At 48.2% G+C, this 68,704-nt stretch overlaps 5 protein-coding genes across 5 annotated transcripts in view; 4 read left to right on the top strand and 1 right to left on the bottom strand.

Annotated features, from left to right (window-relative positions):
* The window catches only part of Batf2 (basic leucine zipper ATF-like transcription factor 2), an 8,513-nt gene extending 4,333 nt beyond the window's left edge, over positions 1–4,180 (top strand). Inside the window, 2 exon segments of the mRNA XM_028855949.2 lie at positions 2,866–3,048; positions 3,051–4,180. Of these exon segments, the coding sequence (XP_028711782.1) occupies positions 2,866–3,048; positions 3,051–3,554 (687 nt within the window). The 3' untranslated portion in view covers positions 3,555–4,180.
* Positions 4,181–17,220: 13,040 nt separating this feature from the next.
* Majin (membrane anchored junction protein) lies at positions 17,221–44,885 on the top strand. The gene is made up of 11 exons (XM_028855952.2): positions 17,221–17,315; positions 24,721–24,838; positions 28,162–28,207; positions 32,693–32,768; positions 33,268–33,393; positions 34,447–34,478; positions 35,081–35,172; positions 36,814–36,877; positions 42,083–42,155; positions 43,244–43,352; positions 44,169–44,885. The coding sequence occupies exons 2-11, from the start codon at positions 24,738–24,740 to the stop codon at positions 44,212–44,214; spliced, it is 765 nt and encodes a 254-aa protein (XP_028711785.1). The 5' UTR covers positions 17,221–17,315; positions 24,721–24,737; the 3' UTR covers positions 44,215–44,885.
* Positions 44,886–47,368: 2,483 nt separating this feature from the next.
* Positions 47,369–48,952, top strand: Gpha2 (glycoprotein hormone subunit alpha 2). Its single transcript, XM_037207974.1, has 4 exons — positions 47,369–47,781; positions 48,087–48,186; positions 48,300–48,484; positions 48,572–48,952. The coding sequence occupies exons 2-4, from the start codon at positions 48,087–48,089 to the stop codon at positions 48,671–48,673; spliced, it is 387 nt and encodes a 128-aa protein (XP_037063869.1). The 5' UTR covers positions 47,369–47,781; the 3' UTR covers positions 48,674–48,952.
* A 95-nt stretch (positions 48,953–49,047) lies between these two features.
* On the bottom strand, positions 49,048–56,568 carry Ppp2r5b (protein phosphatase 2 regulatory subunit B'beta). The gene is made up of 14 exons (XM_028855896.2): positions 56,244–56,568; positions 55,383–55,835; positions 54,531–54,727; positions 53,773–53,874; positions 53,524–53,616; positions 53,265–53,395; positions 52,123–52,182; positions 51,915–52,023; positions 51,534–51,587; positions 51,418–51,468; positions 51,188–51,307; positions 50,238–50,365; positions 49,946–50,047; positions 49,048–49,636 (listed from the first exon to the last, which is right to left on the bottom strand). The coding sequence occupies exons 2-14, from the start codon at positions 55,579–55,581 to the stop codon at positions 49,489–49,491; spliced, it is 1,494 nt and encodes a 497-aa protein (XP_028711729.1). The 5' UTR covers positions 55,582–55,835; positions 56,244–56,568; the 3' UTR covers positions 49,048–49,488.
* Positions 56,569–61,759: 5,191 nt separating this feature from the next.
* Positions 61,760–68,704, top strand: part of Atg2a (autophagy related 2A) — a 21,648-nt gene continuing 14,703 nt past the window's right edge. The window contains 8 exon segments of the mRNA XM_028855892.2: positions 61,760–62,271; positions 65,659–65,821; positions 65,918–66,070; positions 66,225–66,327; positions 66,640–66,874; positions 67,420–67,516; positions 67,597–67,758; positions 67,860–68,000. Of these exon segments, the coding sequence (XP_028711725.1) occupies positions 62,101–62,271; positions 65,659–65,821; positions 65,918–66,070; positions 66,225–66,327; positions 66,640–66,874; positions 67,420–67,516; positions 67,597–67,758; positions 67,860–68,000 (1,225 nt within the window). The 5' untranslated portion in view covers positions 61,760–62,100.

Here is a 68,704-nt window from a genome sequence, read left to right as displayed (position 1 = left end):
GTGTGCCACCACTACCCCGCTAAAAGTTTGTTTCATTTTGTATGTATGGGTATGAATATTTTGCCTGCGTATATGTCTGTGCACAACATGTGTGTCATGTTCTGGAGGACAGAAGAGGACAGCAGATCCCCTGGGACTAGAGTTACAGATGGTTGTGAGCCCCCATGTGGGTGCTGAGAATGGAGCCTGTCCCTCTGCAAGAGCAGCCAGTACTCTTAACCAGTGAGCCGTATCTCTAGACCCAGAAGAGTTTCTTCTGCAAAGTCCAGAGCATGAGCCAGCATCTGCCCAGCATCTAGTGAGAACCTCTTGGGGAGTCACGGGAAAGTGAAGACATGACATGGTGAGGAAGGAGTATGCCAGAAACATAACCCATTAACCCATGAGTGGATCAGTCCATCCCTCACCATGGCCGTCATTCCATGCTTTATCCACACCGTTGCCTTGAATCCAATAACATGTGAATAGTTTATTAAATCTACTTTTAGATAAAAAACTACTAATCTTAAATATTTTTCACTGCTATGGATTTTTGTATATTGATACAAATATGAAGTTATTTTTGTTATACTGAATATATATTTCTACTCTTTTTTTAATTATTTATTTTTGTTTTATGTGCATTCTTGTTTTGCCTGCATGTATGTCTGTGTGAGGGAGATGGATCCCCTGGAACTGGAGTTACAGACAGTTGTGAGCTGCCACGTGGGTGCTGGGAATTGAACCCAAGTCCTCTGGAAGACCAGCCAGTGCTCCTAACTGCTGAGCTATCTCTCCAGCCCTGTTTCTACTCTTGTTTAAGATATTTTTATATATTGCCGGGCGGTGGTGGCGCACGCCTTTAATCCCAGCACTCGGGGCAGGCCAGGCGATCTCTGTGAGTCGAGGCGCTGGTCTCCAAGCGAGTTCAAAACGCAAAGCTAAACAGAGAAACCCTGTCTCGAAAAACCAAAAAAAAAAAAAAAGATATTTTTATATATTGATACAAATTTAAGGTTATTTTTGTTAGAACCTACTGTACCTACGTTTCTACTCTTGTTTAAGGTATTGCACCTATACAGCTTATTTAACAATGTAATATAAATTTATAGTCCTTGAAAGTTACTATTACAAACTATTGAGGATAATAAGGAAATGCAGGTTAGTAGTTAGTCACCTATTACAATCAAACTGGTAGTCATGTTAGATATGTTTTCAAGGTCAAACAGAGATATCTTTTAGATAGACAGGTGGTCTTCAAACACTTCAGAGAGCTATGGAATATGGCATTTAAAATGTTTTATTTATTTTTTTTTATTTATTTATTTATTTTTTTAATTCTTGTTATTTGTTTTCTCACTTTACAGGTGTCGAATCACAAGATCCTGCTTTATGCTGTTAAAGGTGACAGGTTTATTTATTTTTTTGTATTATTTATTCTGTATGTATGTCTGCACACCAAAAGAGGGCACCAGATCTCATTACGGATGGTTGTGAGCCACCATGTGGTTGCTGGAATTGAACTCGGGACCTCTGGAAGAGCAGTCAGTGTTCTTAATCTCTGAGCCATCTCTCCAGCCCCATAAGTTTTTTTTTTTTTTTTTTTTTTTTTTTTTGACAATGAGACATATCTGGCAGCACCAATCTACTTCAGAGAAGATGATGGGCATCAAAGAAACTCCATATGGAGTTTACTTTCTTTTTTTCCTTTTTTAAAAAGATTTATTTATTTATTATGTATACAGTATGTATGACTGCAGGCCAGAAGAGGGCACCAGATCTCATTACGGATGGTTGTGAGCCACCATGTGGTTGCTGGGAACTCAACTCAGGACCTCTGGAAGAGCAGTCAGTGCTCTTAACCTCTGAGCCATCTCTCCAGCTCCGGAGTTTACTTTCTTTGTGGCAGAAATTAGCCACTGGGCAGGAAACTGTCCTTGCCTTGAGTGCTGACAGTATGCTGTCCAAATGGACAAGCAGGACACAAAAGAAAGTGACTGCCAAACTTTGCCAAGATAAGGAGGACAGTCCTTCAAAATTCCTGCTCCCCAGAAAATTCTGTCAGATATTCAACGCCTGCAGGCTAAAGATGAATGTCCCAATGTTATAGAGGAACCTTGGGCGACTGTCCAAGCAGTTATGCTAGGTCTGGGCACCGCTTGCACAACGGTTTCTGCAGATGGAAAGGACATTGCTTTTTCCTTTACAGAAATTTGAAGTGCATTTTATTTATGTGTGTATTTAGTGTGCAGGGGGCACATCCACACCATGGTGCAAGTGTGGGGATCAAAGACAACTTCCGGGGTCAGTTCTCTTCTTCCACTCTGTGGGTCTTAGAGATTGAACTCAGGTCGTCGGACCTGGCAGCATCTGCTCTTACCTGCGGAGCCCTCTCTACGGCCCCAGAATGGATATTTCTACTGGGAGATGCCGTAGTAGGTAAGCGCATTTGCTGTGCGAGCATGAGGGTTTGAGTTCAAACCTAACCATCTTAGATGCTGGCCAGCATGGCCACCTGTGCCTGAACTGCAGCATTAGAGGCACGAACAGGCACATCCCAGGAGCCTGCTGACCAAAATGTCCCGCTCCAGGTTTAGCGGGAGATCCAGACTTAAGGAAATAGAAGGCAGAGAACAATAGAAGATCCCCAATGTCTTCCTGGCACCTCATTTGCTTACAGTGCCCCCTCCCCAACCAATCAGAGATACAGCTCAAATCCATCAAACAAGACCCAGTCACTGAATGGGCCAATGAAGTGAGGGAGGTGGGGGACAGATCCTGGGTAAGAAGTGGTGCTCCTCAGAGGACCCGTAGTGGGCAGAGAGCAAGACCCCAGCTCAGGGTCCCGGTCCTGACATTTCTCCCTGCCACTTGCTTCTCTCCCAGCAGCACGAGTCCTTGGAGAAACACAACCACGCCCTTCGGAAGGAGATCCAGGTCTTGCAGGCTGAGCTGGCACGGTGGGGCCGGACACTGCATCTGCATGAACGCCTGTGCCGAGTGGACGGTGGCTCCTGCCCCGCTCCGCTGCCCTCTGGATGCCCAGCCCAGGCCGAGCAACTCCCGGACAACCTGCCTCCCATGGATACCGTGGCTGCCAGGAAGAGCCGGGCCTGTTCCAGACTCCTGGCTCCTCTCCCCCAGCCCAGCAACTCTCTCCAAGTCCGTGTTTCCACGAGTCCCCTGGCCTCCGCCCTTCCCCACTGCCCTTGCTGTCCTTTGACCCTCTCATGATGAGGGCCCCTCTAGCCCAGCTGTGCCCCAGCCCTGTACTGTCCGCATCACCCCCTGGCTCCAGCCTGCTGGGGTCTTTCTCTAAGTCTGATGCCCTCATGCCCAGCCCCCCAGGCCAGCTGGGCTCTCCTCAGCCCCTCAGGCTGGAGCATCCCACCAGCAGGAAGCTGGCATCCTCCTCCAGCGCTCCAGCTGCTCTGGGACCAGAGTGTCCGCAGAACACAGAGCGCTTGCCTGCACTGTCTGGCTCCTCGGCAGACTGGCAGAAGCCGTCTGTGGACCCTAGCCCACACCCCCGCGGGGCCTTCCCGCTGCTCTCTTCTGCAAAAGTCCTCTTCTAGCCTGTACCTAGAGCTAGGCTGCCTTCCCTGAGTTCCTGAAGCAGCCTCAGCACGCAGGCAGCGCCTCCATTTCTGCTTGAGTCACCGAGTGCCTACTGCTGTGGACCAAGCAAAGCCATCCTCTCCCTCAGCAGAGGCTACAGGAAAAGATGATGGGGCAGGGCAGACGCAAGAACCTTGAACCTGGCTGCAGTACTGCCTGTGTTTTTCTTGGTGGCTCTTCCAGCCCTGGACAGTACCAGGTCCTGTTACCCTCCAGCTCCCCTAAAGAGGCTCCTTCATGACTCTTGGGACTGGGGCCATGACAGCTCAGAGAGTCGGTGGAGCTCTGCAGGGTTATCAGCTCCGAAAGGGCGGTCATTCCCACCCAGCACCCCAAAGTGCCTCGAGCTCTTCACTAGGGTTTCACACATGGAACTGAGTGAGATGGTGTGTCAGAAGTGGACTCACTCTAGGATCAGAACACACATCTCAGCACTTGTGATGCTAAAAAAAAAGTATTTCCCAGGCCCCTTTGTTTTTCTGGGTTGTTGAAAATTGGTTACACTCTGTTGATTATATATATTATATAAACATATGCGGTGGAATAATCTTTCTGTACATATGTCACTATGATTGGTTTAATAAACAAGACTGACTGGCCAATAGCTGAACGCGATAAATTTTGGTGGGAAAGCCAAACTGAGAATGATGGGATGAGGAAGGGTAGAGTCAGAGGGGCACCAGCCAGTCAGAGAATGAATGAGTCAGACACACAAAATGGGATAGAGGTAAAAGCCATGAGCCTCAGGGCACCACATAGATTAATAGAAATAGGTTAAGTTGTAAGAGCTAGTTAGTAACAAACCTGAGCTATTGGCCAAGTGTTTATAATTTATATTAAGCCTCCCAGTCAATTATTTGGGAAGCAGCTACCGGATATTTGGGAACAGGCATGTGGGACAGAAAAACCACCTACACACACACACACACACACACACACACACACACACGTTGGAAGCAAAAACAAGACAGCAAAGTAGAGATGAGATGGATTTTCTCAGGCATATCAGTCATCAGAGTTCTCACTGGGTGGTGCAGACTTGCCCAGGAACTCACTATGTAGTCCAGGTTAGCCTTGAACTTGCATCAGTCTGTGAGCTTCAGCATCCCGAGTGCTAAGATGACAGACGTGGACCACCACGGCTGTTTCTTCCCTGCACTCTGAGTGCAGACCTTGAGCAGAAGGGCTGGCACATGCTTCTAGTCAAGGGCTCGGAAGGCTACCCTCCCTCTTCTGCTCAAATGTGAAAAGGGTGCGCTTAGATCGCTGCTCATTTGACGACTACTGAAGAGCTTCGAAGAATGAAGAATATTTTGGAGGGACCAGCTAGATGGCAAAGGCACTGACTTGCCATTTAATGCTGGTGAGCTGAGTTCCACATAAAAGTAGGAGAGAACTGACTCCACAAAGTTGTCCTCAGCTCTCTACAGGTGTGCTGGGGTGCACCCTCCTCCCCACACACCATCCCTGCACACAGCAAGAAACTAGAGTGCTTTGTAGATTGAGAGGAGATGCTGTTTGCAACATCCTAAGCAGAAAAACTAGAGTCTAGCACTAGAACTGTCACTGTAGTTTGATCCTCTGTTTGTTTAAAAACATAAACAGAATCAGGCGGTGGGAGGACTCGGCTTCTGAGAGCAGCAGGCACTCTGTCTGTGCGACTCCAGATATGTAAACACAGCTAGACAAGCTTTCCAGGAGGCTCGGCACATCCTCACGTCTGCACTGCCGTGCTGGTGATCTGTTGCTTTGTGACAAACGGCTCCAAAACTTAGTAGCTTAAGCACCAAACAGTTTTCTTTCTTCCTCCCTTCCTTCCTTCCTTCCTTCCTTCCTTCCTTCCTTCCTTCCTTCCTTCCTTCCTTCCTTCCTTCCTTCCTTTCTTTCTTTCTTTCTTTCTTTCTTTCTTTCTTTCTTTCTTTTTTTTTTTTTTTTTTTTTTTTTTTTTTTTTTTTTTTTTTTTTTTTTTTTTTTTTTTTTTTTTTTTCTTTCTCTTTTTTTTTTCTTTCTTTCTTTCTGACACAGTCTCATACTGTAGCTCACACAGGCCTTGAATTCAAGGTAATCTTTCTGTTTCTGCCTCCCAAGTGCTGGTTGATTTTTTTTTTTCTGGTTTTGGTTTTTGGTTTTTCTTTCTTTTTTTTTTTTTTTTTTTTTTTTTTTCTTTCTTTCTTTTTTTTTTTTTTTTTTTTTTTTTTTTTCTTTCTTTTTTTTTTCTTTTTCTTTTTCTTTTTGGTTTTTCAAGAAGGTTTCTCTGTGTAGCTTTGTGCCTGTTCCTGGAACTCACTCTGTAGACCAGGCTGGCCTCAAACTTACAGAGATCTGCCTGCCTTTGCCTCCCAAGTGCTGGGATTAAAGTTGTGCACCACCACCGCCCAGCGGTTTTTGGTTTTTCAAGGCAGGGTTTCTCTGTGTAGCCCTGGCTGTTCTGGAGCTCACTCTGTACACTAGGCTGGCCTGGAACTCACAGAGGTCCACCTGCCTCTGTGTCCTGAGTGCTGGATCAAAGGTGTGTGCCACCACTGCCCATGCTCCCATGATTGACTTTTTGAAAGAAAAAAACATTTATAGGGCTGGGAATGCTGCCACATGCCTTTAATCCCAACATTTGCAGGAGTCAGTTAGGTGGATCTCTGAATTTGAAGCCAGACTGGTCTACATGGAGAACTCCAGGCCAGCCAGGGATATATAGTAAGATTTTTTTGTCTCAAAAATACAAGGGGCTGGAGGTGTTGTGTGATATTTTGGTTGTGTTCTGACAAATAAAGGTTGCTTGGAGTCAGAGGGCAGAGCTAGCCACTAGTTGACCATAGAGGTTTGGAGGACTATAAACAGAGAAGAGACAGGAAGTAGTAAGGCAGACTTTTGGACGAAGGAACAGTAGAGGTAGGAAGCAACTGCAGCTGCTCCCGGCTTCTCTGATTTTTCAGGTTCTTGCCCCAATATCTGACTTCTGATTTTTTTATTGATAAGATTAATTACATTGACGCTTAATCTGGCATCCAGCTTTTGGGGCACAAATTCACGAAATAGCCACTTGCCTGTGGCTTTGTGGCCACTGACACCCACGGGGGCGGGGGGGGGGGGCTGCATACGGGAGCTGCACTCTCCGGAGTCACCACACCATCAGCTGGCTTTCCCTTTGCTTCCCCAAGCCCTCTGAGCAGTCTGGGATTTTCCTCTTGCAGCCCCTCTACAGCAATCTGCACAAGCCCAGACTCCACAGGCCCCTGGGCTCCATACCCGCTGGTGTTAGCCCCTCACCACCCGCCAGCTCTGCCTTCAGGCAGCTCTGTGCTTTCACCTCCCCGCCAGTCACACGAGCTGCTTTCCACATTCCCCTGTGTCTGCCTTTCAGACGGCTGGCTGTTTGGCTCCTTTCCCCTGTGGGTTGTGAGCTTTCCCTGGACCCCCTCCTCAGGCTGCTGACACGCCATCAGCGGCGGCTTGTCCTCAGCCAGGCTGTGCACAGCCTGTGTTCTCCACCCAGAGGTGCTACGCTTTGACAGCCAGCCTCACACTTCACCTCACACCAGAGCGGTGTGAGGAATGCCTCTGTGCAGACCACCTCCTGCACAAAGGACTCCACAGGGCAAGGACTGTCCCTGCTCCCGAAATGGGCCGGGGATACCTGTCTCTGCAGTGGCCTGGCAGGTGCCCTAGAAGAAGGGGGCCAAAGACTCAGAAGAGGTCCTGGACCCATTATAGACTTTCGGCTTGGAAGTGGATGACTTACCTGAGTCAAAATTTGATCTGGCCGGGCGGTGGCAGCGCACGCCTTTAATCCCAGCACTCGGGAGACAGAGGCAGGTGGATCTCTGTGAGTTTGAGGCCAGCCTGGTCTACAGAGCGAGATCCAGGAAAGGCTCAAAGCTACACAGACAAACCCTGTCTCGAAAAACAAACAAACAAACAAACAAAAAACCAAACCAAAACCCACGGAGGGTGGGGTAAAAGGAAGAGTGACTTCACACGTGGTCAGGGCGCGGGTGGGGATGCTCAACTCTGCCCAGGCTGGGTACCAAGATGATAGCTTTTTTTTGGATACCGATAGTAGATTTCTCAGCTGACTCAGTAAGCCAGATCAAGCCAAATTAAAAAGACCAGGCTTATTGGACCAAATGCTCTAGGGTGACTCTCCAGCCCCTAGGGGTTAGGCAGGGGTGGAGGTGGGGGGAGGGGTGGAGAGCAAGTGGAAGGTCTAGAAACGGGCTTTTTTTTTTTTTTTGTGTGTGTGTGTGTGATATATATTTTTTATTTTACAATACCATTCAGTTCTACATATCAGCCATGGGTTCCCTATTCTCCCCCCTCCCACGCCCTCTCCATACCCCCAGCCCACCCTCCATTCCCACCTCCTCCAGGACAAGTCCTCCCCCGAGGACTGTGATCAACTTGGTAGACTCAGTCCAGGGAGGTCCAGTCCCTTCCTCCCAGACTAAGCCAAGTGTCCCTGCATAAGTTCCTGGTTTCAAACAGCCAATTCATGCAATGAGCACAGGACTTGGTCCCACTGCCTAGATGCCTCCCAAACTGATCAAACCAATCAACTGTCTCACCTATTCAGAGGGCCTGATCCAGCTGGGAGCCCCTCAGCCTTTGGTTCATAGTTCATGTGTTTCCATTCATTTGGCTATTTTTTTTCAATAATTGAGTAAAACTGAAATTTATTATATGCCACAGTCGTCCTAGGGACTCCATGCTATATATATATATATATATAGCCTTTATGGTTCTATGGGTTGTGGTCTGATTGTTCATTTTATATCTAGAATCCACCAATGAGTGAGTACATACCATAACTGTCTTTCTGGTTTGGGTTACCTCACTCAGGATGATTTTTTCTAGTTCCATCCATTTGCCTGCAAATTTCATGCTTTCATTGTTTTTCTCTGCTGAGTAGTACTCCATTGTGTATATGTACCACATTTTTTTCATCCATTCTTCCGTTGATGGGCATCTAGGTTGTTTCCAGGTTCTGGCTATTACAAATAGTGCTGCTATGAACATAGCTGAGCATGTGTCTTTATGGTATGTATCAGCATTCTTTGGGTATATGCCCAAGAGTGGTATGGCTGGGTCTTGAGGTAGTTCGATTCCTAATTTTCTGAGCAACCGCCATACTGATTTCCACAGTGGTTGTACAAGTTTACATTCCCACCAACAGTGGAGGAGTGTTCCCTTTGCTCCACATCCTCTCCAACATTGGTTGTCATTGGTGTTTTTGATCTTAGCCATTCTAACAGGTGTAAGGTGGTATCTCAGAGTCATTTTGATTTGCATTTCTCTGATGATTAAGGATGTTGAGCATTTCTTTAAATGTCTTTCAGCCATTTGTAGTTCTTGTTTTGTGAATTCTCTGTTTAGCTCTTTAGCCCAATTTTTAATTGGACTGTTCAGTGCTTTGATGTCTAGTTTCTTGAGTTCTTTATATATTGTGGAGATCAATCCTCTGTCAGATGTGGGTTGGTGAAGATCATTTCCCAATCTGTTGGCTGTCTTTTTGTCTTATTGACTGTGTCTTTTGCCCTGCAAAAGCTTCTCAGTTTTGAGAGGTCCCATTTATTAATGGTTGTGCTCAGGTTCTGTACTGTCGGTGTTTTATTTAGGAAATGGTCTCCAGTGCCAATGCGTAGAAACGGGCTTTAATACCCTGTAGGTGCTGTCTTGAATTTCAGGGGAGGAGCCTAGACTTTGGCAGTCTTTTTGAGAGGGGCGGGACTTGGAATGGGAAAGAGTGGGGCTGAGGCAAAGTTTCTAGCCAGACACAACCCCCTCTCCCCCAAAAAAAACCAAAAAAAAGAAAGAAAGAAAGAAAGAAAGAAAGGAAGAAAGAAAGAAAGAAACAAGAGTGGAGTTAGGATGGTGACGCAAGCCTGCAATCCTAGCCCTCAGAAGGTGGAGGTAGGAGAATCAGGAGTTCAAAGACAGCTTCATCTACATAGAGAGTTGCTGTGGCATGTTCTGTATGGCAAATGTGTTGCTCTGATTGGTCAATAAATAAAACACTGATTGGCCAGTGGCCAGGCAGGAAGTATAGGCGGGACTAACAGAGAGGAGAAAAGAAAGAACAGGAAGGCAGAAGGGGTCACTGCTGGCCACCGCCAGGACAAGCAGCATGTAAAGATGCCAGTAAGCCACGAGCCACATGGCAAGGTATAGATTTGTAGAAATGGGTTAATTTAAGATATAAGAACAGTTAGCAAGAAGCCTGCCACTGCCATAGAGTTTGTAAGCAATATAAGTCTCTGTGTTTACTTGGATGGGTCTGAGCGGCTGTGGGACTGGCGGGTGAGAGAGATTTGTCCTGACTGTGGCAAGGCAGGAAAACTCCAGCTACAGAGAGTAAAGGGAGTTTGAGGCCAGTTTGACTCTAAAAGAAAATAACAATAACAAAAATACCCAAAGTGCTTGTATCAGTAGCATTCATAGTGGGGGAAAACTGGAAACAATCCAAATACCTAATACCTATCAACTAAAAATAAATTAGAATATTTTACATGGGCAATGCTATACAGCTGTGGGAATGAATGAGGTATACAGCTGGCTGGGACAGAAGGATGATAAATATCACAAATGTCAAAATGAACAGGGTCAGTGACACAGTTCCAGATTTCCACCTAACAGCCCAAAGAGTCACCTTATCTCCTGAGACCTCAACACAGGCAAAACTGGATCCTTGGCTCCTCTGTGGAAAAGAGCTTCAGGACTAGTCAGTGTGAAGCCCAGCTGAAGTTTATGAAAGATATTTTAATAGAGACTTTAAGAGAAAGACACACCCAGAGCATGGGTACAGGCTTCTCAAAGAAGTGCTCACTTTATTGTCTTCATAATCATACGTACAACTGTGGTTGTGTTTGAAGCTATTGTCTTCAAGGAGCTGCTATGGAATCAAGATGAGATCACAGAGTGGTTCCCAGGGTTTCTGACAAGATTACAATAGATACTACAAAGGGAACAGAACGGTTGGAGAGATGAATGGTTCCAGAGGACCCAGGTTTCATTCCCAGCACCCACGTGGTAGTTCACAACCATCTGTAACCAGTTCCAGGGGACCCAACACCCTCTCTGACCTCCAGGGGTACCAGGCATGAGTAGACAGACATGCAGGCAAACACCCATACAAATAAAAGAACAAAACAAAACAACCCACAGATTTTGAAGGGACCAAAATGGAAGGTTTACAGCCTTGCTTGGAATCCCCAGAACATGCCCGAGAAATGAAACAAAGCCCCAGCCAAGGTCATATACTTTGCAGGCCTTAAGCCTGTCTCTTTGCAATTTTAATGTAAAATATTTATATGCAAAGGAATAGCATCTGCATTTCTTCAGCTCTTACAGAAATGCTAATTGGGCTAAAGTCTTTGTTTCTCAGCTGGTGAGAAGCTTCACTCAGCTCCTTTCCTGCAACAACCCCGCCCCCCATTTTCCTCGGTCTTCATAGCTTGAGACACTAAGAGAAGGAAACTTGTACGCTCCATTTATTTCAGGTTCAGGAGGAATCTACAGTTAAAAGCTGAGTGAGTTGTCACAGCTGTCAGCCTCTGGGCGCCCAGGAGGGTCCTCAACAGCTCCATCATGTTCCGCTATTTTTCTTTTTCTTTCTTTTTTTTGGGGGGGGGGTTGGGGGTTGAGACAGGGTTTTGCTATGTAGCCCTGGCTGTCCTGGAACTCACTCTGTAGACCAGGCTGGCCTCGGACTCAAAGATCCACCTGCTTCTGCCTCCTGAGTGCTGGGATTAAAGGTGTGCACCACCACCATGGCTTGGCATAAATGTTAGTTCTTAAAAAAGAACAAAGCCAGGCTTGGTGGCTCATGGCACTTTGGAGGCAGAGGCAGGAGGATTGCTGTAAGTTCTAGGCCAGCCTGTTCTATATAGTGACAACCTATCTATCACCTGCCCCCCCAAAAAAAAATAATCTGGGAGTGGTAGAATGTGCCTATAATTCTGTGATACAGGAGGTGAGGCGGGGTAGTCAGGAGTTTGAGCCCAAGTAGGGTATGTAAGATTCTGTTTAAAAAAATAGGGCTGGAGAGGTGGCTCAGTGGTTAAGAGTACTGGCTGCTCTTCCAGAGGTCCTGAGTTCAAGTCCCAGCAACCACATGGTGGCTCATAACCATAATGGGATCTGATGCCCTCCTCTGGCCTGCAGGCGTACATGCAGACAGACCACTCATACTGAAAAAAAAAAACAAGTCAATCAAACACACTCACATAAACATCAGAAGAAGAAGAAGAAGAAGAAGAAGAAGAAGAAGAAGAAGAAGAAGAAGAAGAAGAAGAAGAAGAAGAAGAAGAAGAAGAAGAAGAAGAAGAAGAAGAAAAGGAAGAGACGACTGTAATGGCTCCAGCCCCCAACAGTATTTAGGAGGTGGAAGCCTGCAGCCTGGGCTACAAAACAGGGTGTTGTCTCAGAACACACATGGTGGCAGAATGCTCGTGTGGCATGTGCACCATGAACTAAAGGCATGCAAGGAGAAGGTGGGGGGAGGAATAGAAGAGTCAAGGTTGGGTGGGAGAGAAACACCGAGCATCGCTGCCAGGTTGGAGTCGTTAACCGTCAGAACCATGGACAGAGCCAGGGCTGCCTTTAATGGGCCCTTGACGGGGGTGGGGGATGGGGGGGGGAGGTTTCAGGTCTCACGGAGGTGACCCACATCAGGAGAGATTCAGACCTCCTTTGGATGAGGGCTTGTCTGTGCCTCTGGGGTAATTCCCACCCAGCAGCCAGGAGAGGACTCCTGAGGACTGTGTCTGTATGGTCTGGGTGCAGATTTTCATTCCCTTGCAAAAGGGTCTGCAGCCTCTCCTTTTTAAATCAGTGAATGCTCAAGTCTCCCTAGGGAGACTTGCCCGGATTTCACAGAGCCAATGGCTGTCCCCACCCCCCGAAGACTTCCTGTCTGTCGTAGGCTTGTGTTTATGTAGCATGGAGGCCATGGGTCATCTCCCACAGAGGCAGCCCATCATCACCAATCCAGCACACTCTGCATATTGCCTAGTGATTCATAACACAAAACCTGACTAACAGGAAGTGGAATGGCACACAGACCCATGACTGATGGAGTACCCTGCCTCCTTAAGTCCTTCCATTTCCAGGTTGTTTTAAAATCGGAAGACCTGCCTCAGGGAATGGCAGTGAGCACTGAAGGAGGAGTACACCAGGGTGCTCTGGATAATGCCTGGCACACAGTAGGTGCCATTCAGTGGCTGGTACCTGCCTGGGCCGTGCCTAGCATGAGCAGGTGGGGGGCGGGGAAGAGCATGCCTAGACATCCCGCCTATCATGGACTCAAGTGTGGTCCTGCAAGAACTAAGGAAGGCAGGCTGCGACCTGGCTCAGCTAGTAAAGGCGCTTGCAGGAGAAGCCTAAAGGCCTGAGTTCAATTCCCAGAACCTACAAGGTGGAAGGAAGAGAAATGTCTCCTGTGAACTGTCTTTTACACACACACACACACACACACACACACACACACACACACACACACACAGAAAAACAACAAACAACAACAAAGAGGAGAACTCCACAGCACACTGCGGCCAACTCAGAGAGTCCATATGCACGGAAAGGTCAGCAGGCTGCGCATAAGGACCGGGACTGTGTGCGGCTTGCACAGGTTTTAGTTTTGTGGAACCCACCGCGCTTCAAACCCGCGCGCGCGTGCGCAGAGGATAAGGCGGGAAGGGCTGCGCTTGCGCAGGAGCATTTGTCTGGAGGCCAAGTTCCGAGGCAGACTGGCTCGCGAGGCCGTGGCCTGCCGTCTTTGGGCCGGCGTCCTCTCTTTGAGACGAGGTTTCTGAGCGGAAGCGCAAGCGTGGCCACTTTTCTGAGGTGCTCCAGGACCCCTCGTCAGTGTGCAGGTGAGAAAGTGTGGCCAAGCCTGCGCTTCGAGGCGGAGGTAACCGCCCGCCGTCTGGGGTCCCGTGAGTCTGGATTGAGGGAGTTTCTGGGGGGCGCACTCGTCAGCCCCTGGAGTGATCCGTGCCGCGGGTCCCCCGTCGGACCCCCGCCAGGCGTCCCGCGGGTTGGATGGACCGTGGCTGGAGGTCGGAGGGTGTGGAGAGCTGGGGAGGCAGCGAGGGGATGGTGAGCACCGGCCACCACCAAGTCTCAGGCAGCCTCCAGGACCCCCGACTCCAGATGGCGACCAGCTCAGAGATGGCGAGAACCCTTGTCTTCTGGGCTGCCGAGGACTGTTCTTCAGCCCCGCCACTCCTGAGGTGGTGCCATGTTGTCTATGACACCTGTTCAGCGCTCCAGCTTCCCCCACCCAACCCCTCTGCACAGAAATGTCCAGATAATCAAAGGGTTCGTTCTAGTTTATAACCACTCCCTAGTCAAGGCTTATCAGTTGCCAAGGAAAAAAAAAAAAAAAAGACTTCCTCCATTGAAATGTTTTCCTGTCACAACATGGGTTGTTTTTGTCGTTTTGTTTTGTTTTGCTTTCTTTATTGTTTGGTGGTTTTGTTCTTTTTTATTTATTTTTTTTTTTTTTTAATTTTTTTAAGTATGGGGTTTTGTGTTTTGGAGTCTCATGGAGTCAGGGTTTCATGTAGCCCAAGTTGGCCCAAAACTCAACATATAGCTAAGGTTTGATTCTCAGCACCCATACAGGGGTCACGACTATGAGTAGCTCCAGTTCCTGGGGATCTGATGTCCTCTTCTGGCGTCTGTGGGCACCAAGTTCTTTGTGGTGCACAGAAATACATTAGAGGCAAAACACCCGTACACACAAAATAATAACAATAACACACAAAAACAACAATAATATTTAAAGAAAAAACAAAGAATTTATTTTCCAAGACACCCTTTTTTCCCCAGGAAGGGCATGTGTACATCTTCAGTTAGGTGTTGGAGTAACTGTCCAGTAACTGGGATCTCTCTTTGTTTGCTCTTTTTTAATATTTATTTTTCTTCTCCATTTTCATGCGTGTGTGTATTAATGTGCCATGTATGTACATGGTATGTGGCTCCATGTGTATTTACATGTATTACATCATGTCCATGTGTATTTACATCATGCATCATGTGTTGAATTAGCCTCCATCCCTCTTCCACCTCATTAATTGAGGCGAAGTCTCTCCATCAAACCCAGAGCTTGTCAGTACAATTAGTCTGGCTAGTGAGCTTGTGCTGGAGAGCCCTGTCCCTGCCTTCTGAGGCAGGCATCGCAAACCGCCAGGCATTTACCTGGGTTCTGGAGACCCTGACTCTGCCTCATATAGCAGGGCACACACTTCAACCCCTGAGCCATCTCCCCAGCTCGCTTTCCTTTTTTGAGTCAGGGTCTGACTCTTGAGCTCAAGCAGCCACCGAACTTATAGCAGTTCTTCATCCTCCTGAGTGTTAGGTTAGGATTACAGGTGTGAACCAGGACACGTGGCTGTGGGAGTCATTCGTGACTGTTCCTTTTTCTTCACCTTGTCATGTCACCGAATCACGAGTGGGTATCTTTCAAGTCACTCTACATTTCAGCTTTCTTTTTCTTTTTTCTTCTGGTTTTTTGAGACAGGGTTTCTCTGTATAGCTCTGGATGTCCTTGAATTCATTCTGTAGACCAGGCTGGTCTTGAATTCAAAGATTCACCTGCCTCTGCCTTCCCAGTACTGGGATTAAAGGCAGGAGCCACCACTGCCCTTCTTCAGCTCTACCTTTAGCACTAAAGATCATGCTACTATTAGCTTCTGTCTGGAACTACAAATGTCTCCTTAATCTGATCCTTTTCATCTTCTCTGTTCCAGGTTATCTTAGTTACTGTTCTCTTGCTGTGAAGAGACACCATGACCAAGGCAACTCTCATAAAGGAAAGCATTCAATAGGGGGCTTGCTTACAGTTTCAGAGGGTTAGTATCCTGGTGCGAGCATGGTGGCATGCAGGCGTGATGCTGGAGATCTACAGGCAGCAGGCCAAGAGACATACACTGGGCCTGCTGTGGGCTTTTGAAATCTCAAAGCCCACCCACAACAACACACTTACTCCAAGGCCACACCTACTCCAATAAGGCCACACATTCTAATTCTTCTTATCCTTCTCAAACAGTCTGCCAACTGCAGATCAAGCATTCAAATATATGAGCCTATAGGGGCCATTCTCATTCAAACTACCACACAGGTTTATTTTTTTTATTTTTTTGCCCCCCCCCAACAACCAGTAAACTGGACAGCAGTAATCCCAGAACTTGAAAGGTAGAGGCAAGAGAGTTGGGAGTTCACGATCATCCTTCGGTACAGTTAAAGGCCAACCAGGGCTACTTGAGAACCTGTGTCAAAACAACAAAGCAAAAGAAAATCAACCATCCAGTTTGTGTGTGTGTTATATACATGTTAATATGAAACTGTACACAGATGAATACAGATGTACAGGCACGTGTTTGAGCAGAGGCCCAGAGGTTTTTCTTATGCCCTTCAGTGCTTGCTTTCTGATTTAGGATAGGCTGTATGATCCATAACCATCCTCATAAGGAAGGCCTTTGTCCCTTCTCTGCACTTCCTCCCTAGATGATCTCATCCCTTCTAACAGCTTCAAGTACCACTGAAACACGGATGACTCCCTTTTACATTTCCATCCTGATTTCCATCCTTGCACAGTAGGACACTGCCTCCTCAGCATAACCAGATCTTGCCAGACTTAACAGAAACAACTATGGGTTCTGTCTCCCAGAACTCTTTCTCCAGAGTCCTCAGTAAAGAATAAGCACTATTGCTTACCCAATTTCCAAAAGCCATCATTGATTTCCATATCCAGCCTTCCATTAATGTCAAATCTATCTCAAGTCCAGTCATTCACTACAAAAGCTGCAGGTCCAGGTCAGGAGCAGCTTTCTCCTGGAGTAACAGCAGCTTTCTGACTGCCTCTCAGCTTCCGTTCTTGTGTTTACAGCCCTTTTCACCTTAGCAGCCAGATATGAAAATGCCTGAAGCAGGGCCATGAGACGGTTCAGGGGTAGAGGGCACCTCCTGACCGTCCTGACAGCCGAGTTCCATCCAGGGTTCCACTCAGCAGGGCTGACGTCTGACCTGCCTGTGTGTGCTGTGGCACATGCACACACACAAACAACAAACAAAAATCTGAGATTGAAAGTGTGCGCCACTATACATGGCTGTTTGCCTAGTCTTAACTTGGATGTCTAACTCTGTCCAAATCAGATGACCTCATGGCAGGCCTGTCGTGTGTGTGTGTGTGTGTGTGTGTGTGTGTGTGTGTGTGTGTGTGTGTGTGTAGTCGGGACAGAGCCTGGAGCTTCATGCACACTAAGCAAGTACTCTATACTTGATCCTTTGTTTCCATGTACTTAGAATTTAAAACTGTCTCACTGAATTGCTTAGGTTGGCCTTGAACTTGCTATATTCCTATCAGGTCTTGAATTTGGAATCCTGTGTCAGCCTCCAGAGTAGCTGAGATTATAGGCCTGTATCTCCAGGCCTTTTCAAGTCTATCTTCATAAACTTAGTGAGTATAATTATTATATCCCAAATATCTCGCCAAAATTTGTATTAAAGCTAGTAAAATATTTCAGATTTTCTAAGTGAAATTTTTTTCCTTATATAAAAGGCTTTTTTTAATTTAAGTTTTTCTTTTCTTTTTCAAGACAGGGTTTTGCTGTGTAGCCCAGGCTGGCTTTGAATTTGCAACAGTCCTCCTACCTCAGCTTCTTCGGCTAGAATTACAGGCAGGAGACCCCACACCCAGCTTCAGCTCCCTGTCAAGAACAAAGGTGTGTATTCTGGGAGCTTTCTTTCACACTTCCTTGTTCCTTTCTTCTGTCTCTAAGGCCCTTGAGTTAGATATCTCAGAGACGCAGGGCTTAGAGCCCAACATTGTAAAGATGCTTTCTTTTTTTAGCTGAAGGTATTCTTTTAGCCATTTTCCCTTCTAAAACTATGGACTTTGCCTCACTTTCTTTAATAATTTTCTAGTTTATTACTTTAAGCAGTGGGCCCAGTTGGTATAACCAAAAATAAAACATCCCCAATTACCTGTAGTTTTAAATCTAAATGAATTTTAGGTCCCTGGGACAGGTAGAAATTTGAGAGTGCTACAGTGAAGTCAGTGTGATATGAACGCTAATAGACAGGTTGGTCTTCAGGTCATAGGCCACAAATGATGGGTGGCAGAAGGCAGCGGAAACAAATGATCCTTACGTACATACATATACAGGAAAAGTCACATCAGCAGCTTGGTTCGGTTAGGAGAGGCCGAGCCCCTTGGAAGGGAGCTCATATGTGACCCTTCCAGGTTTCAGCACCAGATGTGTAAAATGAAATCATGACTGCTCCAAGGTATGGTTGAGGGAAGGTTTTTATTGAAGATATAAGGGAGAGAACAACCAGAGGCATCTGGAAGAGTACAGAAGAGGAAGAGAAAGTAGTAGACATGACCAGTAGACTGAACCGGCCATGAGAGGAGAGAGGACAGTGTGGAAAGCCAGAGAGAGGAGCTCAAGAGGATCAAGAGAGGGCATGGCTAAAATGGTAGGGTTATACAGGGATGAGAAGCTGGAAAAGGAAGCCCATGAGCTGGAGACAATTAGTGTGAGGGGCAGAGTGAGAAGAGCTGGGAGGAGCCAGGAGGCAAGCATGCTCTTTGGTGTGCTAATAGGCCCCACAGTTAGCCATTTGTTCAGTTTCTTTTGGACTTGACATTGGGCAGGACAGAGATGAGAAAATGCTGGTTTCCAGAATAGGAACACAGTCTGCTGAGCAGAGCTAGTTTCCATTGGCTTTCAGTATGGCTAAGGGAGATGTGGAAGACACACTCAGGTACAGTGAGGAGTTTAAGATTTGACTCCTTCTGATTTATTGAGTTGTCCACCAAAACCTTTTAATTTCATTTTCAGGGTAGCTTTGCAACTATTAAGTTTACCCTTTCCTGCTAAACAAAACCAAATCTGGCACAGCTCTAAAGGCAAAACTTACCACAGAGAGGCCACTTTTAAAGGTTATGTTTACTAGAAAGAATGGGAATAAACAGGTAAAAGAACAGAATGATCTCAAAAATTGTGGAAGTTTCCAAGAATATGGATTAGATCATCAGTTTCTTCCTGTCCTTTTTCCTTGAGACAGGATCTTACTATGTAGACCAGGCTGCTCTGGAGCTCACAGAGATCCGCCTACCTCTGCCTCTGGAGAGTTGGGATTCAAGGCGTGCGCCACTACCGTGCAACTTAACACTGTTTTTTTGTTTTGTTTTGTTTTTCTAGACAGGGATTCTCTGTGTAGTCCTGGCTGTCCTGGAACTCGCTTTGTAGACCAGGCCTCAAACTCACAGAGATCTGCCTGCCTCTGCCCCCTGAGTGCTGGGACTAGAAAGAGTTCTTTACTGACTACCCAGTGCTAAAGACTACATTTAACGTGTGCTTTCTTTCATTAGTCTTCATGATTAGTCTACAGGTGGAGGAAATGAAGTTTTCTTTGAAAATGAATTTTTGTTTTGTTGAGACAAGGTCTCTCTATGTAGCCCTGGCTATCCTGGAACTCACTATGTAGACCAGGCTGGTTGGTATCAAACTCATAGAGATCATCTTGCCTCTATTGAGATTAAAGATATATACCACTCACCATGCCCAGCTCTTGAATATACATCTTGAAGAGAAATATATTTTAACTCTTCATATCCAAAATTATAATTTTTAATAACCACTAATCTGAAAAGTTTATATTTTGGCCTGATGTATTTGAACCCAGAATGAGTTTGCCTAGAGTTACCTGAGTCAAGAGAGTGCCCAGAGATATAGTTTAATAAAATGACTAAATGATGATAGGCTGTAGTGGAAATTTTGTGGACCAAAGGAATTATAATCTTAGTAATCCGGTCTAGACCTGCTTCCATACAGGACTATGTGAGCCTGAAAAGTATTTCTTCCTTTGGCGAAGTGGCTTCTCTCCAGTGCCCTCTGAAATTACATACTCTGAACTTAAGTGTCCTGTCTGTGAATCTCTAGTTCAGTTGTTCTCAACCTTCCTAATGCTGTGACTCTTTAATACAGTTCCTCATATTGTGATGACCCCTAACCATAAAATTATTTTCATTGCTGTTGCATAATTGTAATTTTACTGCTGTTGTTAATCACAATGTAAATATCTGATATGCGGGCTATCTGATATGCAACCCCTGTGGAATGAATGGTTCTACTCCCAGAGGGGTCATGACCCACAGTTGAGAACCACTGCTCTAGTTGAAAAGACAGGCTTTCAGAGAGTCTGACTCTACTTCAGCAATAATGGGAAGATCTCTTGAGACTACCAAGGACTTGGAAAGAGAAGGAAAAAGTGGTCACATGCCCTTGATCTCAGTCCTGAAAGCTGGGTTTGTAACACTAATAGGATTCTCCTACATTGTTGTCCACACTCACTTGTGTTCTCAGTAGCCTACCAGGTTAGGTCTACTGTGCAAATGTATGTTGAATAAATGTAGACACTCTTTATTCTCCAATGCTGTAGAGAATTTTCCTCCAGATATGTTTAGTGGCTGCGCAACCCTACTGTTATCTTCCATGGCAACTTGTGTTATCCTCATTACCATTCAGTCCCACATTAAGTTCTGTACTGACCCAGATGTTTCTGTATGTGAAACAAATTACTCAAACCTTGAAAAATATTTCTTAGATGTTGTTTAAATCTAATATTTGGGAATCTCATGTCAGATTGTGTGTCTATGTTAAGGTTTTTTTTTGTTTTGTTTTTGTTTTGGTTTTTTGAGACAGGGTTTCTCTGTGTAGCTTTGGAGCCTGTCCTGGAACTCTCTCTGTAGCCCAGGTTGGCCTCGAACTCACAGAGATTCGTCTGTTTCTGCCTCCCAAGTGCTGGGATTAAAGGTGTATGCCACCACTGCCCAATCCAGTTTTGCTTTCTTAAATTGGCTTTGCTGTTCTTTTCTTTTTAAATTATTTACTTTATTTTGTGTGCATTGGTGTTTTGCCTGCATATATGTGTGAGGGTGTCAGATCTTGGAGTTACAGACAGTTGTTAGCTGCATATGGGTGCTGGGAATTGAACCCAGGTCTTCTGGAAGAGCAGTCAGTGCTCTCAACCGCTGTCTCTCCAACCCCAAATTTACTTTTCTTGTAAAGCATTAAGAGAAAACCTCTTCAATAATAAGGTGTGTGTGTGTGTGTGTGTGTGTGTGTGTGTGTGTGTGTGTGTGTGTGTGTATGTGTGTATGGGGGTGTCAGTGGATAATAGTGTTTGATCTGTAATCATGAAGATGTGAGTTTGAATCCTCAGCACCCATATAAAAACCCAGGCATGGCTACACTTGCTTATAACCCCAGCACTGAGGGTATGGAAGTGGGGACAGGGAATGGGGACAGGAGGATGCTGGGAGCTCACTGGTTAGCCAGCCTAGCCAAAACAGGAAGCTTCTGGTTCAGTGAGAAACCTGGTCTGGAGGCAGAAAGGCAGAGATTGATGGAGGAAAACTCCAAATGTCCTGCTCTGGCTTCCACATCACACACACAGGAGCACCCACCCACACAGTCATGTGTGCACCATAAACACATGCACAGAAATCCATCATTAATGGCTGGTGCTTAGAGAACATCTTGGGGTTTGTGAGGTGGCTATTTAGAACAGTATTTCATTTATTCCTGCAATTCCAGGAGTAGGTAGAATCATTGCTGTATCTGCTGTAGAAACTAAGAAATGAAGAGGCTGAGCTACTGCTCAGGACCTAATTTCTATGAAGCAGACGTCAAACGTTCCGGCACTGGAAGGCCAAGGCAGGAGGATTTCGAATTCCAGGCCAGCCTGGGCTACATAGTGAGATCCTGTTTGGAAAAGGAAAAAAAACAAAACAAAACAAACTCTTATGTCTTTTTCACAATGCCATACTTCCTGTAACTCTTCTTCTTTGTTTCCTTCTGTCATGACTTGTAGTCACCCACAAATGGGTCGAGAGTCCGACCTCTATTCTATAAGGTCCCGTCAACCTAATAGTAGTTCCTGGCACCTAGTGTCGCCATGACGACAGTTGTCAAAGTTGGAAAATAACCCCGAGAAATCCTTGAGCCACTGCTGCCATCTGGGTGTTTTGGAGTATGCTGTCTACTCTTTATTTTCAAATGAGCTAATTAGTGTGTGGTGTCTGCATCTGAAGCAGGCAGCCAGCAACTCATAGGAACAGGCCTCAGCTAGAAGAGAGTTGTTTTTGTTTTCTCAGCCAGCCAGCTGTGGTGCAGGACATGGAGTTTCCTCTTGGGATAGTCATCTTTCTTTTGCTCAGGCACCCCTAGGTCTTAGGTTATGCGGAGGTCACTGCGTCTACAACTCTGAAGAACTGAGTTTCTGTGGCAGCAACCAAAGCCTCACCAGGTGGGCCCCCTACCTCCTTAGAAAATCCATCTGGAGCCCAAACTGATCACCTTTACCTTGGATTCCTGCCATGCCTCGGGAAAGGGACATTCACCACTTTTTTCTCAGGATATGAATTGCATTTCCCCTCTGGTAACTTTGCAGTTGGCAACAACTGCTTTTCATTTTTGACTGAAATTCTAGTCTAAATAGTCCCTGCTCCAACCACCTCCCATTCCGTTCCCAAACAGCCGGGATCAGACACTGGGGTATCTCCTTACTGTCAGCTCAGACTTGAACTTTGGAAATTTCAGGAAATTCCGTTTCTTTGGCACATAGCTTTTATAATTCTGCTGTATAAGATTCTTTGCTGCTGGATAGAAATGGTGTAAGATAACACAGAGGAAAAATAATGAAAATAGATAGAATGTGGTGGTGCATGCCTGTAATCCCAGCACTCGGGGATACTGAGGCAGGAGGATTGTTGTGAATGAGAGACAAGTCTGGACTACATTAGCCATATTAATGAGCTCAAGGCTTTCCTGGGATGCATATAGAAACCCTGTTTCAAATAACCAAAAAAGAAAATAAGAAAAAAAAAACTTACATGAATGTCTATATGATTTTACTATTTACAAAATGATTTTATGCTTATTATCTTGGTTTCTTCCTCTTTGTAACTAGAAGTTGGGCTAACAGAATGGTTGATGGACATACACTCCTTCGCTAGTGCATCAGTTCCTAGTCTGTCAAGTCTACACTACTTGTTGCATAGGCTTGTGACAAGTCAGGTAAATACATAATAAGCATTTAGGGTAGGGTGTAGCAAAAGTAGTTTTTTATTGGTCACCATGACACACTCTATGGCCCCAACTATTCAGAAGGCTGAGGCAAGAAGATCACTTGAGCTCAGTAGCTCTGGGCCTGTACTGGATGGTTTTGTGTGTCAGTTTGACACACACTATAGAGTCACCAGAGGAAGGAGCCTTAGCTGAGGAAAGGCCTCCTTGAGATCCAGCTGTAGGGCATTTTCTTATTTAGTGACCAATGAGGGGAGGACTCAGCCCATGGTGGGTGGGGCTCTATCCCTGGGCTCTTGGTCCTGGGTTCTATAAGAAGGTAGGCTGAGCAAGCCATGGGAAGCCAGGCAGTAAGCAGCACCCCTCCATGACCTCTGCATCAGCTCCTGCCTCCAGGATCTGCCCTAGTTGAGTTCCTGTCCTGACTTCCTTTAGTGATGAACAGCAATGCTGAAGTATAAGCCTAATAAACTCTTTTCTTCACAATTTGCTTTTTGGTTATGGTGTTTGGCCGAAGCAATAGAAACCCTAACTAAGACAGGGCTAGACTGGGTAACATAGGAAGACCCATCTTCAAAACAAAACAAAATACAACAACAAAAACCCTATTGTTCCAGCCCTTGGGAGTTAGAGGACTGAGGATCAGTTCAAGGTCATCCTCAGGAATATAGGGTGTTCAAGGCCAACCTGAACTATATAGGACCCTGTGTTCAAAAAGCAAAAATAACTGTTGTTACTGTGTAAGAAAACTAAGGCTCAAGCTTGAGGCTGGAGGATTGCCATGAATTTGAAGGCAGCCTAGGCTACATTGTTCCAGGCCAGCCTGGGTTACAAAGTAAGAACTTGTCTGAAATTTTTGTATTAAAGAGAGAAAGGAAAGATAGAGAAGAGAGGAGAGACTGACATGCAGAAATCAAGTAGGGACATTAGGACTGAGATTCAAACCAAGATTCTCTTTTGTGCCTGTTCTGTTTATTACATCACAGTTGCTTCTTCTCAAATCAATGTCCGAGAGTTGAATATAGGAAACTTTGATCCTTGAAAACTGTGAACCTATTTATTATTTAAAATTCTGCATGTAAAGGCCAAGGGACTGCAGCATTTATATCTCTACTTTAAAAAGAAGGGAGGCACAGAAAAGCCCTAGTAATTTAGAAAATTGGTGTCCTTGATTTTGTCTCTGAGCTCATACCAAATGTGACCTGTCTTGGTTTGCTTTTTATTGGTGCCATAAGTCTCCATGACCAAAAGCACCTTGGATGAAGGGGTCTATTTGGCTTAGAGGTTACAGTCCATCATCAGGGAAAGCCAAGGCAGGAACTGAAGCAGATACCATGCGGGACTGGTCTACCAAATTGCTCCCCCTGGCTTGCTCAAGTCTATTTTTCCCACACAAGCCAGGACCATCTGTGGAGGGATGGCACTTCCCATAATGGGCTGGGTCCTCCCACATCAGTCACTAATCAAGACAATACCTCATAGACTTGCCCACAGGCCAATCTGATGGAAGCATTTCCTCAGTTGAGGTTCCCTCTTCCAGATGATTTTAGGTTATGCCAAGTTAACAAAGCAAACAAACAAACAAACAAAAAACAACAAAATAAAAACACAGCTAACCAACACAATCATAAAATTCAAACTTGAATGTTGTCTTTTTGCCTTTATATAGATGTGGGTCCAACACACCATTTATTTTCACTGACTAGGTAGGAAAAGGGTCCAGGTAATCAATAGCAGTGCTGAGTGAGCCTGGTTCTTGGGCACTGGTACTGTGTTGAACATTTACCCTTCAAGAGATGCTGCAGATTGACAGGCTTCCTTTCCTATATTTAAAGAGCCATCTTTTGAGACAGGGTTTCTCTCTGAGGCTTTGGAGCCTTTCCTGGACCTCGCTCTGCAGACCAGGCTGGCCTTGAACTCACAGAGATCCGCCTGGCTCTGCCTCCCAAGTGCTGGGATTAAAGGCATGAGCCACCACCACTGGGCTCATCTTTTGCTTTTTATTGATTAATATTTCTTTTTTTTTTTTTAGGCTACCATCAAGAAACAATGAGTTTAAAACCATTCACCTACCCATTTCCAGAGACAAGGTTCCTTCATGCAGGACCCAATGTGTATAAGTTCAAAATCAGATACGGCGACAGTATCAGGTAATTTGAAAGGTAGGAAGATAGCTCATGCTAGCACAGGCAGTGCATTCCTCCAGGTCATCATGTCTTTGCCTGGCTCAGTCCAGGGGAGTGACTGCAGTAGCACCTGGTCAGGCTTTCCCAGGTCCTTAGTATTCATTATATTTGTTATTGATATACTTTCCTAAAGTAGGGACAGTATGCCTTTGAGAAGATATTTCTCAGAAGTTTTTCAGCTTGGCCTTGTCTCAAAACCACCATGAATCAATCAATCAATTGTAAATAGGTCTGGAGAAATTATTTGTCAGTTAAGAGCACTGACTTCTCTTCCACATTTGGGTTCTGTTTCCCAAACCTATGTGGTGACCTCTTCTGTAACTTTCCTTCCAGTGGGTCTGATGGCCTGCTAGCCTAGCCTCCACAGGTACCACGTGCATGTGGTTCACAGACATACATACAGGCAAAACGCCCATATGCATAAGATAAAAATAGGGCCTGAAGAGATGACTCAGCAGCTGAGTAGGTATTACTCTCCCAAAGGACCAGAATAAGATTTCCCGAACCCAGCCAGTGGTGGTGCACGCCTTCAATCCCAGCACTCAGGAGGCAGAGACAGGGGGATCTCTGAGTTTGAGGCCAGCCTGGTCTACAGAGTGAGTTCCAGGACAGGCACCAAAACTACACAGAGAAACCCTGTCTTGAAAAACAAAAACAACAACAACAACAACAACAACAACAAATTTTTCAAAGGACACTAAAGAGCCAAAACAATTATAAAAAATAGCCAAGTTGGGTTCGTATTTTCATACCTTACTTTTTGTTGTTTGGCTTGTGGTTTTATTTTGAGACAGGTCTTGCTGTGTAGCCCTGGCCCCAAACCTGTGGTCCTCTGTTTAGCCCCTGGATGCTGGAATCAAAAGTATACACCACCATATTCAAGTTTTTATGTTTTGGTTTTTGTTTTTTGTTTTTTTAAGATTTATTACCTGGGGACTGGAGAGATGGCTCAGTGGTTAAGAGCACTAGCTGCCTCTTCCACAGGACCCAGGTTCAATTCCTAGCACTCACATGGCAGCTCACAACTGTCTGAAACTCCAGTTTCAGGGGATCCAACACCCTCACAGAGACATACATGAAGGCAAAACACCAATGCACATAAAATAAATAAATGTTAAAAGAAAAAAAAAAGATTTGTTAGCCATGTGGTGGTGGTGCATGCCTTTGATCCCAGCACTCAGGAGGCAGAGGCAGGTGGATCTCTGAATTCTGAGTTTGAAGCCAGCCTGGTCTGCAGAGAGAGTTCCAGGACAGCCAGTACTGTTACACAGAAAAACCCTGTCTTGGGGGGGGGGGATAGATAATTTTTTAAAAAATTCTCTCTCAAAAGCCCAAAACTTATTATTGACAACAAATACTGCCAGTTGTTTCCTTGATTTGACGTGCTTGCTTTATTGACATTTGAGAAAATGTTAACCTCACAGAGCTGAAGAACAGACGATTTGTTTATCACCTAATTATTCAAGTAAAACATTATTGCATGAAAAGAGCAGCTCATTCTGTTTGCAACTTCAAGTGTCACACATGTTCTTTTCCTCGGTGCCTCTTGTTTTTCTACGTACTGTATCGGGATTCTCTAGAGGAGCAGAACTCAGGGAATGAAGCTGTATACATATGCATACATACACATATATACATATACACACACATATACATATACATATATATTTTTTTTGAATGAAGGGAATTTATTAGAATGGCTTACAGGCTGTGGTCCAGCTAGTCCAACAATGGCTGTCTCCCAATGGAAGGTCTAAGAATCCAGTAGGTGTCAGTCCCTGAGGCTGGCTGTCTCGGCTGGTCTTCCGTACATACCTGCTCTTGAAGTAGACTCTAATGCCAGTGAAGGAACGGACTTGACAGCAAGAACGAGAGCGAGCAGGCAGAGAGAACAAGCGTCCTTCTTCCATGTCCTTTCTATAGGCGGCCAGCAGAAGGTGTGGCCCAGATTAAAGTGGGTCTTCCCACCTCAGAAGATCTGGGTTAAAAGTGGGTCTTCCCACCTCAGAAGATCTGGATTAAAGTGGGTCTTCCCACCTCAGAAGATCTGGGTTAAAAGTGGGGCTTCCCATGCCAGGCGGTGGTGGCACACGCCTTTAATTCCAGGACTTGAGAGGCAGGGCCAGGCGGATCTCTGTGAGTTCAAGGCCAGCCTGGGCTACAGAGTAAGTTCCAGGAAAGGCACAAAACTACACAGAGAAACCCTGTCTCGAAAAACCAAAAAAAAAAAAAAAAAAAAAAAAGTGGGTCTTCCCACTTCAAATGATTTAATTAAGAAAATTCCTCACAGTTGTACCCACTCACTTGGGTTTTGATTATTTCCACAGTAGTCAAGCTGACAGCCAAGAATAGCCATCACACATACCTTAAAAGAAACATTGTGGGATGGGAGACTAGAGAGATGGCACAGTGGATAAGAGCATTGGCTGCTCTTCCATAGCACCAGCACCCATAATCAACTGTAACTTAAATCTAAGGAGATACTATGCCCTCTTCCCATAGGTGGGTACTTCACACATGTGATGCATAGAATACATGTAGGCAAAACACCCATACACATAAAATAAAAAATAGGGAGTAAATGTAAGTTAAAAAAAATTTTAAGATACAATGAAGCCCAGTTTGATGGTATATTTCTTAAATCTCAGCACTTGGGAGGCAGAAACAGGTGAATCTCTGTGAGTTTGAGGCCAGCCTGTTCTACAGAGTGAGTTTGAGGATAGCCAGAGCCATACAATGGGACCCTGTCTTAAGGAAAAAGAAAGAATATCTCCTGAATCGCATAAAAATTTATATTTCTATTTATCAGTTAAAAAAATTTTTTTTGAGACAGGGTTTCTTGAAGCCCAGGCCAACTTCATTCACTGTGTAGCTGAGTCTAGTCTTAAACTCCTGATCCATCTGCCTCCACCTCTCAGGTTCTGGGATTACAGGCATGTGCCACCATGCTTGGCAGTTCAAATAAATTTAAATAGTGGGCTTAAAGTGTGGCTCAGTGGTAGAATATTTGCACTGGTTATCCAAAGCCCTAGGTCTAATGCTCTGAGCCCCTCCAATTTAGTACTTTTAAAAATGCTCGGGAGCACTGTTAACCTCTGCATCAGGACTATAAGGTCTTGGAAGTTTAACAGAGAAGACTGGGGTGGGAAACAGCTGCTGCTCAAACTACACCGTGTAAGGCGAGCGCTGGGTCAGCCAGACTGTAACGTATCTGGTTTCTTTAGTGCCACAGAGCAGATGCTGGACACAGCCGACTGTCTTATGGTACCTATCTGTTTACCTTCTAGAGGAGAAGAAATAGAGGACAAGGAAGTCATCATCCAGGAGCTGGAGGTAGGAAAAAATCAGACAACATCTGAAGAAATTATTTACTCCTCAAACCAAGGAAGAATCCATACCAGACTTCTATTATTTCCCTCAAACTGAGTCACAAACTCTACCTGGTAAATTGGTATCTCAGTGCAAAGAAGCCACTTTTTCCAGGAAATGTTAAAGCCCGTATCCTTTCTCAAGTCTCACTAAGGTATGAGCGCCTTTGAGACTGGCTGTTGTTTGTTTCCACGAGGGTTCCCAGACAGGGCAGCTCTGTTGTGGCAGTTGGCACTGAGCAGCTTCCGGAGGACTGCTGCCTTCCAAGGCTCTGCGAATGCCATGATCCCAACCACCGCCTGGTGTTTGACGTTCAGGAAACTGGGCAGTAAATACACTGACAAGTGGCTGTGTCTTCATTTTAATTGGAAGCATTTGCCGTTGCTTTGTTCCAAGTTCATGTTCATTCCTTTTCTGCACAGCTCTGCTTGTTAAAGATTTCCAGAAAGAAGACTGAGCAGGGATACAGTTTTGTAAACTGGTCAAAGTATTGGGCCAGCAGTTGTAGTTCTGGGGACCTGGTCCTATGTCCCAGTCTGTCCCTTCACCTGTCAAATGAGGTTAACTTGTTACCAGGATTATGGTACGGATTTCAAATAGATGTGTCCAATACCTGCCACACATCCAGGCTAGAAAACATTTGCATACATTTATGTGCATATTAAAGTTTGAAAGCTGCTTTTTTGTTTGTTTTGGTTTTGGTTTATTTTTGGACACAGGGTCTCGGTATATATTACTGCCTGGCCTGGAACTTGTGTAGACCAAGCTGGCTTTGAACTTTCAGAGAGTTTTCTGCCTCTGCCTCCCAAGTACTGGGATTTCAAGCATGAGCTTCCACTGTTGGTTCTTTCCATGAATTTGTGGGTGAGTGCATGTGTGTTTTATTTTTTTGCAGCAAGGTCTCATATATCCCAGGCTAGCCTATGTACCTGAGGATATCCTTGAACTCCTGGTCCTCCTGCCTGTGTATATCACCCTGGGTATGTTGTAGGTATATATCTCTACACCTGGTTTATACAATGCTAGGGACTGAACCTAGGACTTCATGTATACTAAGTAATGACTCTACCATCTATGTTGCATCCCCAACTCTTTTTTTCAATTTTTATTTATTTAATTTATGTATATGGGTACTTTGCCTGTGTGTTTATCTGTTTACCACGTGTGTGTCAGGTGTCTGAAGGGCCCAAAAGAGGGCGCCGGATCCATTGAGACTAGAATTACAGATGGTTGTGAGTCACCATACAGGTGTTGGGAATTGAACCCTGTTCCCCTGGAAGAACCTCTGAACCATCTCTCCAGCCCCACTCTCTTGGTTTTTGAGACAGGATCTTATTTGGTAGGAGCCCTTGCTAGACTGGTACTGTCTGGTACTGTCATGAAGCCCAGAAATAACCTGGAACTAATGGCAATTCTCCTGCTTCAGCTTTCCAAGTGCTGGAGTTAAAAGTATGCACTATTATGCCCAGCTGCAAAGTTTTTTTGTTGTTTTTGTTTTCTTTTTGTTTTCAATACAGGGTTTCTCTGTGTAAAAGTCCTAACTATCTTGGAACTGGCTCTGTAGCTCAGGCTGGCATCGAATGCACAGAATTTCACCTGCCCATGCCTCCCGAGTGCTGGGATTAAAGGTGTGCACCACCACTGCCAACGAAAAGCATTTTTTTTTAAAAAAATGTTGAGACAAGATCTCACTATGAAGCCTAGGTTGGCCCTGAATTCATAATCCTCCTCCTGCCTTGGCCTCCCAACTGCTGTGATTATATGCCACCATATCTAGCAGCAAAATACTTTTTATATGTTTTCTTTTATTTTTTCAAATTTTATTTATTTATTTTATGTGTGTGAATGTTTTGCCTGCATGCATGTCTGTGTAACACCCATGTGCTCAGTGCTTGCAGAGGCAGAAGAGGGTGTTGGATCCCTTAGAACTAGAGTTACAGATTGTGAACAGCCATGTGAGTGCTGGAAATCAAACCAGGGTCCTCTAGAACAGCCCATGCTCTTTGCCACTGAGCCATCTCTCCAGCCCCACATGTTCTCTTTCACTCCTTATTGGTTTTAGGGACAAATATTATCATTCTTTTTTATTCCTTTAGAAAATATTAACTGGAGCTGGGCAGTGGTGGAGCACACCTTTAATCTTAGTACTCAGGAAGCAGAGGCAGGCGGATCTCTAAGAATTTGAGGCCAGCCTGGGCTACAGAGTGAGTTCCAGGAAAGGTGCCAAAGCTACACAGAGAAACCCTGTCTCAGAAAGGAAAGAAGGAAGGAAGGAAGGAAGGAAGAAAATATTAACTGAGAATTAGTGTAGCCTAATGATTTAAAATGTCAGCTCTAGAGGCTGAAAAAGTACCTACCACAAAAGCATGAGGACCTGAGTTCAGATCCTCAGCACCCATAAAAGCTGAGGTCAGCACTCTGTGACCCCAGTGCCAGGGAGGCAGAGACACTAGATCCCTATTGCTCATAGACTGGCTAGCTTCACCAAATCAATGAGCTCCAGCTTCAGTGAGGAACCCTGTGTCTAAAACTAAGAGGAGAGATGGAGGAAGACACTCAGGATCAACTCTGGGCTTCTCTATGTGTGCGCAGGTGCATGTGGACACATGCACATAATCACAGAACACATGTATACGCCAAAGAAACTGGCCACCATAAAGGATGTTAGCTACTATTATAAACAATACACCACGTTAGTATAGCAGATACAACAATAAATGATAGTTTCTGTTTCCTGAGACCCAAACTTGAGGAAAACCATGCTTACAAAAGTGAAATTATGCCTGCTGGTGGTGGTGGTGGTGGTGGTGGTGGTGGTGCTGGTGCTGGTGGTGCATGCCTTTAATCCCAGCACTTGGAAAGCAGAGACAGGCAGATCTCTGAGTTTGAGGCCAGCGTGGTCTACAAAGCAAGTTCCAGGATAGCCAGGGCTACACAGAGAAATCCTATCTTGAACCCCTCCCCCACTAAAAGTAAAATTACAAAAGTTGGGGCTTAAAATCAGAATTTTTTTCCATAGGAAAAAAATGGTTGCTGGGTAGTGGTAGCACATGCTTTTAATTCCAGCACTTGGGAGAAAGAGGCAGTTGGATCTCTGAGTTCCAAAACAAAACAAAACAAGAATGGTCTTGGGAGAGGGATCTAGTGAAGTGGAAAGAACACATGATAACAAGGCCTACGTTCAGTCACAATATCCACTCCTCCTCCTCCTAGAAAAAGTCATAGAAATTTGTTGTTGTTGTTGTTTTTGAGACAGGGTTTCGCTGTGTAGCCCTGGCTCTCCTGCCTGCCTCTGCCTCCCAAGTGCTGAGATTAAAGTGTGTGTCACCACCATCTGGCCATAGAAGATGTCTTTTAAAACACATTGCTTTCGTGGATGTGTGTGTGTGGGCCCCACAATGCACATGTGGAGGTCAGAGGACAGCTTGCAGGAATTGGTTCTCTCCTACCACTGGGGTGTCAGGTGTTAAACTCAGGTTCTCAAACCTGGTGACAGGAAGTCTCTCCCTGAGCCAGCCCGTGGTCCAAGTAGTCATTTTATAATACCAAAATATTTAGACTAAGGAGCATAGATTAATTACGGACTGTAAGATAAATTGCTAAATGGTCTTATTAGTAAAAACCTGGAGCCAGATATTGGGGTGCACAAATAAAATATCACCACAACGGACTAATCAATTACTAGGTAAAGCAAGGTCTCGAGAAATGGCTCAGTGGTTAAGAGCACTGGCTGCATTCCCAGAGGACCTGGGTTCAATTCCCAGCACCCACATGGCAGCTCACAACTGTCTGTAACTCCAGTTCTAGGGGATCCAACACCCTCACATGGACATACATGAAGGCAAAACACCAATGAACATAAAATAAAAATAAATTTTGAAAAAGTTTAAAGCAAGACTTTTTGACCTGAGCAAAAGCAAAATACCTATCTATCAATAACTATTGTGGGTACCTGGTGCCCATGGAGGCCAGAAGAGGTGGTGGATCCCCTGGAACTGGAGTTACAGATGGTTGTGAGCTACTATGTATGTGAGTGCTGGGAACTGAAGCTGGGTCCTGTGGAAGAGCAGCCAGTGCTATTAACCGCTGAGCCATCTCTCCAGCCCCAACAATTTCTTTCTTTTAAGACCACAATCAACCTCTTAACATTTTTTTAATTAAAAAATAATATAAATCTGGGCATAGTGGCTGATCTCTATAGTGGTAGATCTCTGTGAGTTCAGGGCCAGCCTTGTCTACATAGTGAGTTACAGGCCAGCCAGGGGTACACAGTGAGACCCTGCCTCAAAAAAAAAAAAAAAAAAAAAAAAAAGAAAGGAAAAAGAAAAAAAGAAAAACAAATAAGCAACAATAAACAGAACATAGTGTTGTTTTTTTAAAGTGAAAAATTTAAATGGAAATATTAGCTGAGTTTCAACAATATTAAGATAATTTTTAAATGTCTTTCAGGATTCTATCCGTGCAGTCTTGGCAAACATGGACAACCTGCAGCCCTTTGTTACAGAACACTTCATTGTATTTCCCTGTATCCTTTCTTTCCTGGTCTTATTTTCCCCAGAAAAGTGAAGTTTGGTGTTTAAGATAGGCCTATCTCATGTGGCCCAGGCTGGCCTTGCAATCACCATGTAAGCGCCTGGTCCAACCTCCACCTCCCAAGTGCTAGCTTCCAAGTGGAGCCCTCTCTAAAGCACCATGCCTGACAGCTGGACTTTTGAGGTAGTTAGCCATGGCTGCCTGCTACTCAGGATGATGTCAAGGGTAGCATGGAAGTTACAGTAATCCTCTTGCCTCAGCTCCTGGGTGCTGTGATTGTAGGCATGCAACAGAACATCTTGCATACAGAACATAGTGGCTTTTACTAGCTGCTAATGAGCTACAAGCCACACTCCAGATTCCAGTGGAATCAGTGAGACCAAAAGCAGTTTGAAGGGTAGGTAGAGAAAGGAAGCTAGAGTCTCAGCCTTCAAATAGTTGCCAGGAATGCAAGCTGCTCTCCCTCCTCATTTCCTTAGCACCATCCTCAGATAAGAGCAAGTGGGAGAGAGTTTCCCACCTGAAATTTAAACAGGGAGAGATCATCTTGACCCCATACCCATTTGTTTTCACTCTGTATGTAGAAATGAAATGGTTTACTGGAAATCTGCCTTCAGGTCAGTAGAATGATTAGAATGGGGGCGGTAGAACTGGAAATAGGCAGGAGTATGAACTGAGTACCAGGTGGCTGTCTACCCAACTGGGTTCTGACTGCATAGGACAGAGCTCTGGAGCATTTCCTCTGAGCTTGACTCACAATACCCTGTGGCTTAGGCATTATGATAACTTATTTAATCTCCCTTTGTGAAATAGTGAAGAGACACTAATTTCAGGGGTTGTATGTATAAGTATTGGTGGGTTGGAAGACATAATCTGTCTGGAGAGTAATTACTCAGTGAAAGAGCCTATGCAAACACTTTGTTTTTGTTTGTGAGATAGGATCTCACTATATAGCCCTGGCTGTCCTGGTGCTCACTATATAGACTAGGCTGGCCTCAAACTCACAGTGATCCACCTGCTTCTGCCTCCTGAGCATGGGGATTGAAAGCCTTGCTGGGCTTTCTCTGATATCTTAACACTATCTTCCAGTTATTAATCTCCAAAGGATGTGGTTATTTTCACTAAAAGACAAATAAGTACCTGCTGGTTTGATTTGAAAAGTACAAAAGAAGGCTGGAGAGATGGTCCAGTGGGTGATGATGTTTACTGTGCAAGCACAAGGGCCCGATTTTCACTCCCCGTTGCCCATGGCCACATGTACCTGTAACCCCGGCGTTGGCGGCGTTGGTAGAGACGGGCAGATCCTGGGAGCTCACTGCTGGCCAGCCTAGCTGAAATGTTGAGTTTCTGATTCAGTGAGAGATACTGCCTCAAGGGATTAGATGGAAAACAACTGAGGATACCCACGGCATGTAGTAAGATACATCCTCTTTTGAAGGGCGTACTAATAAGTATAGCGAGAGTCAACTCCACTTCAGCTTAGAGGTGACAGTTATTCTGGAGCAGGGTAGGACAGAAGCTCAAAGACATTAGGTAGGGAAAGTGGAATTGGGCAGAAGAGGAAAGGACCCAAACAGAAGTTTTTTGTCAATCCAGTTCCCAGAACTAAAGTTCAGAAACCCAGGTAAGACAGTCTCAATCCATTATGTTGTTCAAATCTCCCATTGTAGGGAAACCAACAGATGATAGTCCTCTTGAGTTGGTAAGTTTGTTCTTTCTTTCTTTGGGGGGTTTTGTTTGTTTTTGTTTTTCAAGATAAGTTCTCTATGTAACAGCTCTAGCTGTCCTGGAACTCACTGTAAACTCAGAGATCCACCTGCCTCTGCCTCCTGAGTGCTGGAATTATTTTATTTTTTTATTTTTTGGTTTTTCGAGACAGGGTTTCTCTGTGTAGCTTTGCACCTTTCCTGGAACTCGCTTTAGAGACCAGGCTGGCCTCGAACTCACAAAGATCCGCCTGCCTCTGCCTCCTGAGTGCTGGGATTAAAGTCATGCTTCGCCATGCCCAGCACGTTTGATTTTTCTATATAAAATGAAAGTTGTCTTTCTTGCCTCAAAAGTGCTGCTCTGGTCTTTTCTGCCTTTGCCTCTCAGTTACTGCTCAGGTCCCATCTCAAATGTAAGTAGGAGACCGTGTGTCTCCCCTCGTCTAGACTTCAGAGGCGATGTCTCTGCCAGAATATCTTGCTGAAGTGTAGGTATTACAAGTTGTCTTTGGTAGGCAGTCCTCTGTGCTGGGCCCTCCTAAACTGTGAGCCACTCTGGAAAAGGTGGGTTCCCAGGAGTCTGGTTTCTTCCCTGCAGGTCCTAGTTGAGAAGAAAGCAGAAGAAGCCACGGTGCGGAAACGAAGACTCATGGAGGAGCCCAGCTCCTCTAGCAGGCCAGGACCACACAGGTCAGTGGTGGAGAGAGATTTTGCCCTTGGGCAGTTCTTCATTTGGAGGTTCTTCAGTACCTTGCTCACCCCAGGGGTAAACTGAGGAAAGGGAATAAGTTGAAATTTTCTTTGTAATTTGAACAGTCTCTCAGCAAAGTAAGATTGTTCTGTTCATCAAAAATGGAGGCTGAACTGGAGTGTAGCTAGGTGGAGTGCTCTCCTAATAAGTGTGAAGCCCTAGCATCAAAAAAGAAGGCTGGGGGGGTGGCGCACCCCCTTTAATCCCAGCACTCCGGGCAGGGGCAGGTGGACTTCAAGGAGGAGGAGGAGGAGGAAGAGGGGGAAAAACATAAAGGCTAAGAGGAAACACAGATCTATAGCTCTGAGCTCAGCATAGTCAATGAATACATATGGTATTATATTGTAGAAGGCACAAAACTTAGGAAGTCTCAGAATATTATACAAAGACAGAAGGACGCTGAAGAGATAGTGTGGTTGGTCAAGTGTTTGCCATGCAAGCATGAGGGCCTGACTGTAACCCCCAGAACCCATGGGGCCTGCTAGGCGTGGTGGCCCAGGCTTATAACTGTGGTGCTGGAGAGATGTGGGCAAGTGGCTGGCCAACCCAGCCGACTTGGCGAGCTCCAGGCCAGTAAGGGACTCTGTCTCAAACAGAAAAGTGAACAGCGCTCGGGAAACAGCACTGGAGGTTGGCTTTTCCCTCCACACAGGTGTACATGAGTGCATTCCCACCCCTTATACATACATGAACATGCAGATAAAAAAAAACTTTGAAAGAATGAGAACAAATAAAATAGAACTCTGTTTCATCCCATGAGCAATTGGGTAAAATGTAAATGTGTGCAGGATATTGTACATGTGGTGGTACACATTTGTAAATTCAGCCTTCAGGAGCAAAGGCAGTAGAATCACCCACTGCAAGAGGCCAGCCAGGGATACTAGTGAGACCTTGTCTTCTTAAAAGACAATGTAGTGCGCATGAATTGTTAGAGGGAATGCTGAGCATATCCCAACATGTTGAAGTTCCTGTTGTAGAGGCTACGTGTGTCCTTTTGATTCTCTGTCACAGGAAGAATTAGTCAATGAGACAATTTAGTCATTCTTGAGCATCCCAGAGAGGCCACCTGGAATAATCCAAGTCGTGGTTTGCTTCCCAGCCCAAGGTGCTTTTATGCCAAGGTCTCCTAGCACTTGAGGGCCCCTTAGACATATAAGCAGTGAAGACAGACTATGAAGGGGCTGACCCTGTGATTTCTGGGTAAATGTGTCAGTGACAAGCCATATGGAATGTGAGCATATTTGAGGTATAAGACTCAGTTTGATTTTATTTAACTGATTTTCCCACAGAGATGAGGTCCCAAATCTCCCCTGGGTTTTGAAGCACAACTGAACATTTCATAGTCCAATACCTCTGTCAGTCACATTTTGTTTCTCAAGCATGCCCTTAAATGTCTCCAGTTGGAATTTTATTGTGAATTAAAACCACCAAAGAAATTTTTGCCACACAATTTTCCCTGCCAGCCAGGAGTAGTATAAAAATAGCCAGCTTGCTGAAATATTCATTTGGACTACATTTGCTTGAATGTGGTAATGTTGCCATAGCCAATGACATTTCCTGGGCTCCTCCCCCCCTTTCAGGGCCAAGATAGAGACTTCTAGTGAAGCCTTAAGCACTCAGAAGCCCCAGAAGGAAACCAAGAGGGTAAGCATCAAGATGGAAGCTTTGAGGCTCTTGCTGGCTCCTTCTTTGTTAAAGGCCGGGGTTCCTGTTACATGCTCAGCTTGGTCCTTGCTACAGATTGAATTGACTGAACTCATTCTTGGGTTTCAGTCTTGTAGAGTGACATCCAACTATTCTGTGCTTGTCACAGTCTATCCCTAAAGTGGTTGTATGGATCTTTTTTTTTTTTTCATGTTGAGAGTCTTCTCAACTTAAAAGCTGCTTGTGTTCTGTAATTTAAAATATGCCTGTATTGAATGGGTATGAAATCCAATGTAGAATCCTCACTGTAGAAAATGTTTGCCTTAGTCTGCATTGGAGTCTGAGTCTGGGTGTGTCTAGTTTTAGCAGATGAGGTGGGCATGTGGCAGCACCAGAAGTTGGTAAGGAGTAGTAAGTAGCACATGCTGTTAACTCCAGCACTTGGGCCAAGGCAGTGAGATGGCTGCAAGTTTGAGGCCAGCCTGACTACACTGTAAGTTTCAGGTCAGACAGGTCTGTGGAGTGAGACATTGTCTGAAAAGACTAGACAAGGAAGAAATAATGGAGGAATTGGGCGTGAGGAGGAGTGCTGCGAAGTGATGCCTTCCAGGCATGACTAGTCAGCCATTCATAAGCTCACAGCAGCAGTGCTTACCTGAATAAAAGCTGTACAAGATCTAACCGGTCATCTCCCTCCGTGGATTGGGGAAGGGCACATGAAGCTCCGCCCCAGCCGAGGTGCTGGCAGTCCATGAACTGCTGGGGGAGGACAATCATTTTATCCAGGAGTGTAGCCACTGTAAGCTGCCCATGGTCCCACAAATAACCCTACACCTATAGACATGCAAGAAGCCTGGTTAGGTTGTGGGTTCCAAGGAGAGAGCCATGGCAGCAGCGGGGCAGGGAGATGCGCTGGGAAGAAGGGCTGCAGAGTGAGGGAGGAGGGAAGGGGAGTGGAGTGGGGAGTAAGGGTGACCTAAATACTTTTTTACATGCATGGGACTGTGAAAGGATACATTTTAAATTGTTTTACCAAAAAATGGAGGAAGCTGGACATGCCTTCAATCTCAGCACTTAGGAGTCAGAGGCAGGATCTGAATTCTCTTGAGTTCACGGTCCTCCTGGTCTACACAGAGAGTTCCAGGCCAGACCCAGTCTTTAAAGAAATAAACAAAGGGGTTGAGAGATGGCTCAGCCCTTCAGAGCACTTGCTGCTCTTGCAGAAGACCTGAATTCAGTTCCATTATCCATGTTGGACAGCTCACAACTGCCTGGAACTCTAGCTCCAGGAGATCCAACACCATCTTCTGGCCTCTGTGGGCACCTTCACGCTGTACACACACATGTAAGTAAATACATTTTTAACTAAAAAACAAAAACAAAGAGCCAGTGAGATGGCTCGTTTGGCAAAGGCCCCTGCTCCAAGTCTGATGACTGGACTTCTATCCCGAGGACGCACATGGAGGAAGGAAGAACTGACTCGCACAAGGTGCTCCGACTTCTGTGTCCCTGACATGACACAAGCACACCCTCACATGTCTACATCAATAAAAATCGTAAAGATAGTTAAGCCAGGGCATGATTGCTAACGCCTTTAATTCTAGCACTGGTGAAGCAGAGGCAGGCAGATCACTATGAGTTCAAGGCCAGTCAGGGCTACATACACTCTGCTCCTACTCCTCCCCCAAAATAAAGTAATTAAAAGGGCTGGAGAGATGGGTCAGGGTTAAGATCACATACTGCTCTTTATAGGTCCCGAGTTCGATTCCCAGCATTCAGGTCAGGCATCTCCCAACTGCCTGTAACTCCAGCTCCCAAGGGATCTTTCCTACCCACAGAGGTCTCTGTCTTCTGTGGGTACTGCACTCACATGTACATGTTCACACACATGTAATTTAAAATAAAATAAATACATAAAAATGTAAAAACAACAATTTTTTTTTTTAAAAAAAAGAGCAAAGCGAAGTACAGCACTCAGGAGGTAGAGGCAGGCAGATCTCTGTGAGTTCAAGGACAGCCTGGTCTACAGAGTGAGTTCCAGGACAGCAAGGGCTACACAGAAAAACTCTGTCAAAACAGAAAAACAAAGAAAGAAACAAAGGAGCAAAGCCTCTAGAACAATGACGGGCTGTCCCAGTCATTTTGGTTTTGTTTGTTCTCGAGATAGGGTTTCTCTGTAGCTTTGACTGTCCTGGAACTCACAGAGATCCGCCTGCCTCTGCCTCCTGAGTGCTGGGACTAAAGGTGTGCGCCACCGCCCACCTGTCCCACTGATTTTATTTGCTTTGATTTTTATTGATTTTGGGGTCTGTTCCTTTGTTTAGATGTTCATATGTTGGCTACTTCTCCATTTTAAGGCTCCTTTCCAATAGCTATCTTCAAAGTTGCACATTTTTTCCCTCTAATAGTTACCTCCTTCCCCTTCCCAGGCCCACAGCATGATCAGTTAAGGAGCAAAGAACTGCCATATGCATTCATTCAAGACACCATCCTGTGTCTACTGTGTGCCAAGTACTTGGGCTGTCATGCTTCTAAAGCCCCCAGGAAGGTCAGGCCAGACAGCCACATATCTCCGTGCTGTGTGCAGGGAGCACTCTGTGCAGGGAGCACAGTGGAGTGCCTAGTGAATACAAAGAGGTCATGAGGAAAGAGTTCCCTGGGGAAGCTGAGGCACTTGAAGAGCCCAGGCCAAGAGGAAAGAGTACGATGCTTTTCATGCTGCAGGCCAGTGCACACAGAACTTAGGGCACAGCGCTGACAAATGTTACTGGACAGACCAGCATGGCTGACTGTGATAGGCCTTAAGTCCACCAAGATCACAGGAATTACCTAAAATATTTTTGAGTAAAGTAATGGAGCAATTTCATTTCTAGTCTACCATTTTATCACCTGTTGGCATATTGTGTGCCAGGACACCCAACACACACGTAAACCTGGCTGCTCGTTCTAGGAGTTTATCAGTTACTCGACTGTGCCCTTGGGATCTAGACTCCTGCCTCTGGGAACAGGGTTAGAAGATGGGGCCCCAGTGTTGTGTCACAGCCCCACAGCCCACTGAGGTGTTAGGTAGAAAGCTGTCTCCTGTGTTCCCAGCCTTTGGCGAGGCAAGAAGAGAACTGAGAAAGTACAAGAGGGGTACATGAAGCTCTGGAGAACAAAGTGCTCTACACAAGCAAGATAATTGCTCTAAAGGAGCATTTCCCTCGCACTATCCTCCGTACCTTCCTATTCTTAGTTTGACACATCATCTCCCGCAAGAACAGTACCCACAGCTTCTTACTCAACATAATTACCTTTTCAACCTGATTCTGGGCTTAGAGAAAAGCTGAGCAAAAGGAGCATGTTTATTGATTTTGACTCAACGCCCAAAGACAGCCTCCATCACAGACTCTGTTCCCAGGGAGAGGATTTCTCCTAAATTAAGGTAATCACAGTGACTCTTAGTGCAAGCCACTTGAGCTGGAAAAATTGAATTTGCTCCTATGGTTCAGTGCTTGGCATCCCCCACCTCTTTGTGGGAAGTTTGGGTATAGGATCACATACAGCACAGAGAGGATGTGTGCGTGTCTGAACACATTGAAAAGCTTTTGCACGGAACGCTTAGAAGAATACAATACTTGTCTCATGAGAGATGTCTGGGGAAGAATGAGGAAGGGAAGACCCTTTCTTTTTGTTCTCACAGATCCCAGACCTAGAGACCCAGACTATGAAAAGATGAAAAGACAGGAGAGAGCAGATCAATGGCCTGATGTGGACCAGACTGCTCAGTGTGTCCCCGTGTCTGCCCCACTTCTCAGCAGAACTGGCCCTTAGCTGTCACTGGCATTCAAGGTGTGACACCCACTGGCTCTCTCCAGTGGCACCACAGTCTCAGCTGCGTCTTTCCTTCCTTACAGCTTGTGCCTGTACACTGCCTTCAAGGGAAGCTATCCTTCTTATAAGAGGAGTCTCCTTGTTTCTGGGATGGCCTTTTCCCTCTGATCCCTTATGCCCAGTCCTCATGATACTGCTGTCTTTGGTCATCTCTGCAGCAAGATTTAAGTCCCAAAACCATAGTTTCCTTAAATTTATAAGAATTATCCTTTCATGAATGTAGAGCTAGGCCTTCTAAATCCTTCCTCTCTGTCTAGGGGCAGGAGGAAAGAATGGTTCTCTTCCCCCCTGAGCTCTCTCACACCTATGTGGGAATATGAGCCTGGCCTACCTACTACAGACCTGGATCTCAAGGGTTTATGAGGAAGCTCATCTCAGAAAGATCTACTATTCTAACTTGAAAGTTGTGCTTAGACTGAGGGCCAGGGCTGACTCTCAGGACTTACTGCAACTCTGCCTCCCCGGGCACCCTGTACCAATTCTTCACCAGAAGCACAGCCTGAATAGCATACATGCTGCTGTGCAATCAGGCACTCGGGCTATGCTTGGTGAGGACAGGCCAGCTGGCAGATATTCCAAAGAAAATGTATGCCTATGTTTCTGAGCATCAGAATGTTTGCTAGAAATGTGGACCTGGAACCAGGTTGTAGGATGTCCTCTTCAACATACAAAGGAGTTTCTACCAAGCAGTGACACATGGAGAGATACAAGATTGCACTGCATTATACTGGCTGTTCAGCTGTCATGTTTCCACCATGCCTGGCCTTAGCTATGCTGATTGTATTTACTCAGTATGGCACTGTGCCCTTTTCATCATGTCTCTGCCCGGAAAGCCCTGACCAGCTCCTCACCCCAATTATGACAAAATCCCATTCATCCATCAAAGCTCCATCCACATGTCACTTTCCCTGTGAAGCCTTCCTTGACAACTGCCACCCACTTTGCAACCATAACACTGCAGACTCGTGGGGCAGCCTCACCACACTGCCTTGTGGTGTAGCCTTGCCCTGTGGACTGAATGTGTCTCCAAAATGACATTTGGTTCTTCAGGCTTTAGCACCAGCAGGTTCTCAGCAATAGGGGTGGAGAGGCATGCCCAGGTGGGCTTGTTCTGATCTCCTGCAGCAGCATATGGCTTTAGAGGGACTATGTTAGGAAGCTGGAGTGAACAGAATAGTTCTACAGAAGGACGTAGAGGACTTGGCCTGGGCTGTCAGAAGCCAGTAGCACCCAGATTACAGGTCTTGTAGGATGAAGGATTTTATCCTTGGCCTTTTTTATTTATTTATTTATTTATTTATTTATTTATTTATTTATTTATTTATTTAACAGAACAGAGAAGGAGAAGCCCAGCAAGAATATCAGGATACTCCAGCTTCTGATGCCACTGATGTTCAGGAACAGGGTAGGTTTGGGGAGATTCTTGTTTGGTGGAAGGTTTTGTTCTTTGGGACAGGCTCTTGTGGTAGAGCCCAGGCTTGCCTCTAACTCTTGAGCCTCCTGTATGCCGAGATTATAGGCATGAGCCACTGTGCCCAGCTGCCCCTTACTTCTGACAGTGAACTCAGTAGTCCAGCAATTCCAAAACATTTCCTAACGAAGTAGGAGGACTCAACAGGAAGTTGGAAGGGATGTGGTTCCCTCTTCTGTGGGGTTGAAGAACTATTTCTGGGAAGCACTTTCTCCTCTTCCCCTGGGATCTCAGCATTAAGGTTGAAGGTACAGAGACTAGAGCTGGTGCCCAGCTGGTAAAGTATTCACCTCACTTGCATAAAACCCTGGGGACAGTCCCCAGCACCTCACAAAATCTGGCAAGGTGCACACCTGCAGTGATTCACTGCATAGCGAGTTAGGGGCTAGCCTGGGCTGCATAAAACCTTGTCTCAAAAAACAAATAAGTCCGGCGGTGGTGGCGCACGCCTTTAATTCCAGCACTCAGGAGGCAGAGGCAGGCGGATCTCTGTGAGTTTGAAGCCAGCCTGGTCTCCAAAGCGAGTTCCAGGAAAGGTGCAAAGCTACACAGAGAAACCCTGTCTTGAAAAACCAAAAAAAAAAAAAAAAAAAAAAAAAACCACCAAAAAACAAATAAATTGATGGTATAGACAGGTGTTCTACAAGGCCTGTGAATGCCCAAGGAGGCACGCCCTCCAGCTTTCTGGTCTCTTACCCAGCACAAGGACTTGGAGTGGAATGCAGTTATCCAGATGCAGGATGTGAGCATGTGAATTACTGGACAAGTTGTGGTTCCTTGTAGAAACATACCCACTCTGGTGGATGGCTGAGGCTTGAGTTGTGTAAATATCTCAAGCCTGACTTTGAAAATACACCCAAGGACAGAATAGAATTTTACTGAGCTGAGATGAAATTGGAAAGGTCAGAGCAAACATTTCACCTGGCTCTAAATAATTCCTGGTGTGTGCCTGCCCTGTGATAGCTCAGATTCAGGAGCCTGTGGGCCAGTCTCTTTTCCCTGCCCAAACGTTTTCCTTACAGATTCTAAGTCGGGGCGCAGCCTGCCAGAGCTAGCTGTCCCTCCACTGCAGCAGAGCAACCCACCAACACCCAAAGGACCGGGAACCAGTGGCTTCTTTGGGTTTCTAAGGTAAGACAGAGTGTTTTGCCTTCAAGCTGAAAAGCAGTCTCTAGGTCCCTTACTTCCTTGAGTCTTGGGCAGGGCGAGAGCAGAGGAGAAGAAGATTCTTTACTGTGATTTCTCGGTTGTGTCAAAGAGAGATGGTGGGCATGAAGTTGAAAACGAGGCCCTGATTCAAAAGACTGTATGCGTGCTGCTTATTTGTTTTTTGAGACAAGGTCTCACTACATAACCCTGACTGGCCTGTAACTCACTCTGTAGACCAGGCTGTCCTCAAACTCACAGAGATCCTCCTGCCTCTGCCTCCAGAGTGCTGAGATTAAAGATGTGCACCATCATACCAGGTTCCTTCCTTTTGGGACAGGGTCTCACTTTGTAGCCCAGGCTTCTTTTGAGCTTGGGCTGCTCTGCTCTCTGCTTGTTTGTGTACAGTTCTTTCCACCTTGAGGTGCCCACACAAGCCTGTTTCACAAATGTTGCTTGAACAGAAACATCGGTCTTTCTTAGGTTATTCAGATGGTTTGAGTCTAGAATGTTTCCACTCTCCCCTCTGAATTTAGGTGTGTGTTCAGAATCATTTTTGTAGAGAACACTAAGCAAATGTGTCTATCTAGAGCTCAGCCATCCTACTGCAACTCTTTTCTTTTATTTCCCCCTTCTGGGTATAATCTAATTTGGGTACCTTCTCAAATGCTGTTTTGGACCTGAATTTCCATTCAGTAGTTCCCCAGAGCAAAATGCCCCAGCTAATGAAGCACTAATGGGAACCAGGGAGAAGGGAAGCGACCTCCTCAGTCTCAGACTCCTCTGCTCTCTTCCCTACAGCACTCTGCTTCCGTTCCGGTATTTCTTCAGGAAGAGCTGGCAGTAAGCCTGCTAGGCACCACAGCACGGTGGTGTTGGTCGGTCGGAAAGAGGACTTTCTCTTGCAGTGGCTCCTGAGCTATACCAAACATCATTTGCTTTAGTTTCTTCCTTTTTTTTTTTTCTTTTGTTTATTTTTGAGACAAGTGTTACTGTTAAATCACCTAGGCTGACTTCAGGTGCCCCATCTTCCTGTCCTGGGCTCCTGGTCTGCATCACCACACGCCATCCTTTTCTTGTAATTCCTAGGTTATGGGGAAGAGGGCACCAGACTGAATCCTCCTATGAGTTTATTCTATTGTTTGCTTTTGTTTTTTTCCTATTTAAAACACTAAGGATGGGCTGGAGAGACGGTGGTTAAGAGTGCATACTGCTATTGCCGAGGACCTGAGTTTGGTGCTCAGTGCCCACAACAAGCAATCCACAATGCCCTCTAAGTCCACTCCCATCAGATCTGACCCCTCTTCTGGCCTCTGCAGGCACTTGCACACCCCTCCCCACTCCCAAAGTTAGAAAAACAAACCGGAACAACACTAAGGGACAGCAAGGTGGCTTGATGGTAAAGTACCTGCAGCCAAACCTGATGACCTGAGTTCAGCCTCCATGTATGCACCATGGCTTGTACATTCATACAGAACAGATGTAGTTTTAATAAAAATTAAAACACTAAGGAAAGAATTCCACTGCCCCAAAGTTTAAGTCTTTGTCTCTAGTGCTTAGGATTCTAATGCCAATAATTGTTCATGATGGATTATTGATTGAACTTGAAGAAGCAGAGCATGAGAGACCGGAGAAGCATTCACAGACCTTCTCCCTGGGTCACAGGTTGTTGCTTAGTGAACCACATGGATGTTCACCTGATCTCAGCTCTTACGGTTCTTTACCAGAGGTCAGGGAATAGGGTCACACAAGTCCCACTGCCCCTAAGAAACACTTCTTTATTTGGTTTGTCCCCAGAGGATAATGCCTCAAATGTAAAATGCTCCCCACCTGTTTCTCCCTCTGGTTCCTTCACAGTAACACGAAGTAGTCCATCAGTTAACTGGAAGCCTGTGCAAGTTAGGGCCCCTGGAGAAGGCAGGCCAAGGTACCCAAGTCCTTTCTTCAACGAAAGGGCCTTTTAGAGAACTATTTAGAGTGGACTTATGCAGCCTCAGAGAACCAAAAGAATAATGGATGGAAATTTAGGAGAACTCGTTTTAGCTCTGAACAAACGCATCCACGTTTTAACTTTTAGTGAAGTCTGATATTAGAGTGGACTACTTGTAGGTAAGGAGCCCTTGCCACCTCGGGTCTTTAAACTGCCTGTCACATGCCAGAGGTTCTTAATGGGAAGCCTAGGGCTAGAATGCTAAGTCCCTCCTACTTCCTTTGCTAGGCTGCCTCTACTTTTTTTGTTTTTGTTTTTGTTCTATCTTTTTTTTTTTCCTTTTATTTTATTTTACAATACCATTCAGTTCTACATATCAGCCACGGGTTCCCTGTTCTCCCTGCTCCCACCCCATCCCACCCCCTCCCCTTCCCCCAGCCCACCCCCCATTCCCACCTCCTCCAGGGCAAAGCCTCCCCCGAGGACTGCAATCAACCTGGTAGACTCAGTCCAGGCAGGTCCAGTCCCTTCCTCCCAGACTGAGCCAAGTGTCCCTGCATAAGCTCCAGGTTTCAAACAGGCTGCCTCTACTTTGACAGAGAAAAGGGAGTGCTCTGGGAGGGCCTGCCAATCAAGGACCTAGGACCTGAGCAGGAAGACACTAAAAGGCAGGCAAGGGTGCAGGGACAGGCCGGTGAGCAACATGGACACCTCCAGTTCCTCCCAAATTCTGTTTACTACCTTCGTCCTAAGATCCCAAGCATAATCTGACAGCTGCTGCTGAAGGGTACAGCTTAAAGCCTGGAGACCTGAGTGTCCACACTGACTGGGACCAGCTTACCAAAGGACCTCAGTGGCCCTTTCTTCTCATCTGAAAGTGAGAGGTAGGATTTGAAAGCTCTGAGGATCCCTTGAGCTCTGGCAGGCTGTGGACTGCCCTAGTCTTTGGAGCCAGGCCAGTGTGGTAGTGGTTCTGAGAGGGGCTGCTTGCAACCACCGTAGACACTGATCTGGGCCTTCTCCAACTTCCAGCTAATGGTGGCTAAGGCTTTCGTTATTGTGCTTTGTTTTGGTTTGGGATTTGTTTGGTTTGGTTAGTTGGTTTCTGGGTTTTTTGTTTGTTTGTTTTGTTTTGTTTCATTTGGTTCCCTTGCCCCCAAGACAGTTTTTCTCTGTGCAGCTCTGCGTGTCCTAGAACTTACTCTGTAGAGCAGGCTGGCCACAAACTCAGAGGTCCGCCTGCCTCTGCCTCCTGAGTGCACCACCACCACCTGGCTTGTTATTTATTTTTTTTATGGTGCTAAAAATAGATAGAACCCAAAACCTCAAGCTGCTAGGCAAGTGCTCTGCCACTGAACTACATCTCAACATGTCACATTCTTGTCTCAGGTGTCATTTAGCACCATGGATAGATAGCAGGATATTTGAATGTGATGTTTAGTAGGTAGCCTCTCCTCTATAACCAGAGCTGGACACCACAGATGTGCTGAGATTGGGATTCAGCTCTGCTTATATGGGGTCCGGTCCCTGTTGTTTCAGGGACTGGGAGATTCTCTGGCTCAGAATTCACTCTGCAGCTGGCCACATGAGGAGAAGGCATTCACAGGATACTATTGGGAGACTGACATGGACATACCCCTAGTCTGCCACCAAGCATAGCTTAGGTGCCCCCACTGGTGGGACATCTCTTGAACAAATGGATCTTGTTCTTGGGCTGGGGATGTAACTCCATTGGTGGAGTGCCTCCCTAGTATGCACAAGGCCCTGGACTTGACCCCAGAACAACATAAACTGGATATGGTGGTTTATGCCTGTTATTCTAGGACTTTGGAGGTGGAGGCTGGAGGATCAGAAGTTTAAGGTCGCTTCTGGGACTCATGAGATTATGTTTTAAGAAAAAGAAAAAGGGCCAGCGGTGGTGGCGCACGCCTTTAATCCCAGCACTCGGGAGGCAGAGCCAGGCGGATCTCTGTGAGTTCGAGGCAGCCTGGCTACCAAGTGAGTCCCAAGAAAGGCGCAAAGCTACACAGAGAAACCCTGTCTCGAAAAACCAAAAAGAAAAGAAAAGAAAAAGAAAAAGGTTGCTTTTTAATCCCATTACTTTGCAATCACTAAGAGGCAGACAGGCAACAGGACTGAGGGTAGTTTTTAGACAGAAAGGCTGATCAGCGAAGAGTCCTGCCCAAGCTCGCAGTGGGAAGAGAGCCCGGCTGCACACATGCCACACGGGGCCACTCCTGAGCTTACCTCACCCCTCGAAGTACTCTACCCTAGAGAAATGTCAACAGAAACTGCTCCCTGAAGAGACCTCAGCTCCCATCCCAGGTGGGGCTGCAGGGAGGCTTCAGGCTAGGAGGGGCCTGAAAGCTGATCTCTAGGAAGGCGTGGCTCTAAAACATTGGCAGATAAAAGCCTGGAGGGCCGGCACCAGTTTGGAGACCAGCAGGAGGCCCTGGGAGTCTCCAGCCTGTTTCTGCTGGACTGGTGAGCTGCCTTAGCAGGCGAGCAGGTGGAGCTGGGGAGGGAGGAGGGTTGTGAGTCAGGCCCTTGTTGGCCAAAGCTGCACATGGAGAGGGGAGAGGTTTGCACCCCAGATGGGATGGGACCTTCCAGGGAAAACCTGCACAGAAGGATGACAAGTCCCATCCAGAAATGGCTACTCATACGGTTTCTGAGTAGCCCAGGCAGAGCGGCACACACCCCACACATTCCTGCTAAAGACAGGATAGACCTCACCAGTCGGACGACCCAGCAGCTTGGCCTCCCCCCCGCCACCTACTCTGTTTCAGATGCCCATGGCCCCACGTGTCCTGCTCCTCTGCCTGCTGGTCCTGGCAGTCACTGAAGGCCATTGTCGGGAGGCAGCCATCCCAGGCTGCCACTTGCACCGTGAGTAACTCTCTAGGAAGAGTGGATTGGGGACAGGAGCAGAAGTGTCCCACTGAGCACTGAGATAACCCCAACCAGCAGTCTTCCCAGCCTGCTTCCTTGTCTCCTTCCAGCCTTCAATGTGACAGTGCGAAGTGACCGCCATGGCACCTGCCAGGGCTCCCATGTGGCACAGGCCTGTGTAGGACACTGTGAATCTAGTGCCTTCCCTTCCCGGTACTCCGTGCTGGTGGCCAGTGGCCATCGACGCAACATCACCTCTGTCTCCCAGTGCTGCACCATTAGTAGCCTAAAAAAGGTGAGGGGCCTGGGCCTGATGGGGGCGTGAGGGTGGGGACCCAGGGTGAGAGGGGATGGGAGCAAACTTGGGTCCCTCCCCCAACAGGTGAAGGTGTGGCTGAACTGCGTGGGGAGCCAGCAGGGGGAGATTGAGATCTTCACTGCCAGGGCCTGCCGGTGTGACATGTGCCGTCTCTCCCGCTACTAGTCCCTGGATGGCCCAGGCTCCGGTCCTGCCACTGATCTGCTATGGGCGAATCTCTCGAACGAGGGGCTGCTTCAGCTCTGACCCTCTTTAGAGCCAGCGAAGATGGGCTTTCTTTCCCCTCCTTTTACCCGGCCTTCAGAGCAGTCTTACTGCTACGCTGTCCTTCACGCCTGTCCTCAATAAAGCAGGCAAGGCTTGAGTTTCGCTCTTTATTAAGTCTGCCCCCTAGCCAGGTGAAGGGGGCAGACCATGATTACTGTAACCCCCCCCTCACCCCAGGACAATGTGAATCTCTTCTCGCCTGTGCCCTCACCCCTCCCCCTGCCCAATAAATAAAAAGGAGACAAGGAAGTACAGGGCAAGGGAGAGGAGAATGTCCCTGGACAGTGTCTTGTTGAGGGTGAGCTGGGCAGAATAAATAGACTGTGCCCCCGTGGTGGGGATGAGGAAGGCCCTGGCCAGGCTGAGGCAGGCCAGGCCAGGTGCTGAGTGCCCATGCCCCAGGACAGGAGCAGGGATGGGAGCCCAGCTGTCTAGGGCAGGGGAGGATCCCTGATGGCAGCTTCCCAGTCACATAGTTGCCCTGGTCTAGTCTTGCCAGAATCTTGCCACAAAGGCCTGAGAGTTCTGCTGCCAAGACTACCATCTTGCGTTCTTGTCCCCCCCACCATGAAAGCTGTTCCCATGGGGCTGGCAGGGAGTCCTAGAACCACTCTGGCAAGGCCACGGGGAGGCGTGGGCCTCACTGGGCCCCTGGGCAGAAGGGGTGGAGGGGCTGATAGCTCTGGGTTTAGCTTCTCCCCTTCTGGATTTGTCTAGCTCTGACCCCCGCTGGCAGCCACCTGGGGTGGAGGCCGAGGGAGGGGGGCTTCTTTAGCCCCTTGGGTCCCCTGTAGCCGGCGAAGCTGCAGTTCCTCCAAACCTCGCCAGAGCTCCTGCCGTTCCTGGGCCTTCTGCTGCTCCCTGGGGAGAGAGGAGAGGCAGCCCTTCCTCTCCCAGCTGCCAGCAGTCTAACCCCCGTACCAGGACCCCACTGTAAAGTGACTAGGACTCCCGGAAGTCTCGGCTTAGAGGGGAGGGGAGGGGAGCAAGGAGAGGAAGAATTGGGCTGTGAACTGCCCGGGTACGGGGAGTGAGAGCAGGGCAGCCCCTGCTGGAACCAGGGTGAAGCTGACCACTGGGATGGGTCCTCTTCATGTTCCCTCCAGCCTGAGGTCTGAGTCCTTCCTGCTTTCCTGCCCTCCCCTGGCCAGCCTTCTGGCCAGTACTCACTGCTGTTTCTCCAGCTTGTAGGAGGCTGTGAGCTCATCGAAGAGCTTTCCATTCATCTCCATGAAAGTCTTGAGCACGTTGTAGATCAGCGATACGATGGTTCTGGCAGAGTCAAGGAGAGGTGTTAAGGAGCTGAATGAAATACCATTCTGCTCATCCCCGGTCCCTGACCACTTGCCTTTACCGCCCTTTAGCATCCTGACATTTGCTCTCTGCCCACTAGGAGCGGCCCTGGGGGCTGGACCAGCTGTGGTGCCTGTCTCCAAGGGTTGGACAAAGCTTGGGCACTCACTGATTCCAGTGCTCCTTGGACACTTGGTAGAGGGTCCCAAATACCGCAGGCAGCACAGTGTGGCAGTTGTCCTCAATGAGGCTCAGGATGTACTCATTATTCCAGAAATACAGAGCCCGCTCTGCAACCTGGGCAGGGGAGCAGGAGAGAGGGCCTGGTAATGGCTCTGGCGTGGACAAGGTCTGTTTTTCATCCTTCCCCCCAAACCCAGATCCTCCGACCTCCACAGCCCATCCTGGGGGCTCCTCTGACCCACGGGAGGAAACAAATGGAGGAGAGAAAGGAGCACTGGTTTCACAGTCGACATCGGCAGTCCTGGCTCCTCCAGAGCCCACCACACACGTGCGGCCTTGTGAGGCGTTCAGCTCCTCAGCCTCAGCTGTCTGCTGTGTGAATGGGGCTAAGAATACCCATCTCCACCAGCTGTTGTCAGGGTGAAATGAGTTCCTGTACTTCAAGGTGTTTTAAAAGTGAAATACCAGAGCCATCATGAGGAAGAACCAGCTTCCACCAGGTTATGGCTCCTAGGAGTGGGGGTGAGTGTACTAGCATGGGGAACTGAGCCTCCTCACAGAAAATGGGACCAGTGAAGTCTAAGGTTACCAAGGAAAGAAGAGAGGGGCTAAGAATCCTGCAGTCCACTTTGTGTCGGTTTCCTGATGTGTTCACTGCTGTGAGCTCCTCTTCACTACGAAGAGACTATTGTTGGCCCATTTTATAGTCAAGGAAACCTACTTAGACTCAGAGAAAGTGCTCCTTCCGAAGCCTCTCAGCCAGTGGAATACCCATCTGCGCTTTGACCCTAGGTCTCATGACCCAAGGCCAGCATCTCCCTATTATCAGGTCTAGGGCTGGAAGAGAAGCTGAGGGAAGAGGGGACTATGTTAGGCCAACTTTGACACTTTGCCATGCTGTGCCCTGCTCTGACTCCACCTGCCTTTGGCACATACCTGGAAATGGGGGCTGGAGACACAGCGAGCCACCTGCTTGAAGAGGGGCTCCTGGATCTTCACAAACTGGGAGGGCTCAATGACATCAAGAATCTCTTCCATCTCCCCCAGGAACATCACCTGGGGAGAGGGCAGGGCAGCAGCTCACGTTCTCCTAAAGCACACACCTGCTCGCCTTCTGGAAGCTGAGCCCTCCCACCCGCTCTCAGGGTTGTGAGAGCCCTTCATACCTCCTTCTGGGTGCAGGTTTTAGGCCAGTATTTGAGGAGCCCCCGGATAACCTGTAGGGTGGAGGAGGAGTCAGATACACAGAGTGAGGGGCCCACCTTCCCTCCAAGGTACTCACATGCTCCGTCAAGGTGGCATCCTTCTCCAGGAACTGCACCACACAGTACGCCAGCTGCAGGGCCAGAATGGAAAGAAGGAGCCAAGGTCAGGAAGGGCCAGGAGCCAAGAACTAGCTGCCCAGGACAGCATGCCAGGTATCTGCTCATTACTGCCTTCACACTCTTGTTCACTGAGCACTTACTGCTGCTTTGGACTTAAAGGCACCAAGCTCTCGAGTGCCAAGCGGCGCAGAGCTGGTGTCTGAGGTCAGCTCTCAGGTAGAGGAGACTGACTCAGAGGTAAGACAGGATGCAGCAAGGGTCAATCTGACTTCCTGGTCCCACAGGCAGCCCTGAGTGTCAGCAGCACCTGCTGCTGCAGGGCCAGGCCTGGGGCTCACCTGGGCATGAAAAACAGACAGCGACTTGACAGAGTGCAAGGGGATCAGGACTCGAACCAGGAACTGCTTGTGCTCGGTCTTCAGGGGCAACGCAAAGCCATTGATGATGCTTTGGAATGGACAGAAGAGAGGAGCAGGGCTCATCCAATCAGCCTCCCAGTCCCGCCTACCAGAACCCCCAGCTCTAGCCAAAGCTAAGGAGAATTACCTTCCTAAGATCTCTAGCAGCTCAGCCACACCATTGAAGTGCTCCAGCTCATAGATGAACCTGCAGGAGAGAAGAAGCTAGAGGGTGGGAGCTTGGGACAGGTCCAGCTCTCCGTCGGTCTTCCTGCCAGCCACCCTGACTCACCCCACACGGCTGTCCAACGTTCTCCAAACCACAGCAGTGCACCTTTCCTGGCGCCCCAAACCAGGCCCCACCGAGTCCATACCCACAGGCAGTGTCTTGCCCAGCCCAGCCATCTCGGCCACTGTCAGTCCCAGCTCAGCCTCTCATCTGTGAGACAGCCCCAGTTCGTTTCTTCCAGTCCCTAGCACTCCTTACCTGATGCCCAGCCAGCCAGCCAGCCAGCCGGCACCCAGCCTAGGACCTTCAACCTTCACGCAGTCAACCAAAGCAACAACAAACATCTCTACCCTGCACTGTAATTCCCGAACCCCCCTGGCAGGCAGGGCATATGAAAGCCGTTACAGAGATGAAGCTGAGACTCTAAAGGCTACTCGCCTCAAAGTTAATAAGTGGGGGAGCTAATGGACTCTGAGCTCCTAGAGAACATGGGTCATGTCTCCTCTATTCTATCACTAGAAACAACAGCTAATATTTCAGCGGCCCCACCTCAGGCTAGGAGCTATGCCAGGTGTTTTGGAGACCCCATCGGGCTTCATCTGAAGAGTGGACCCACATTAGCACAGGCAGTATAACCACTTCAAAGAGTGAAGTAAACAGAGAACTTGAAGGACTTGCCCAAGTTCACCCGAATACTTGAACCAAACTCACATATCCAACCATAGTCTCAACTACAAGGTCACAGGGCCTCCCAATGCTCAGTGGATTGGTGCTCAGTACATGTTTGTAGAAAGCCTGATAAGGATCAGAAGATCTAGACTCTATATTGCACTGGACTGCCCTAGTCCCTCTAAACTACTTAATTGGCCTCTATTTGCTCATCTTTAAAATGGAAAGAAAACTCATTCTCTACTAATTTCACAGGCTTTGTATCATCAATACTATGCATTGCAGAGACAGAACTTGGTAAACATACAGTCCACACAGCCTGGGGGTCCCAGCAGGTCCCTCCTTCCCTGCCTCCCTCCCAGGTCTCTACTGAGCAGGCAGCAGTCACGCACCGGAGGAAGATGTGGTTGCACTGTTTGCGGATGTAGGCCCGGAGACCCAGGAACTTGCCGTATACCCGATGCAAGATGGTCTTGAGGTACTCACGTTCCCGAGGGTCCTCGCTGTCAAATAGCTCCAGGAGCTGTAGGACCAGGGTTAGGGTATATAAGGCCAGGTGTCAACCCCTATTTTTCCCCATCCTATCCCCATGTTCCCCAGATAGCCTGTGCCTGCTGCATGGTACCACCCAGCCTGGGCTCCCCAAGTCACCATCAGGACAAACTTTTGATCCACATATCTCTTGGCCACAGAGGGCTGGAAGTCTGGACTCTCCAAGAAACGCAGGAAAAACTCATATACCAGCTGGGGGTGGGAGACAGACCAAAAGGTGAGTTCAGTTACAGCCTCACCCACTCACCTTACCTTACCTCAGCCAGCAGTCAGAAACTATATAAACTCTCCCCACAGCCCTCCAATCGCCTCTGAAATGCAGACCCCCTGCTCCCCAGCCCTTCACACCTGTAGATGTGGCCACGAAGGCTCAAGGTTGGGCTCATCCTCTTCAGGGTCAAATTCAGGGTTCTCACTGGGTGGCAGGGTCCGAAAGATATTTACTGATATCTGGGGGCGGGGGGCAAGGCAGGGTTCTTTAAGGATGAGAACTTGGAGGCACAAGTTTTGGGACTTCTCAAAGTTCTCTGTATCCCATCCTGCCTCAGCCTCCCGAGTAGCTAGGATTATAGGCATGTAACACCAGACCAAGCACTTTTCAAGTACACTGAGTACATGGGGCTTGAACCTGAGGCCTTGCACTGAGTTTTACCACCAGCCCTTTCCTCCTCCAGTTCTCCTGGACTGACCTATTCCCAGCAAGCAACTCACCCCTCGGGACAACCTTCACTTAAGCACCAAGTTCATGAAAACCCTGAGCCAAGGGCTGGGGACCCAAGGGTGGCTTGACACATCCCTGGCTGGGTGTGATCAGTGGGGATGGTAAGGCTGAGCAGTGAGCAGTGAGGCCCCCAGGCCTTTAGGGTCAGAGTTTCTGGTTCAGAGAAGCTCCTGAGAGAGGGTTTCACAGAATAGCCCAGGCCTGAGGCAGGCCATGGAAGACAAGTGGCTCAAAGGACAGGTCCCCCAGGCCCAGCTCAGAGGTTCAGTGGAGCTGGAAGCTTAGTCCTTGGCCAAGCTGAAGAACATGCATTAATTCTTCCCACAGGGGGCCCAGTGGTCGACTGATGGGGTTCTTGTCCCCCGAGGCTGGGCACAGTGCTTACCATGCGGATGATGTCTGGGTAGACGGGCTCGATGAGGACACCCCGGGTGCTCCCCACACATTCCACCAGTTCATTGAGGGCCGCACGCTTCACCTCCTTCCCCTTGAGGTCAGCCACACAGTCCAAGAAGTCAAACATCACCCCACATTGGGCCAGTTTCCGGCTCAGCAACTCATGCAGCTCAGAGGCTGGTACATCTGGGAGAGGAAGCAGGAGATGGAGCCTGGGCCATCGCCGCTAGCGCTCCAGATAGGGGCGGATCTCCTCATCTCTCAGGCTGACTTTCACACAGGGTACCAGGGTACAGCTACCAAACAATTCTAGTCCCATCCTTCACTCCCGGGAGGTTGGGGGTAGGAAGGTGGTCCTTTTTTCTAATCCAGGATCAGAGACCTCATCATTTTAAAGCAAGACCACAAACTCTGGATATACAGTCATTCTCCCAAACAGTCACTGCCTCTCTCCTTGGTGGCACATGGATTTATGAGCCAGAAGTAGAAAGCGGGGCAGAAGTAAGGTTGCAGGGATGTGGTGATCACAGGGAATCATGCCAAGCACCTATTCCAAGAGCTAGGCAGCTGGCTGGGCTGATAGGAGCCTCCTGAAATGTAGGCTGTGTGCCCCACCCTTGGCCCTTGCCTGCCCCTGGCACCACTTCCAGATGCCCCACCTCCGGAGATGACAGGCCGGTCAGGCCATGCGTCAGCAGAGGGCTGGAGACTGGGGGTCAGTTCCCATGGAGTTCCTAGCCTACAAGGGTATCCAGATTCTACCTGACATGTTCGTCCCTCGGTCCTCCCCTACCTTGCTTCCTTCTAGGCTCGGGTACCTCAGCATGAGGCAACGGCTCACCTTTGAGCAGGGGCAGTGGCGTGAGCTCTTGCTGGTTGCTCTGATAGCGGAACTGAGAAGAGCTGTGTGAGCGACGGGGGCGAGCCCTGCGGAGGGACCGGCGGGAGAAGCCGTCCACCTTGTCCGGTGGTGGCACTGGAGACAGCCCTGGGGAGGAGGGGCTCGTGGGGGTGCTCGCAGGGGGCAGCTTCGTCTCCATGGCCAGTGGGCAGCCGTCAACCTTTCAGAGCATGGGGGGCTCCTTGTAGGTCTGGAGGAAGCTGAGTGAGGCCACACACACTAACTGGGACCCATCCTGACCGGCGTGTTGCGGGGGCACAACCGCAGTCCTGACCCCCCCAGGGCCTCTGGCCACTGCCCAGTCCTGGGGGGGCAGGCAAGGTAGAAAGGCAATGGCTCAGGTCTTTCCTGGGGGTCCAGAAGAGTCCAGTCAGGGTTCCCACGCTGGCTCTTCTGAGAAGTCAGGTTAGAAAGGTCAGCAGGAGAGACACAGGGAGCAGGTGGGTTCTTCTCCAGAAACAGCCCGTGTGCTGCAGCTACTCTCACTTTTTTCCCTTCGTCCCCTTGCTAGATCCCCAAGCAAGGGTGCAATCATGTCCCTGCCTTCTTCCAGACCCAAGCTCTAAGTAGCCCCTCCCCAAATACGGCCTACTTCCACTCAGGATGGGACTCTGTTTAGCATCTCCAGCTCCTTACAGCAGTGGGACTCTCCTGCTCCACTAATGCCTCCCGGCCCGGTGCACTCATACAGAAACGAGGGTCCTGTTCTCATGCACCCCCCTCCAAACCCGAGCATCTCTCCCTGCATCCCGCTCCTTCCTGATCTCCAAACCTCATGGTGGTAGTAGGGCACACACTCACTTCTCAGAAACCCAGACTTTGGTCGCCGACCCCTAGAGGCTGACTCGGAGGACGGGGCGGCGGTTCAAGGGTCCTTAGCGGTGGTTCCGCCGCTCGGGGCGCTGGGGCTGGGCGGCGGCGCTCCTGGGTTCGCTCCCGGGCTCTGGGGGTGCTGGAGCATGCCCCCAGCTCAGCCCCAGAAGGGGCCGCGCGCTCGGCGGGCTCTGGGCTGGACCCCAGCAGCACGCGATCCACGGCAGCTATCTCGGGACTCAGACCCGCGCGGTGCAGCGCAGCGGGAGCCCCGGCTCGCTGCGCACCGGCACCCGCCGCCCAGCTGCTCAGGATGACATCAAGTCACCTCCCCCCTCCCGGTCCGCACCTCCCCTCCTCTGGGGGGGCTGCGTCAGGGAGGCCTCGGGGCCGCTGGGAAATGTAGTCTGCACCCTGCTTAAAGGGAGAGACCCGACATTACGGGTAACCCCAGAGACAGACTCCGCACTCCCGGGACAAAGCTGAGGCTTTTCAAACCTGCAGCAGAGTGGGACGGACTCCAGCTTAGAGCTGGACCCCTGCGTTCTGGAAGGGACACTGTGTAGAGAAAGAAGAGGACTCCGGACTAATGACAGAACTGTGGCAGGACAGAGGCCTAGCATGATGTGCCAGGCCCACAATCTGGTCTGGGCCATCTGTGCCTCAGGCCACCCCCAAAGGAGCCCCATACTCGGCCCAGAATGAAGCCGGATACTTCCAAAACCCCTTGAATCCGGCGTTGGAGTGGTTAATAGTCTGCTTTGCTTTAGCGCCTGCTGGGAGGGGTGTGGTTCACTGGAGAGTCCTGGGAAATGTAGTCCATCCTTCGGGCCTGCAGTGCCCCTCCTGTCACTTGCTGTCTATGGTGACATCATGGCCTATAGTTTAAAGGGCCAGCCTTGGGATGGCAAAGCATGAAGGCAGAAGGTGCTACCTTGGAGTTGCCCCCACCCTAAGGCAACCGGACCTCTCCACCTTCTCTGGCTCCTGTGCCCTGGGGAGTGGAGCGTTCTTGATTTAAAAAACAAACAAACAACAAAAACAAAAAACAAAAAAATGTTGCTGGTATCCAAGGCTCAGCTGTGTTCCAAGAGTTTGGCATTCTGGCCAAAAGTTCTCAGGCTGCAGTGCTGGGGCCCCATCATAGTACCTGGACTCCAACATTATTCCCTACAATGACTGTGAGATCTTCACCCCGCAGTTTTGTCCGGGTGACTAACTGGTCCATACCGAGCAGCAGGAGCGAGCAATGAGCCTGGACAATGGGGTCAGGGAAACTGGGATGCCTTTGGTCCCACCCAGCTTTGGGTCCTGGTGATATTTAGTGATGCAGAAGAAGCTCGTATACCCAAGAGGTGCCCCCCTGTAGAGCAACGGAGAGCAGAGGCCTGGGTTGAGGATCACAGTTCAGTTGGGCTAGAATGTAGGACTGCATCAGTGGAGACCCAGCCAGAACTCCCTTTGCTTTTCATCTGCCAGGAACCCTCTAAACTACTACCTGGCCCACCTGAGGCTCAGAACAGGACTTTCCTCCCCTTACTGCCTAATAATAAGTTGGGGAAACCAGATCCACAGAACTGGGTCTTACTGCCAGACCAGGACCCAGAGGCCCAGACAAGGGGAGACTTGTCCATGGTGGCACAGTTTATCATCCAAAGGATCTGGCACCAGCTGGCTTTAGGACCCTCCACAGACCTCTGTGCTGTGTTCTTCAGGCCAGGCTGACCGAGGCGGACTGACCATGGAAGGCAAGGCCTTGGACAAGGCAGGAGGAGACCTATTGGAAGAAGTGGCTTTGGGATTCTTTGTTTCTGATTCTAGGAGGTTAAGTCATGTGGCCTCATACATGCTGGGCAAGAGCTCTACTCCTGAGTGTATCCCTTGCTTCGGAAGTGGAATTTGAATTGATTTTCAAATAGGCATTGAGACGTAAAGGATTGAAAAGTCTTTTCTTATTCTTTTTAAACTCTTATTCTTAGCAAAGTTTCATTATAGTGATTTTTATATCTCTGAGTGTTTCTGTGTTATCCTAGCTGGCCTGGAACTCACTGCTTAGAATTTGTGGGTGATCCTTTTACATTTGGCCATTCTTTACAATTTTAAGACAAGGTCTCACTGTGTAGACTAGAACTCATTATGTAGACCAGGCTGGCCTTGAACTCACAGAGATCTGTCTGTTTCTGCCTCTTGAGTGCTGGGATTGAAGATGTATGTCACCATGCCCTGTACACACTCAAATTGTTTGCTTGTTTATTTTGAGACAGGTTATTTTTATGTAGCCCTGGCTTTCCTGGAACTCACTATGTAAGCCAGGCCAGCCTGGATTCCACAGAGCCCCACCTGCCTCTGCCTCCCAGGTTCATACGATGAGAATCCCTCTGTAACCCAGGCTTACCTAGAGCTGTATAGCCCAGCTTGATTTACAACCATCCTCTTGCTTCTCTTCCCAGTTGATGGGATTGCAAGTGTGAGCTACTGCACCTGCTCTATATTAGTAGTTTTTTTTTGTTTTTTTTTTTTTCAAGAAATGATCTCAGGGTTGGAGATTTAGCTCAGTGGTAGAGTGCTTGCCTAGCAAGTGTAAGGCCCTGGGTTCAATCCTCAGTTCAAAAAAAAAAAAAAAAGAAAAGAAAGAAAAAGAAAAAGAAATGGTCTCAAGCAGTCTAGACTTGTCTTTGCCTTGTTATGTTGCAGAGGGTGACCTTGAACTTCTGACTGTTCTGTGTCTAGATCCCAGGGCTGGGATTACCAATTTGCATCAGCATGCCAAAATTATGTAAGGATGGGGATCAAACCCAGGGCTTCATGCATGCTAACTAAGCAAGTGCTCTACCAATTGAACTACATTCCTAGCACTCATTTTGTGCACCTGTTACTATTATTAATTAAATAAGCATTTGATGAATATTGGATTCCTCAGGCCTGTCAAGGACAGATAGATCTCTTGAGTCATTCCACAGATAGTTTCAAAATGGCTACCCCCATTGATCTGTCTCTTTGAATGGGGCCTTCCTCCACAGAGTTTCCCAATTCTCTCGGAGGCTCTTTGAAGCCTGTTGCAATAATGAGCTACCGTGGTGCCATTCTAACATAGAGGTGGAGGGTCTAAACATACAAAAGGCTGGCCAGGGATACAGCTCAGCGGGAGGGTCTGTTTAGAATGTACAAGGACTTGGGTTCAATCCCCAGTACTGATAAATAAACAAATAAGTCAGAATCTCATGTTGAACCTGGTGGGGCATGCCTGAAATACCAGAACACATGGTAAATGACAACAGGATTAGGAGTTCAAGACCAGCCCAAGCTGTGAGACCTGAGCTTCAAGCACAGAGATTAATGACTTGCCAAAGCTACCAAGAGCTGAGAGGAAGCCAGGTCTCTGTCACAGGCCAGGGTTTTTGCTCATGCTTGCTTCTAGGCAGTTTGTTGTTGGTTAGTTTTTTTCGAGACAGGGTTTCTCTGTGTAGCTCTGGCTGTCCTAGAACTTGCTCTGTAGTCCAGGCTGGTGTCTAATTCAGAGAGACCCTGCTAGGCAAGCACTGGACCAACTGAAAGGTTTCTGCAGTCCGCCTCTCAGTTCCCACAACCCTTTTTTGAGACAGGGCTTACCGCACCAGACTCCTTCAAGCTGGCTTTTAGCATTATACTAAAACAGTCCAACTCCATCAAAGCTAAAATAGGCTCACAATTACCCATGGTGTCCTTCATGTCTCTCATGGGAAAGGTTTGGAGGCCACCTCCACAGAAGAGAGGTGGGCAAACGTTTTCTGTAAATGATCAAAAAAGAAGTATTTTAGGTTTTGTAGGCCTCTGCCTCCATCTCAGTTCCTGAGCTCTGCCATTGTATCGGGAGAGCAGCCCTAGACTGCATTTAGCAAGTGAGCGAGCCTGTGCCCCAGGAACTGCCTGAGCACTGAAGTGAACGTAGAGACTTTTTCTCTTCATGTCGTGAACTGTCCTTCTTCCTTCCATTTCTCCCCAACTATGTAAGAAACAGAAACGTCCAAGAGGCAGGAGGATCACAAGTCTGAGGTGAGTTCCCCACCAGCCAGGAATACACAGTAAGGAGACAACAAACACAAATTCCACGTCACTTTCAGCTTCCAGCCCGTAGGATACTGTAGATCCCGGCTTCCGGGAGTTGGATCATTGACTTTAAGATTAGAGATATGAAAAGCCATTATTTCAGAGAGAGTCCCAAGGACCACAGAAGGGAGGGTGATTTAATATCCTGCTGTACATTCCTTAGTAAGGAGTGGGGAGGGGCTTCCTGGAGATGGTCTAAGCAACCTTCGTAATTCTATTTTCTAGCCCTTAAAATGGGAACAATAGCAAACTGAATAAAAATGAGCACATGACCACTCCAAGGTACAGTTGAGGGGGTTTTTACTGTAGTTTTGAGGAAGAGTACAGAGCAGGGAGAGAAAGTAGTAGACTTAACTTGGCCATGAGAAGAGAGAGAATAGGAAGAGAAGAGGAGAGAAAAGAGAGAGCCAAAAGGGCAAAGAGGACCAAGAACATGTGTGACCGAAATGGCAGGGTTATATGGAAATCAGAAGCTGGGGAACGGGAAGGGAAAGGAAGCCCCTGGGCTGGAGAGGCTTGGAGGACAAGGTATGTCAGCCAGGATGACTCTGTAATGTAACAGTACTTGTGAGTAGGGACTGAGGGAGCCTGGAGGCCAGCATAGACCTTGACATGCTAATAGGCACCATGGGCATAATTAATAGAGGAGCTATATATCCCTTTTGCTAGAGATAAATTAAATGACTCCTTTGATCAAGTAGGGACTATCTTTTTTGTTTGTTTTTGTTTTTGTTTTTTCGAGACAGGGTTTCTCTGTGTAGCTTTGGTGCCTGTCCTGGATCTTGCTCTGTACTCAGAAATCCTCCTGGCTCTGCTTCCCAAGTGCTGGGATTAAAGGCGTGTGCCACCACCGCCCAGCTAAGTAGGAACTATCTTAAGTCCCTGAAGGAATGCTGGCTTTTGTCTAAATACCAGACTTTGGGAAAAGTAATTTCTTGGGAGGTGACACAATGAGAGTGAGAGAGAGAGAGAGAGAGAGAGAGAGAGAGAGAGAGAGAGACAGAGAGAGAGAGACAGAGAGAGAGAGACAGAGAGAGAGAGACAGAGAGAGAGAGAGAGAGACAGAGACCCATACTGAGTTCGAGGCTAGCCTGGTCTATAGAGCATATGAGAGCAAGTTCCAGGACAGCCGGGACTACAGAAACCCTGTCTCAATAAAGAAACAAAAAAGTGGAAACAATAGTTCCTCTTTAGGTTGTTGTTAATAAGACTGGATGAGATAAGCGGTTAAAAAGTTTTATAAACTGCAAATGTGTATTTGCTGCCACAGTGTACGCTGCAGAGTTCGCACTGACTTTACCCCTCGAATCAGCGGTCTGCAGAGCTAGGTGGGTCACTGTCCCTTTAAATTCTTCCCAAGCGCCGTAAGAAGGTGGACAAATCCGCACCTGCGCACTGCCCCCGGCCTGCCGGTCGCCTTTCGGTTACAGCCTTCCTGCAGCTTGTTAAAGGAGGTTAAAGGTCCTCCCACTCAGAATTGACGCGCAGGCGTAAACTCCGATTGGGAGCACCTTATCTCGCAGGGAGCCCAGTCCTTTTTTCGCTCCTCCAGGCTCCGCCTCCTGCGGCCAATCAGCGGGCCTCGCCCTTTGCAATGACCAATGGCACCAAGCGTGGGGGCGTGGCTGGGCGTCCGGGGGCGCGGCCTGGCGCCCAGAGAAGCGGCGGGGCGAACCAGGGGCTCTAGTGAACAACGCAGCCGGACGGAGGTCGCCGGCTGGCGGCTGGAGGAAGCGGCCCGGGCCCGGCGGTCCCCGAGATGTCACGATGGCTGTGGCCATGGTCGAACTGTGTGAAAGAGCGTGTCTGCCGCTACTTGCTCCAGCACTACTTGGGTCACTTCTTTCAGGAGCACCTCAGCCTAGACCAGCTCAGCCTGGATCTGTACAAGGGCAGCGTTGCCCTGCGGGATATCCACTTGGAGACCTGGGTGAGGAGCTGCACAGCAGAGCCGGCATGGTGCGGAGGGAGGGAGCACGGCCACCGGAGGGTCCTCGCCGAAGGTTTGGGCTGGGGGACAGGCACTGTTTGGAGAGGCCAGTGTGGGTCCCGACCGCCTCCGCCAGGCCCCCTGGCTGGCCCTTCACTTCTTAACCAGAGACCAGGAGAGGAGTCCCTATCTTCGCCCCTCAAGGGGAGAAACGGGCTGGGCAGTGGGGTGTCACTTGCCACCATTATCATATGGAGTTCAGGGGGGCTGGCTGGGGAAGGGGACTCTCGAGAGTTTGGGTGAGGGGAGCCCGGCAAGGGTTGTGACAGGGTTGGAACTGGGGTAGTCAGAGGAGGCTTTGGGGGGCGTTAAGAGCCCTGTCAGGGGCACCTGTAGAAAATGTGTCCTGGCCTCCTGACCCCTATGATCCTGGGCATAAAGGGTGGTGATCGCCCCCGGATGTGGATGTCAACAACAGCGTCATTGCCAGCCGTGTTGATCCACCTCGTGTGACTGCGGCTGCTCTCTACTTCCTGCTTTTGGGAGAGTGGGCGGGACCTAGCTTGGGTTTGGGAGGGATTTGGTTCCTGGCATAGCTACCTGAAGGGCAGCCCTCCAGGAAAGGTGTTGAGGTCTAGCCTCGGGCAGCCTGGGGGTGGGGCTAGGGGGTGGGATGAGATTCTGGAAGAAGATGCTTAGACGGTCTGAGGCCTACTATGTGGAGTCAGGGGCAGGCCGCTGGGGGTGGCAGGTGGGGGCACTGACTCACAGCTTAGATGACCGGGGAGCAGCCAGAGAACCACCAATTAGAGGCTCCAGCTAAGGGCTGGTATGGGGTCATCCTCCCAGCTCCACAGAGGCAGCATGGGCTCCTGGCCCGGCCTTCTCCTTTTTAGCTGCCCTCTGGGTTTCCACTCTGGAAGAGCTGGAGGTGGGCCGTGCCTGGGAATAAATATGACTTGTAGAGTTGGTGGCATCTCCTAGTGGCCTGGTTGTAGGAGGCCTCTGGCCTCTTACCTCAGCCTCTTAGGCTGCCCTGCATCTGGGCTCCCCCATTTCGTTTCCAGTTCCAGGAAATCTCCCTAGTTCTCTGTAATGCTCCTTTGTGTGTGTGCGCGCGCGCGCGCGCGCGCGCGCGTGTGTGTGTGTGTGTGTGTGTGTGTGTGTGTGTGTGTGTGTGTGTGTGTGAGAGAGAGAGAGAGAGAGAGAGAGAGAGAGAGAGACAGGGTTTCTCTGTGTAGCCCTGGCTGCCCTGGAACTCACTCTGTAGACCAGGCTGCCCTGGAACTCACAGAGATCTGCCTGCCTCTGCCTCCTGAGTGCTGGGATTAAAGGCCGCCGCCACCCGGCCTAATGCTCCTTTTTTGGGGAGTCAGTGGCATTGGCTGTCTGGCTTCTCCCTTGACAGCACAGGCTCTTCACTTAACCCAGCCCTCTCTCAGCTGGTCACCTTGCAGCCCCTTCCCAGAAGGCTGTCAAAGAGACCACATGCCTAGGGACTAAGTTGAGATGGGAAGCAAGGCCTGGGCCCCAGTCTCAGTTTTCATTGTACCTGACTAAGATACACTGGAGTGACTAAGCCTAGGCCTCAGTTTCCCCATCCATGGATAAGAAATTTTGAGTCAGTCTCCTCTTGCTTCCTGGCTCTGGCTGTGTTTGTTTACTCAAGGGCCCAGCAGGTGTTTCTTGAGGCCCTCTCTGGTACCACCCAGAGCACCTGGGGTCATAGAGAGAAGACCAGTGACTCATGCCTTCAGGAGCTCCCAGGCTGGCAGGGAGGCAACCCTGCCACAGACATTTCTATCCTGTGTCTCAAAGAAATGCATAGCTCCGCCGTGGGTCTAGGACTCAGGGCCCATGTGGCCTCAGGTCAATCTCTCTCCTGGACATTATCCCCTTGAACTGTTTGCTTGCCTGGGATGAGCACGGGTTGCTTGCTGCCCCCTGGACTAGGTCCCTCCACTTGATCTTGTGCCTGGAATAGGCCACCATCCTATTCCCTCTGCCTGGCTGCTGGTCTTCACTCTTCTCCTGTCCCACCCTTGGTGTGCCCTGCTGGGTTAGGTGCAGACTCTGCTCACCCCTTCCTGGTGCCTGTTCACTTCTGAAGCTCAGCCTGGCATTCTGAGACCCTGGCTACAACCTAGCCAGACTGGGAGATGAAGGCATTTATTACCTACCTCTGAAGCCTCTGGTTGCCACAAGAAGGTGCTCAGTCTCATGTAGCCCAGGCTGGCCTCTAGCTCAAAATGGATAGCCTTGAACTTCTGATCTTCCAGTGTTGTAGAATATTATTTTAAGGTGTGTTATTTTTATTTATTTTTATTTTTTGGAGCTGAGGATCGATCCAGGGCCTTAAATATAAATAATCTTAAATTATCCCATCACCCTTATGCCTCTGGGCTTTTCTCTTTCTCTTACTTCTGTAAATCTTACTCCATGGCTTGCTGTGTAGTTGGGTGGCTGGCCCCTAATGTCCTCTTCCTTCTCTGGCTACTTCTTTTTTTCTTCCCAGATTTCTCCTATATAGTCTCTCTGCCTGTCAGCCCCACCTATCCTTTCTCCTACCTTGCTATTGGCTCTTTATTAGATCATCAGGTGTTTTAGACAGGCACAGTAACAGCTTCACAGAGTTAAACAAATGCAACATAAACGAAAGTAACACACTGCCTGCCGGTGGTGGCGCATGCCTTTAATCCCAGCACTCAGGAGGCAGAGCCAGGAGGATCTCTGTGAGTTTGAGGCCAGCCTGGGCTACAGAGTGAGTTCCAGGAAAGGTGCAAAGCTACACAGAGAAACCCTGTCTCAAAAAACAAACAAACAAAAAAATAAAGTTTGGGTTTGGGATTTAGTTCAGTGGAAGAGTGCTGCCCTGGGTTCGATCCTCAGCTCAAAAAAAAAAAAAAAAAAAAAAGCCTCCATGTGTAATTTATTTGGGGGCTGGGTGGCAGGCCCCAAAAGAGCAAAAATAGACAACAATTTTCCAGCCTCTGCTTCCCTGGTGTTAGGATTACAGATGAGTCTTACCATATCCAGCTTTGCTCTATTGGAGATGGGACACAGCGCTCAACCAACTGTAGACCAGGCTGGCCTGAATCTTGAGAAGATTCCTCTGCCTCCTGAGTGCTGTGATTAAAGGCATGCCAGCCACCACACCCAGCAGTAAATGAAGTTTTGAACCTAACAGAGAAGGAAACTTTAGCTGGCCCAAAGGGTTGAGCAGCTGGGTGAGATGAAAAGAGGTCAGGGCCAAAGGGAAGGCCTTATAAATGGCATAAAGAAGGATGGTCATACCAAGGTTTTCTCCAAGACAATGGCTGTGCAAGACTGTGGCAGGTAGCCATATTTGGAGTTTCAGTGAGCTGACTTACCTTGCCTCTTGCCCAGTCCGTGAACGAGGTTCTGAGGTCGATGGAGTCACCTCTGGAACTGGTGGAAGGCTTCGTGAGTTCCATCGAGGTGGGTGTCCCCTGGGCTGCGCTTCTCACTGACCACTGCACGGTGTGTGTGTCAGGCCTCCAGCTTGTCCTACAGCCCCGCCAGGGACCAGGTGAGGGCAGGGCAAGACCAAGGGTGGGAGGTTGCTGGGAAGGGGCCCGGGAGCTATCTGGGTCTTTCGACCCTGAATCCCTGTTCTTTCCCACAGGACCAGGGGCTGCAGACTCGCAGAGTTGGGCCTCATGCATGACCACGAGCCTGCAGCTGGCCCAAGAGTGCATGCGTGAAGGGCTACCCGAGCCCTCAGAACCGCCACAGCCCCTGGAGGGGCTGGAAATGTTTGCACAGACCATCGAGACTGGTGAGCAGGCCCCTGCCGCTGGTCTGTTCTCGGGCCCTCCAAACTACAGGACCAGGGCCCTAGATAAATGCATGGCTGCCACCTTTTCGCCCGGAGCGGCAGGAACTTATCTTGCTTCCCACGGCACCCCCTAACTCTAGACACTCCTTCCTAGTGCTTCGGAGGATCAAGGTGACCTTTCTGAACACCGTAGTGAGGGTGGAGCATTCGGTGGGTGATGTGGAGCATAGCGCCGCTGTGGAGGTCCGGGTGCAGAGGTAGGTGAAGGGAATGGGAAGGATAAGCACCTCTACCCTCGTTCCGAGCCAGGCTCCTAGGCAGGGGCAGGGTAGGGCAGGGTTGGGGAGACTGGGGATGCGGGCCCTGCTGAGAGCCTGCACTGGTACCGGGGACCAGGAGGTCCAGGCCTAAAATAACTGAGCCTAAGAACTCTGAGACTCAGGGAAGCAGAGCTAGTTGAGTTTCCAAGATGGAGGCCAGGCCCCTCAGTTCCATGCCCCTAGAGCAGCTTTAAAGAGGGGCTTCTGACCTGCGATTGTCCAGACAAGGCCGGACCCTTCCCTCCGCAGACTGGAGTACTGTGATGAAGCCGTGCGGGACCCAAGCCAGGCGCCCCCTGTGGACGTGCACCAGCCACCTGCCTTTCTGCACAAGCTGCTGCAGCTGACCGGGGTCCGCCTGCACTTTGAGGAGCTGCCCCCCCAGGCCGACCCCCCCAAGACCCCTGTGCAGATCGGCAGCTGCACCGGGTTCATGGAGCTCATGGTGAAGCTCAAGCAGAACGAGGCCTTCCCGGGCCCCAAGGTGAGTCCCTGCAGAGTCGGACAGTCCAGACCCTTCCCGAGGGACCCCAGGCCCGAAGGAGGAGGAGCCAGGTACATCCGGTCATGCCTGTAATCCCAGCCTTCAGGAGCCTGACAGAGGCTGCTTTCAGTTCAAGTCCAGCCTAGACTACAGAATAATTTCAGGGTTTTTCGTTTGTTTGTTTGTTTGTTTTTTTAAATCCCAGCACTCGGGAGGCAGAGCCAGGCGGATCTCTGTGAATTCAGGCACCAAAACTACACAGAGAAACCCTGTCTTGAAAAACCAAAACAAAAAGAAAAAGGCGTACTCCATCACCGCCTGGCTTAATTCCAGTTCCTGCAATGGGGATGGGGGGAAATGTTGCTATCTTCTTAGTGACTGAAAAAACAGACTCTGAAAGATCAGGTTGGCCAAGTCCGAGAGCTGCTTGATAGCAAATTTCATATTACAACTAGTATCTCATGTCCCCAGGGTATGAGTAGGTGGGTTGCCCTTCTTGGGCTAGGTGACATGTAAGGGCTCCACACTCTCCATTTGGTTCCCAGTTGGAGGTATCGGGACAGCTGGGCTCCTTGCACCTGCTCTTGACCCCACGCCAGCTCCAGCAGCTTCAGGAACTGCTCAGTGCCATCAACCTTGCAGGTGAAGCCGCTGGGTTCTGGGTGGCAGGTGGGGTGAGCTGGGGTAACCATGGAGGCTACACTGAAACACTGTTCCTACAGACCCAGGAGGCCTGGCTGACAGGCTAAACAAGAGCCGCCCACTGGGTGCTGAAGACCTATGGCTAATTGAGCAGGATCTGAACCAGCAGCTCCAGGCGGGTGCTGGGACTGAGTCCCTCAGCCTACACCCCGTCACCAACCCCCTCAATTTGGACAGCACTGGTGGGTGCCAGGCCCTTGCAGGTTGAAGGGGCAGCGTGTGTCGGTGCAAGAGCTGGGGGCCCAGCCTATCTATCCCTGACTGCCCCTCACCTCACCCCCAGACCTCTTCTTCTCCATGGCTGGCCTCACAAGCAGTGTGACCTCGGCTATCTCTGAGCTCTCCATGTCCAGCGTAGACCTGGGCTCCTCTGTTCACAGTAACATGGCCTTCCACCGGCCTTCTACCCCAGCTCACTCAGGTGGTAAGTTGACCCCTTAGGCGCTTATTCCAGGGGCAAGATGGGGTGGAAGGAGCCTCAGGATGGTGGGGTGTCAGGTGTATTCAGGAGGTCTCAGTGATGCCTGTAGACCCACCATTCGTGGGGTTCCCAGCTCCTAACTCAGTGGAGGCTGGTGAGGCAATATGCACAATCTAGGTCTCTTTCTTTCTTTCTTTCTTTCTTTCTTTCTTTCTTTCTTTCTTTCTTTCTTTCTCTCTTCTTTCTCTTAAATTTATTTAGTTTGTATTTTATGTATGAATACTCTGTCTGCACGTATGCCTGCATTCCATCAGGCATCAGATCTATTATAGATGGCGGTGATATAGTTGCTGGGAATTGAATTCACGATCTTTGGAAAAGCAGTCAGCAGTGTTTTTTTTTTTTTTTTTTTTAATTATGTATACAGTGTTCTGCCTGCATGTATCCCTGCAGGCCAGAAGAGGGTGCCAGATCTCATTACAGATGGTTGTGAGCCTCCATGTGGTTGCTGGGAATTGAACTCAGGACCCTTGGAAGAGCAAACAATGCTCTTAACCACTGAGCCATCTTTTCAGTCCACAGTCTAGGTTTCTTAGGAATGCTTTGGCTAGGAACTCCAGCTCTTTGGACTCAGTTCCCGTTTCTACAAAAGGGCACAGTGAAGATCAGACTGTATGTTTTAGTTAGTAGTTAAGTGTGTAGATCAA

Source organism: Peromyscus leucopus, chromosome 1, assembly GCF_004664715.2.
Source record: "Peromyscus leucopus breed LL Stock chromosome 1, UCI_PerLeu_2.1, whole genome shotgun sequence".
NCBI lineage: Eukaryota > Metazoa > Chordata > Mammalia > Rodentia > Cricetidae > Peromyscus > Peromyscus leucopus.
The sequence above is the reverse complement of the archived record's forward strand: the minus strand, read 5'-3'. Positions and strand labels throughout refer to the sequence as shown.

What these genes read in the sequence shown, in the direction of transcription:
- Majin (XM_028855952.2), top strand. Translation starts at nt 24,738, where the DNA reads ATGAGTTTAAAACCATTCACCTACCCATTTCCAGAGACAAGGTTCCTT. An exon ending in AGATACGGCGACAGTATCAG is followed by an intron (nt 24,839 to 28,161) that starts GTAATTTGAAAG and finishes TTTACCTTCTAG; the next exon opens with AGGAGAAGAAATAGAGGACA. An exon ending in CACTGATGTTCAGGAACAGG is followed by an intron (nt 42,156 to 43,243) that starts GTAGGTTTGGGG and finishes TTTTCCTTACAG; the next exon opens with ATTCTAAGTCGGGGCGCAGC.
- Gpha2 (XM_037207974.1), top strand. Translation starts at nt 48,087, where the DNA reads ATGCCCATGGCCCCACGTGTCCTGCTCCTCTGCCTGCTGGTCCTGGCA. An exon ending in CCCAGGCTGCCACTTGCACC is followed by an intron (nt 48,187 to 48,299) that starts GTGAGTAACTCT and finishes GTCTCCTTCCAG; the next exon opens with CCTTCAATGTGACAGTGCGA. An exon ending in CCATTAGTAGCCTAAAAAAG is followed by an intron (nt 48,485 to 48,571) that starts GTGAGGGGCCTG and finishes CTCCCCCAACAG; the next exon opens with GTGAAGGTGTGGCTGAACTG.
- Ppp2r5b (XM_028855896.2), bottom strand. Translation starts at nt 55,581, where the DNA reads ATGGAGACGAAGCTGCCCCCTGCGAGCACCCCCACGAGCCCCTCCTCC. An exon ending in GCCACTGCCCCTGCTCAAAG is followed by an intron (nt 54,728 to 55,382) that starts GTGAGCCGTTGC and finishes TTCCTCTCCCAG; the next exon opens with ATGTACCAGCCTCTGAGCTG. An exon ending in CTGCTAGAGATCTTAGGAAG is followed by an intron (nt 52,024 to 52,122) that starts GTAATTCTCCTT and finishes TCCATTCCAAAG; the next exon opens with CATCATCAATGGCTTTGCGT.